The sequence below is a fragment of the Haemaphysalis longicornis genome, unplaced genomic scaffold, assembly GCF_048455015.1.
Source record: "Haemaphysalis longicornis isolate Haplotype H1 unplaced genomic scaffold, Haemaphysalis longicornis Haplotype H1 scaffold_12, whole genome shotgun sequence".
NCBI lineage: Eukaryota > Metazoa > Arthropoda > Arachnida > Ixodida > Ixodidae > Haemaphysalis > Haemaphysalis longicornis.
Window position 1 is genome coordinate 3,575,737 of NW_027526225.1, and position 72,089 is coordinate 3,647,825.

Genomic DNA, 72,089 nt, shown 5'->3' on the forward strand with positions numbered 1-72,089 from the left:
ATCACTTCTCTGAAGGAACACCCTCTGAATACCATAATGAAAAATAACACAACTGATCGTCCCTTTGAAAACCTACAATCCACAGCTCCACCTTTTCCGCGGAGCAGTGTCACACCTCGTCAGCGAGTTCCAAGTTCCCCTTACTGATGTCTACTGTACCTCAATTTGATTTTGTCGCTCCGTGGGACACTTTTTCAATTCCGTGTGACATGTTCTTTAGAGAAATGCAAAAGAAAAATGTACCAAACTTTGTCATCACTCAGCATTTGCTGTTCCTCCGTGACAAACACAAGGACGCTGAATTTTATACAGATGCGTCAAAAACTACCACAGCCGTATCCTGTGCTGCAAGTGGCCCCCTACTTATAAGTCCAAAAAAATGAACACAAGTATATTCACTGCAGAGGCGTAAGGTATTCCACTGGCTTTAAATCACATTCTTCAAAACAAAATTAAGAACTCAGTGATATACAGGGGCTCTCTGAGTGTAAATTTTTCATCTCGGAAGGTCAGCAGAAACCCTACTTTTAATTGTGTTTTAAGAGCTCTCTACTCGGCTTATGGCCTGAAACTCGTTGTCACAGTCTGCTGGGTTCCTGGCCACTGCGGCATTGCTGGAAATGAAGCTGCTGATCGTAGTGCTGCAGCTGCCGCCCTTCGAAGCAGCATAGACGTAAACGAGGTCCCATATCCAGATCTGAAACCTTTTGTAAGAAGTAAGCTGTGGGACCACTGGCAGCAGCAGTGGGACAGAGAAGTAGAGAATAAACTACGTATCGTTAAACCCAAAATAGAAATCCTCTTGCTGAAAAACATGACAGATTTGTAGAGGTAGCATTATGCAGATTGAGAATTTGCCACACACACATCACACATTCATACCTTTTAACAGACGCAAACAGGCCACACTGCCATCGACGGGGGGGGTCAGCTTTCTGTCTTTCATATGCTTATTGTGACATGTGCATCATTGAAAGAAAATGTCATTTTAATGAAGCTTACACATATAACATTCCCTGGAACCCGTCCCCCACAGGGGGCACCTTGTGTACTCAAGGTGTTTTGGTGAGTAGCGCCACCATGGTCCCGAGCTCCGCAGGGGTGCCTACTGCCGTAGGCACTTGGTGACTTGCAACACCACGGACCCGAGCACATGTGGGTTGGACCCACTCACGCCCCGGCTGTGCGTGGCTGAGCCGTGTCCGGGGAAAAGGGGAACCTGGTGGCTGAGCCAAAGTTGGGGTTGTTTTGGACCTTCATGACCCCCCGGTAGAGGCAACACGCCACTTTGGGCCCTGCTTCTCGCAGACGATGCCCCCGGTCTGACCCGCCCGGGGGGAACCAGCCAGTCGCCTTTTCCTGCCTCCCTCTCAGCTCTTTCACCTTCCTGTCTTATTTTCTACCCCTATCCTGTCCTCTCTTCTTTTCCTCATTTCCACACGATTCCAGGCGGCGAGGGTTAACCCTGGGTAAGGAATCAACCTTGAGGACTTAAACAGGGTTATAGCAGCTATGTATGGCTAACGCGCATCTAGCGCGTTCCCAGGTTGGGCTCGGTGGTGGGCGGCCAGCACAGCTGCTGAATTGATTTCACTTGTTATGGCAACACGATTTTCTGCATCCCATGATCGTCCTCCAAAACGGGGACGCAATGAAGCAGTTCAGCAGTTTTTCACTCCTAAAAAGTCAGAAAATTTCCTAAAGTTCCACGTCATGGACTGTGAAAAAGAAGGCTTGTCAATGAGACGTCTGTCACCATTCTTGGTAGCCAAAGTTCTAACGAATGAGCTAGGCGTCAGTTATAAAGTAAGCAAGTTGGGAAGCGGTGACCTTCTCCTAGAAGTACAAGATGCAGCTCAGTGTGCCAAGTTGACGAAAATAACCACTGTTCGCGACAATCCTGTGAGCATCAGTCCCCACCGATCCATGAACACTACCAGAGGTGTTATCTCTGATGAAGACTTTCTGAACTTGTCTGAGCAAGAACTCCTGGAAGGGTTCGAGGACAAGAATGTTGTGAATGTTCAACGAATCAACATACGTAGAGATGGGTAGGAAATTTCGACCAAGCATGTAATCCTCACATTCTCGACCAGTGTACTGCCCGAGTCTGTCGAGGCAGGCTACGTTAAAATCCCTGTGCGTTTGTATATTCCAAACCCCTGACGCTGCTATAAATGCCAAAGATTTGGCCATGGTTCATTGAGCTGCCGAGGCAAGGCAGCATGTCCAAAGTGTAGCCTCCCCGACCACTCGTCTGACACCTGTGAAGCTCCACTCCACTGTGTAAACTGCATGGGAGAGCACGCCGCGTACTCGCGCTTGTGCCCGCAATGGAAGAAAGAAAAAGAAATAATTGCTCTGAAGTATAAGGAAAACATTACCTTTTGGGAAGCACGACAGAGACTGTTCCTGACACACACTAGCTTTGCCGATGTAGCGCGACGGGGGGCGGCGCTACACTCGGTTCGAGTTCCCCTTGGAACCCTCTCAGCGAGGCCCCAAGGGACACCCCAAGCCCCCTCAGTGCCGGTGGCTAAGGCCACTGCACATGCCACAAAAGAAGCGTCAACGGCTGCCCCAGCACCCCTTGATGCCAACGCTAGGCCCCTTGCTGGCACTGCAGTGCCTGTCCCTGCCGAGAGGCAGGCTGCCGCAACCAGCCAGCCTAGCCCTGCTGTCGAGGCTTCGCAAGAAGCCGTGGACACAACGCCAAGCTCTCCATTGCACAGTACGCCGATAGGGCGTGGCAAGTCGCTTGACCGTTCAAAGCAAAAGCCACCTAGGGTCACGACTCCTGGGAAGGTGTCTTGAGCCTGGGAGGGTGACAGCATGGCACTACCTTAATCCTTGTTCAGCATAAGCTGATGGTAGCTGATATGTAGTCCAATGGAACTGCAGAGGCCTCCTGAAAAACTTGGACGATATCTATGAATTGCTGTCACAACACCAGATAAGTATTATCTGTCTCCAGGAGACACACTGCAGGACGAACCAAACAAACTTCTTAAAGAACTACTCTGTATTTAGGAAAGACAGGGATGGCTGCATGCATCCCTCTGGAGGAGTTGCGATTATCGTGCAAAAATCAGTGGCATGCCAGTTCTTACCGCTACAGACCAGTTTAGAGGCTGTAGCCATACGAGCCATTATCTTTAATAAACTGGTAACAGTATGCTCACTGTACATACCTCCAGACCACGGGCTCTCCAGTATGGAGTTTGAAACATTAGTTGATCAGCTGCCAGAGCCGTATCTGCTAGTTGGGGATTGTAATGCTCACCACCCACTCTGGGGTTCTGCACGCACGGATGTTAGAGGACGCCTCTTTGAAAAGTTTCTGCTATCATCTGGAGCGTGCTTACTTAACAAGAAAGACCCAACATATTATAACACAACACATTCCACGTACTCATGCATAGATCTCGCCATAGCCTCTCCAGTTCTGTTTCCAGCACTCCAGTGGAAGGTCATTAATAACCTGTACGGAAGTGACTACTTTCCAGTAAGCCTGAAGCTTTTAGACAATAAAATAGACGACACTCCATGCCCACAAAAGTTCAAGGAAAAGGCCGCAGACTGGAAAAAAATTCAAAGAGCTCTCTGAGTGTCACTATACACTTATAGACAACCTTGGTATTGATGAAGCTGCTGAGACTCTGACCACCCATATAATTGAGGCTGCGCTGAACTCCATCCCCCAGACTTCTTCTAGTAGGGTTGCTAAGCCAAAATCTTGGTGGAATGATGATTGCAGGCAGGCCCGTGAGGAACAGAATAAGGCATGGGGTGTCTTGCGTAGGTGCCCTACGACTGAAAACTTGGTACTTTTCAAGCGGGCAAAGGCCAATGGCAGACGGATTCGGCGTATTGCGAAAAGAGAAAGCTGGAATCGTTTTGTGTCATCAATCACATCATATACTGACACGCGGAAAGTATGGAGGAGAATTAAAGCACTCCGAGGAAGTAACACTCTTACGCACCCTTTGGTCAGCACAAGTGAAGACACTTTACAAGACCAAGCGAATACCTTAGGCAAGCATTTTGAGTATGTATCAAGCTCAGCTCACTATTCAAATAACTTCCTGAGACACAAGAAGGCAGAGGAACGGAAGATTGTACGTGACAAACGGCAGTCTGAGGTAGGGTATAATTGCACCTTCACTATGCAGGAGCTTAAAGTGGCGCTCACTACTTGTGGTAAATCATCACCAGGTCGAGACCGAATAACATACACCATGATTAAACACCTGCACGACGACACGCTAGAAGCGCTCTTACTGTTGTTTAACAAGATCTTGCGTGCTGGGCAATCTCCAAAAGTGTGGAAAGAAGCTATTGTGGTGCCGATTCTAAAGGAGGGGAAAGATCCATCACTTGCAACTAGTTTCAGACCGGTCGCTTTAACCAGTTGCTTATGCAAGGTCTTCGAAAAAATGATTAACCGTCGCCTTATCTATTTTCTTGAGTACCATGGTATTATAGACAATCGCCAGGCGGGTTTTCGCTCTGGTAGCGCTACAGCAGACCACCTAGTGGCTATTGAATCCTACATCAGGGACGCATTTGTTCATAAGCAGCATTGTTTATCAGTTTTCTTCGACCTCCAGAAAGCTCACGACACAGCCTGGCGTTACGGTATTCTTTGTGATCTGCGCCTCCTTGGAGTTTGTGGAAACATGCTGAACAGTTTGAAAGATTACCTTTCGGAGCGCACCTTTCAGGTTAGGGTTGGAAATGTCCTCTCGAAGATGTTCGTCCAAGAAAATGGAGTGCCGCAGGGTGGTGTGCTCAGCTGCACCGTTTTTATTGTTAAAAGGAATTCCTTTGGAACTGCACTGCCTCGCTCCGTATCCTACTCGCTATATGTTGATGATGTGCACATTGCGTTTAAATATGTAATATGTCCATTTGTGAGAGGCAAATCCAACTAGCTGCAAACAAACTTACAAAATGGGCAGATGAGAATGGCTTCTGTTTTAACCCAGAAAAAATCACGTGTGTGGTCTTCTCTAGGCAGCGTGGTATCCGCCCAGATCCTGTTATTAAACTCAATGAAACACCCATAGCAGTAAAAAAGGAGCGCAAGTTCCTTGGGGTTGTGCTTGATGACAAACTTTCATTCATTGCACACCTCAAACGCCTTAAAGTCAAATGTTTGGATACAGTCAGGATCCTGAAACTCCTCTCACACCAGTCTTGGGGTACTGACACAAAGTGCCTATTGGCCTTATTCAATAGCCTTGTGAGGTCCCGCATTGACTACGGGTGTCTTGTTTATCAATCTGCCGCGAGAACAGCACTAAAGATGTTAGACCTTGTCTACCATCTTGGCCTTCGTCTGGCTACAGGCGCTTTCCGAACAAGCCCTGTTTTAAGCCTGTATGTAGAAGCCAATCAGTGATCTCTTGAAACACAGCGGAAGTACACTGGGCTGAATTATGCTCTAAAAGTGACATCCTTGACCGGACACCCGAACAGCACTCTAGGTAACCAGGCAATCAAGCTTTTTGAAAAGCGACCTGCCATGGCTGAGCCATTCCTTCTGTCGGTGAGGGCACTGGCCACAGGCCTGGGAATATCCTTCACTGACGCTCAGAAAACCAGCTTTGCTGACTTTGTGCCTCCATGGGATCTGTGCCCTATCTCTTATGATCTCTCTTTTATGAAGATTGACGAAAGAACCGCTCCAAAAGAATTAATTATGCAGCATTTTTTGTTTTTGCAGAACAAGTACAGAGCATCTGAGTTCTACACAGATGCTTCCAAGACAGCTGGTGTAGTATCATGGGCTGCGCATGGTCCAAACTTTTCCACGTCAAAGACTATGCCTGAAGCCACATCTATATTCACTGCTGAAACACACGGCCTTGTATTGGCTGTAGAATATATTATTGAGAACAATGTCCGAAAGTCAGTGATATTCACTGACTCTCAAAGTGCTGTGCAGGCTTTAGCGTCAGCAAAGTTACAAAAAAATCCAGTCTTTAATCAATTGCTAAAACTACTGTGCTCAGCCCACAAACAAAAGCTTGAAATCACAGTCTGTTGGGTCCCAGGTCACTGCGGCATAGCCGGAAATGAGCAAGCAGACAGGAATGCTGTAACTGCAGCTCTTCGGAGTGACCTATAGATATTCAAAGCGTCCCGTACGAGGATCTTAAAGCGTACGTACGTAAGAGGCTGCGCGACCAATGGCAGGAAGATTGGAATAGGCAAACAGCAAACAAATTGCACATGGTAAAACCCAAGTTAGGTAGATCGGTCCGTGAGAAACGAGACAGGATCACAGAGGTTACTCTCTGTAGACTGCGCATAGGCCATACCCATGCTACACATGCGTACCTATTGAAAGCAACAGAACAGCCACGCTGCTTGAGTTGTGGAGGGTCGCTATCAGTCATTCACGTACTGGTAGAATGCAAACTACTTGAACCGCGAACAAAGCTTCATTTTCCAGAATTGTACACACGCATGATCCCTCAACACCCATTGCTATTTTTATCAGACGAGCCACTTTTCTCTGTTAACCGTGTTTTTAAGTACCTGTCAGACGTAGATTTTTTAAGGTATGTGTCATATCACCCGTGAGCCGAGCCACCATCGCACGCTAGAACCCGGTAAGGCCACTCATTGCTACCGCAAAGACGGTTGCAAGGGGTGCACATAGAAAATGCCTGTCATAGTGACAAATGTTTTTTCTTGGCCCTCTACACCAATTCTTTTTTAAACAGAAATTTGAGATACCTTTTATTATATATTCTGTACTTTATATTACCACTTGAGTAATCCTCACCATAGTACTGGCGCTCTTTGGCCTTGATGCCCTTGCGCCAAGAAAACCTAACATCATCATCATCATCATCATCCTGGAACCCGTCATTATATTTATCAGACCATGCAATGTTCGCATACAAAAAAGTTTTTAGTTACCTAGCAGATGTAGACTTTTTAAAATACATATCATATAGCCCGTAACCTCACCTGCGTTCATTATGTGTTTTAAAACGGTGGTGGAACCTGGGGCTTTACGCCTTAGGTGCTTGCACTCACTGTTTTAATATGACCCTATACACCATTTCTCTTAGTATACTCACTATGCTTTAATTATGGCCCTATACACCAACCCCCTGAGTAAAGTTTTTAAACTAGTGCCTCCTTTACAAACCCTTCTCATCTCTTTCATTATTGTCAGCGCTCTTTGCCTTTGTCGGCCTTGCGCCATTAAACCTGAAATCTGCATCGTGGGAGCACAAGTTTGCTCCAATTTCCTTCGAGGCAACAGCGTCATCTTTAGCTTCTTGAAATCTGGTAGAGGTGCGGGAAAAACCCTTTATGTTCCCGTCGCTTTCTAGAAGCTGACAAGCCAGCCCAAGCCGGACCAGCCACCGGCTTCAAGGTTTACCGGCCGAGTTTCGTCGGCCAGTGCTCCGCACCAACAGAGATTTGGTAGCCCGTGCCGCATTGAGTGGGTCCGACCAAGGGCACAAAACTGCCCTCAGTTCAAGGCCTGCGTGGTGCGACATACACAGAGATGTTAGGAGAGCCTATCTTGGCACTGGGAATTTCTAATGCATGCAGACGACATGTTCTATAACTTCTGTTACATCGCATTTTGAACAGAGCGGTGAAGAGTTCCGCTGAATTCTGAAGAGGAAATGCCGTGTGTATGCCATGTTCCGACGTTGGCGGAGTAGCGCTGCTTCTTCACGCTTGCTGAGCGCAGGAGGCATCTTTAAGCTGGTCTTGGGGTTGATTAGAAGCACAGGCGCAGATTGAAGTCTTGTGTCAGTTCAGATGCACGGCGGTGTTCTCCCGGCAATGGAGGATGCGAGGGTTACTGCATCCTTTCTTGTAAAAGGAATGGGAAACGGTGGAACAGAGGGGCTGTGGGCCAATGAGGCTGCATTATCAGCTGCAACATTTCCGGCTACTTCTCAGTTAGTTGTGAGCCATTGCAGTTCTACGCTGTGCCAGCTTTGTGTTGCTCGGAGGTGCAGAAAATATATTTCCCATGTCGTCTGATATTTCGTTAGTGATGCTAAGTGCACAAGAGCAGACCGGAACTCTGTAAAAAATCCCATTTAGCGGCTTGCTGCTGCCCGCAGTCCACCGAGCGCCGTAGCCATCGTTGATATCTTGTGGCTTACAGGAACGCAAATGGTGGTTCACGAGAAAAGGCATAACACTAAGCAGGCAAGACGATAAAATTGGCGCACGGAAGATGCTCCACGCTGGTAACGCCCCTATATCACAAGAGTGTTATTCTCTCTTATGTACTCCTATATGCTTCTTCAAGAGGTGAATAGATTTGACTACTTCGGCTGCACCTTGTCTAAAACAACAGAAATACGACATATTTGCTGTGTACGTAGTGTAAATAGTACACGCAAGGTTTTCTCCTTTGTTAAAATTTCTCCTGCTCTGTTGTGAAAAACATTTGTGCCTAACTGACTCGTAGAATTTTACTTGTTTTGTTGATTTTCGGCCGATTTATGCCACCTCTATTTGCATTAGCTTGTTTGTGTATTGTTTTTTGCTCGCCTGCTCTTCTCCAGCAGAAGGTTTTTTTTCTTCGAATTGGCTTTTCGTCAAAAATGTTTTGTTTTATTTTGCCTTTTCACGCCGTATAATTATATTATATTGACTTTAAACCTGTTATTGCTTTGCTGGAGCGGGCTCAGTTCTTCGCATTACTTTTTTCCTTTGTTATTTGGGGACGGGAAGAACAAATTTTAAAGGGTAAAAAGCCCTGCAAGAAATATCAACAAATGTTTTCCTTAATTTGTTCGTGTTTGTAAGTGCGGAAAACTAGAGTTATCACGAGCCCGGAATGTCACTGCATGATTTGCATGATACCCTGTTTGTATCTCGTTCGCTCTTGCTAAGATTGTTTTTAAGTTTTTGTCAAATGCATTATCTCTATGGAAAGCAAACCGGCACAAGCGATAATGCGGCCTCTTTGACGTCCCCAAAAAGGGCAACCAATGTCCGATATTCTACACATGAAATTCTTTACGCCCGTTTTGGCCGAAAAGGGTGTAAAAACCTTGCCCATGGCGCACGCCCTTACAAGATGTTTTGGCTAAAACGGGTGAAGGGATGAAAAAAGTGCGGGCGTGTGAACACCCATAAATAAGGGTGTAAAGTTGCTTAACAACCTAAAATAAGGGTGTGGGCAGCGCTGCTACGCGTGACAATGGGGGTTGGCTTAGTGCGGCGAATGACATACAAATTCAACACGCACAAGTCACACTTGGGCAACAAATGAATTGAGCAAGAAAACCAATGGGTTGCACGGGGAGAGCGAGTACGAACTTACTTAAAAACACATCTGCTCTTCTTGCTTTTATAGATCGCAGAGGAAAGTCCTGTGATAGAGTCGGTGGGCTTGTCGCAAAAATAAGATATGTTAGCGCTAATTTTGTAATTATGCCATTTAATATGCTGGTATACAAGACAGCGAACGGATTTGCAAGACCTTCTAAATTGTGAGGTAGTTATTGTGTTATTAGTAATAGAATGTTATTAAATACCAAACACCTATTCCATATCATTTCAACATCCACCAAGAAGGGTGTTCATTATCCAACACCCTTTTTCCCACAAGGGTATAAAACTAGAAATGAGGGTGTTGGAAACTAAGAAAAAGGTTGTGAAACACCCTCAAAACAAGGATGTAAAAGACCTCGAACTTGGAGGTATTTTATACCCGTTTACAAGGGTGGGCTGAATATTTTCTACAAGCAGGGGAATATTTTGCACCTCAATATGTTTAGAACAATATGAATTGGCATAATTTATTGCCAACGGAACTGTTTAAGCTGGAGCTAGGTTCGGTGGCCTTAGCAAAAGAATACCAAGAACAAGAGCTGCGCCGCCAGGAAAGGGTGCACCACCGAGGATAGGGTACTAACAGCGGGGAAGCTGGCTTTCGACCCTGTACGAGTGTGAGCACAAGGGGTGCATGCGCATGCGCACCTGTTACTATACCATGTTGAAGGTAGTTGTCTTTTTGGGCCACTAAAACGCAAAAAAAAGATCGGCGCAGCTAACACTAGTGGTGAAAAACTGAAAAGAACGTGGAGTTAGGGGGCGACCTACCTTGGATCTACTGTCAGTGCGCGGGAAGCACTGAAACAGCCTTGTAAAATCGGACTGAACTCGGCCTTGCCCCTCAGCACTTAGCCTAGCCTACCAAGAACATTGCAAAGCCTAACAAAAACTAGCAAAACGTAGCAACAGCGGAAGAAGCTAGGTTGACCCCCAGCTACGCTGTTTTTTGTATTAGTTTTTTACAAGTTAACACCTATTGCACACCCTTTCAGCCCCCCTATTAAAACCCATGGGTGTTGCAGTCGGTCAACACCTTTTTCGCCACACAAAAAGAGTGTAAAGTTTCAAAATAGCGCGTTGGAACTTAAGAAAAGTTGCATAATACTCCCAACGCCCTTATTCCACTTGCACAGATAAACCAGTTATAACGAACAGCGTCATTCAACGCGATTCATTCGCTATAAGCAGTAGTTCAAAATAAGCGAACCCGCTTATAACGAATGGCAGTATTGAGCTCGTTATAAACAGTGTGAGCAGTTGGTTGAAACCTCGATCAAGAAATAAATACCATGCCACCTATAACGAAAACGAAATAAATAAAGATCAGGCCATCAGCATTCGGGCGTTGCTTTGCTGTCCCTTAGGGGTGACTTCTAAAGACGATAGTATTTCTTGGGCTACTTAAACCCAGAAAGTTTGCGCTGTCTGTCTGTCTGTCTGTCTGTCTGTCTGTCTGTGTGTGACTCGATTCAGCCACCCGGCCAAAGTGAAACAAAGTCTGCGCAATAGTCTTATATACTTAAAGCCAAATCTAAACGTATAAGTCCGATTTATATGTTCATACGTGTCAACATTGTTGAACAAGAACAATTGATTGATTGATTGATTGATTGATTGATTGATTGATTGATTGATTGATTGATTGATTGATTGATTGATTGATTCATTCATTCATTCATTCATTTTAGGGTTTAACGCGCCGACGCAACGCAGGTGATGAGGCGCGCCGTGCGGATTAATTTTGACCACCTGGTGATCTTTAACGCGCGCCGCAATCTCGTTCACACGGACGTTTTTGCTCTTCGCCTCCATCAGAAAAGCGGCCGCCGCGGCCGGGAATCGAGCCTGCGACCTCGTGCTCAGCAGCGGTACGCCTTAGCCACTGAGCCACGCGGCGGGTTTGAACAAGAACAAGACATTACGCAAATATAAGACAGAAAATTAACACACAAGTTTCTTTATGGAAAATTCATCAATGCTTGATTTTTGCAAAATGAAATACTACCTCCAGTGCAGAAAAAAAAATTAACCCTGTCGCCTGCTGTCGCCCGCGCCACCATAGCTTCCGGCGGTAAATCAAGCGGCCACAGTTACGAAAGGTTCCTCTAGGTAGGTTCTATGTTCTGCTTGGAACGCACGTGGATTAGGTAAACGCGGTTCTATAAACGTTTAAGTAGTGCGCCTTGATTCACGCGCGTCTCCGTCGTACGGCGGCGCTGGCATCGAGGCACCCGGCCTGGAGCAGTGGAACGCGGTAAATTTGAACTGTCTTGAGAAAATAGCGTGTTTACCTTGAGAGAGGGAGAGAAAACCACTTTGTTTTACAACTGGGATTTAGGGGGGAGGGATGGCCGAAGTCCATACAACTTCGGTGACCGCAAGAGCCCGTCGGGTTAGAGTTTCCTGAACCGCCAAGTCCGAGCTCCCCAAGGCCTATTCCCAGTGGTGGGGAGTGGGGTAGGAGGGAAATGGGTCGTGTGGACACTCACAGAGCGAATGAAAGTGGGTATCGCGTTGGTGGCAATGAGGGCAGTGGAGTGTTGGAGGAGGAGGAGGAGGTAAACTTTATTTCGCCAAGCTCTGTTACAGGGACGTGGTGGCCGCTGTCTTTAGCCTGGCGGCGACAATGGCAGCCCGATTCGTCAGGGAGGCTTGAACCTCCGGATCAGAGCTGCCCAGCGCCCTCTCCCAGTGCTCGTCGCAGGTAATGGAGGGACAAGGATCATTGGGACAAGCCCACATGGTGTGGGATAAGGTGGCAGGAATGACACATGATGGGCTGTTCGGGGAGGGAAATAAGGATGGGTCAATGCGATGGAGCAGCGCGCGACAGGGGAGGCTGCCTGCCTGCAGAAGTCGCCACGTGCGTTCTTGCACGTTGTCGAGACTGACGTGAGCAGGGGGATATACACGGCGGGCGAGGCGGAAATGTGTCGCTATGTCGTGATAGCTGAGTAAGCTGTCTCTCGCTGATCTGGCACCATGCGAGGGGACGAGGCTGGGGCCAAATCGGAAAGTGAACCCTCGAGCAAACTTGTATGGGTGCGTGTGTGTGAGCGTGGTTCTGTGGGCGAAGCAGTGAGTTTGTAGGATGCGCCACATGTTGGCGGCAGCGTGCCTTAGCGACGGGTGTGGTAGGGGATAGTGCCTGCGGAGGAGTCGGTAGTGCTGAGCGACTTCTCCATATGTTAGAAGTGTATACCGAGAAGCCGCTGGGACACCGTTGTTAGGCGGAAAAGAGGGGTCTGCTCGGTTAGTCAATGCTCGAGCTTGATGGTGGGCCGCCTGATTACCGCATATGCTGGTGTGGGCCGGGGTCCACAGCAGCGACACGGGTTGGGTTGGGGGCTTCTTCCGCCAGATTTACAGTGCCACTTTAGAGATGGTGCCCTTGGCAAAGTTGCGAAGTGCTTGTTGGGAATCGGTGACAATTTTCATGGGCGTGGGGGTTTGTGTGAGGGCGATGGCCACTGCCGATTCCTCCACTGTCCCCGGGGGGTTCGTGAGGATGGTTAAGCAATTAGTTGGTGCATCCGCGAGTGAGGTAAGCACTAGTGCAGCGAAGGCTTCCTTGGAGTGGTACTGTGCTGCGTCCACATACAGCGTGTGCTCCGAAGGTGGGTAGTGGGTGTTGCGGTGTTGTGCTCTAGCTTGTAGTCTGGCCGAATGGAAGGTTGGGTGCATGTTTTGAGGAATTGGCTTGATCGTGATAGGTTGACGTACGTCGTTTGGAATGACCTGAGGTGGGTCTAGGGGTACTGATGGGTTGAGGTTAACCCGCTGGAGTACCCTTCTTCCCCGGAGGGATTGTGGGAATCTGTTTACTTGAGCCTCGACAAGTTCGTCAACGGCGTTATGGACACCCAGGGCGAGTAGTCTTGCAGTCTGGGCGTGAAGGGGCAGTAGCACCGCGGCTGTTTTGCGAAGTAGCGCGTCGAAGTCGTTTTTGTTGGCTTTCGGTAGATTCGCGTATGGTAGATGGTAGCAGAAACGGCTTATTACGAAGCTTTGCACAAGTCTGCGGCGTTCCATTTCTGATGTTCCGTGGTGTCTGTCTGTTATTCGTTTTGAGTCCGATGGTCTGTAGAGTGTGATTTCGAAGGGCACGTTTTGTGAGGGTTGTGCTTCTATTTGCTTGAATCGTAATGCCTAATATGCGGTTACCTACAGTGCTCACGGATTGAAACGTGACACTGCGAGCGCGTGGCCTGCGGTACATGCAGCGCCGCCTGTGGACGCCCGTGGAAGCTAGGTGTTGCATTGTGGTATACCACGAGGGTGAGAGCGTTTAAACCGCACGCTTGCTGCTTCCGGTTCCCTATAAGCGGGGCTGTGGTTCCACGCAGCGACAGCGGTGCGCTGCGAGGCTGGAGCGCGTTTATGCGCCGGTGGTAGCCGGCCGGCGGTCCGTGCAGCCAATTTCGCGACATTGCCTGCTCGGGCGCTCTTCTTACGCGTGCCCTTCCGATGCGACACAGATTATGTGCGTGTAAGGCACGGTCACGCTTATCTGAATAAAACGAGGTTCTGCATGAAGGAACAGCCAACTTTATTCCAGGATATAAACTAAAAAAGTGGAAAGCCGACGAAGTACTAATGCACTGCCCCGACGTGAACGTGCCTGCAAAGGCGTCTTTCCTTTTTTTTCTTTTCATCCTGGAATAAATTTTGCTGTTCCTTCGTACCGAAGTTTCTTTTATTCAGATGAGAGTGACTGTGCATTACATAAACATTACTGTGCCGCATTGGAAGGGCACCCGTAACAAGAGCGCGCGCACACGATGTCGCGAAATCGGCTGTGCGCACAGCCGGGCTTCTGCCGTCGGCGCACAAACGCGTTCCAGCGCTAAAGGCACGCAGCGCCCCGCTGTCGTGTCGGGGAACCACAGTTCCGCTCATTGGCAACCGGAAGCAGTAAGCCTACGGTCAACACACTCTCATCGTCGTGGTATACCACAATGCAACACCTAGCTTCCACGGTCGTGCACGGGCGGCGCTGCAATTACCGGCGGCCACGCGCTCTGTGTTGGTCTGAGGCGAGGATCGCAGCATTGTCTTTTTTGGAAGGAGCTTGAATGATGTCGTGGTAAATTTATGGGAGTTGATAGCCCTGCGCGAGACCCTATGAGGTTGGGTGGGAGGAGGTCTTGTTCTTCAATGTGTCTCGTTATTCTGTAGTGTACGTATTATGTGCTCGAGACGTTTTCCTAAGCAGGACGTGAGGGAAATTGGACAGAGGTTTTTTAGTTTGATCGGTTTTGAAGGTTTGAGGGATTAGCGAGATGTTGGAGTGTTTCCTTGTGGTTGGAAGGGTCTCTGCCGTCCAGTGATGGTTGGAGAGTGTCATGATTGCGTCGAGGGCCTGATCGTCTAGATGTCTTAGTATCTTGTTGGTGATTTTGTCGAAGCCGGGAGCTGTTCCGCCTCGGAGATTTCAAATGGCGCCGTGTACCTCTGCCGCTATGATTTCTGTGTCTAGCGTGGGGTTTGGGTCGCCTCGATATATTGGGTCGGGTAGGAAGGTATCCGCTGCTGAGGGGATGTACATGTTTTAGTGTCTGCATGAGTTGTTGTCCCGTGGTGGCCTGGCTATGCAGTAGTTGGGTTATGCGCTGCGTAGTGCGTGATTTAGAAGCTGCGGGGTCCATGAGATGGCGGAGGAGGAACCAGGTGCACTTCAAGGACAGTCCTGCCCTCATTTCGTCGCATACTTGGTGCCACTGCGCTCGGGTTAGTTGCGCGGCATGTTCTATGATCTCCCTGTGTAATTTTACAAAGCGTTTTGAGGGCCTTTCTTTGTCTGCGGGATCTCCACCAGCGTTCTATGCTGCGGTAAGCCTCCCACAACTGCTGTATGCGTGAATCGGAGTAGGGAACTGGTAGTTCGGGATCAACAAGTTTTTCGTTCTCTTCCTTTGCCTGCATTATTTGGTTGAGCCACCGTTCTAGCTCTTCGTCCGTATGGTTGGATGGCGGTGGAACGTTAAGAGTCGAGGTGCGGAAACCGTCCCAATCAGTGATGTGTTTTTGTTGCGGTTTTTTGTTAGGGCAGATTTGTACGCGAAGGTTGATTCAGGAATGCAATGGTCACTGCCAAGTGTGTTTAGTAAAGGTGTCCAGGTGATGCCATGTAGGCGATGGGAAAATACGAGATCAGGTGCTGTGTCCCTTTGTGCGCTGCTGCTTGTGCGCGTGGGTATGTCCGGTTCGTTGTGTAGAGTCAGCTGTAGTCATTGTATTGTTTCCCAGAGGAGTCAGCCTTTTTTTGTTGTTCGCGTGGGGCATTGAAATCCCCATGACCAGGAGGGGTTGATTGCCTGCTTCTCGTAGTGCTTCCATGAGGACGTGTTTGAAGTTGTGTTGGGTGTTTTTGGGAAGCTGTATAGATTGAGCACGTGTAATTTGGTGTGGTCGGTTGGAGAGGATACAGTGTGACGAAGTTAAGTGGAATATTCTTATTTGAAAAGACCCGATGTTCTGCGCTTATGTTGCGTTGTACGATTGTTGCTATTTGGGGTACTCTGGCGTTTGAAAGGTCTGGTATCCTGTTAGTTTCACAATAGTACCTGTTTCTTGCAGTGCTATAACCGTGGGGGATTATGAATTGTTGACAGGTGTGTTTGGAGCACGGGCATTTGGCGCGATAGCTTTTACAATTCCATTGCCAGGCAGTGTATGTTTTATAGGTCGGCATCTGCTTCCATTTCGATTGGTAGGGAGGTACTGATAGATGGGTCGGGTGTTGGCATTGCTATAGTCGTTGTGGTAGAAGTTTTGTCATGCTTGTAAGTATTTCATTGTGTAGAGCCGTTACAGATTCCTGCATGGCGGCTTGTGCTGCTTCGATTGAGTCATGAAGTTGTAGATATACTTGTCGTGTTCGTAGTTCCTGGGCCAGATCTATTGACACTGCAGAATTAGCACTCTCTGTTGTTGCCCTTCGTTTGAGTTGTGGGGATTTTGTGTAAGAGGGCTCGTGAGATGATTGCTGGTTGCATTTCTCCTCTTTAGAGGATGAGTGTAGATGTTGTCTCAGTAAGAGATAATGTTCTTTGAGCTGGGCATTTTCTTGCCGCAGTGTGAGTATTTCAGCTCGTAGGGCCTGTATTTCTTTGACAACTGCTTGGTGTCGTTGGTTTGAGTTGTTTGAGGTTGTGTTTTCGGAGGCGTGTTGAGTAAGGGTTTGGGAAGGCCGTGGGGGCTCATCTGTGTGTTTCTGCCTTGAGATGATTGGCTGGGTGAATGTTGAAGGGCATCTCTGTACTTCAACTCTTCACGGTTGGGGTCTTGCTTCTTTGTGGAGTTTTGTCTTGCTTGGGGTTGGTGCTCAGCCAGGAAGTCTAGGGCGACGATGGGTGGTTGGGGGGGGGGGACGTCGTGGTTGGAAGCGGCGGGGTCATCCGGTGGAATGAAAGTATCCGCAGAGTATGCAGTGGGGGTTGCACGGGTGGTTTTCTGTCGGTGTTTGCCTTGGGAGGAGCGCAACGCAAGAGGGACAACATGAGAGGTGAGTGGGAAAGCGAAGGGAGGCATTTACTTGGCAAATGTCGACAAAGACTATGGTCTTGTGTCGACATTTGCAACGAAAGTAGCAGATACGCGGCCAATATTTTTAGATTGTAGTTAGCCTGCTCCTTGGAATCTTGAAATGCACTGCGACGCCCGACTTTTTTTCTCCACTCTCGACGAGGGCTTTATTTCAAGTTTTCCCAAAGGCGGCACGGCACGGCTTGCTGCTGCTTCGTCGCCATCTTGCTATGAAGCACTGCAATGCAATTGCAGAGAAACGCGGGCATTGTTCATGATTGCCCCCCGCGCACAAGCCCCGTCGCAAGAGCCCCGTGACCTTAGCACCGTGTCTCTTTCCCCGCGAGCAATAGCCTCGCGCCATAATCCCCGCGTGCCAAAAGCCCCGATGCCAGTTTCCCCGAACCATTGTCCGTGTCGATAGGCGGAAACGTTCTTGTTTTGGCGCCTCAACGTTGTAAAATAATGCTCGATGACCATCTCCAGAAAGACGTAGAGGAAACAAACCGAGCTTACTCGGAAAAGAAGAGGAAGGGAGAGAGAGCTGTAGCACTGGGATAGCATGCCTTCCACCCTTAAAGCACTTATTTGGATGCGTGGTCTGAGTAGGGTGGACTTGAAGCCCACTACTGCGGAAGTGACACTGATAACCACGCAGTGAACCTCGTCATCCCCGCGTCCGTTGCGAAGCCCAGTGATACTCCTAGGTCTGTGGGGGTGCCACGTCGGCCGGACCTCAGCCTCGTCGAGTGAACGTGACATTCACTACCAAATGGACTATGCTGCCATGTAGGTTATTCACACACAAAAGGGGCAGGATGCGCTCTTCAGGCATGGCTAGAACAGCCTACAAGTATGTCATAGAAACCTGCATGACAACGTTATTAATCCAACTGATAATAGCAAGACCCGCACTCATAGAGTAAGAACCAGCAAGCAACCTCGGTCAAATTTCTCGTTTCTTTGGTTTTCTTCTCCTGTCTTTACGCATCCTTTCATATGCCGCACAGAAAAAATTACGGAGAAAAAGCGAAAACAAGAATACATGGACTTAGATTATGACTACGGCGCTTCAAGTACGGGACCTTCATCGCGGGGCAATCGCTACGGGGCAAAAGTGTCAGGCGCTTATGAGTACGGGGCTTATAAGCACGGCGCTTATGAGTAGGGGGCTATCAAAAACGGGGTAAAAAAAACGGGGCTTCCAGCACGAGGAACTGAGACAGGCTTTCGAAATCGCGGGCTTTCGTGCACCACCCAATGTGTACACGGCCGGAGTGCCTCAGTAATGAGAGCAGCACAGCGGTTCTGGCCGATTTGTTTCTCTTTCCAGAAGCGCGATGGGTCCGAAGCTGCTCGCACGTACTTAATCATGCGGCAGGCAACTACCGAATATGACGGCTGCAAGGCGAGGCTGGCGCGAATTGCTCCCGCTTCAGCGTTTCACGGAAGCGCGGGCGAGCGGCACAGCGCAGCCGGCGCAGTAGCGCGCTGGCAGACGTTCGGTAACCGATCGCGCCCGCTCCGAGTTCGATATACCCAATGTTCGCTATAAAAGGCACATTTTGCATGGATAATGGCACAAGAACTTTGAGTGTTCGCTATAAATAATAATTCGCTATATTCGAGTTCCTTATTTTCGGGTTTTACTTTACTACACCTTCTTTATGCAAGAAGGGTGTGTGTATATAAAGTCTTCTTAATCTTAAAACTTCAAATTGACGTTTCACGTGCCAACGCTTTACTTAGGCCATGAGGCGCACCGTGTATGGAAGTGAGCGATCATTGCAGTTGAACAATTTTTTTTTGCTTGAGCATTTCTAACGAGGGGAGAGGAGGGTGTCAGGGGATGTTTTGTACTTGTACTGATGAGAACTGTCCATTGAACTACCGTCCCATTTCTTTAACGAGCGTCCCGTGCAAAATCATGGAACATGTCATCTACTCTCAGATTTTTCGCCCCAGCCAGAATGGTTTTCGGAAAAGATTCTCTTGCTAAACACAACTACCAAATATATTTTTTCACGATCTGCATGCTAACCTTGACAACAACTTACAAACAGACGCAATCTTTCTAGATTACGCAAAGGCTTTTGACACAGTTCCCCACCAAAGACTAATGTTAAAACTATCCCACTTAAACTTAGGCCCAAGTGTACTAAATCGGATCAAAGCATTTCTAACTAACCGTCCTCAGTTCGTGCATGTCAATAATAAATCTTCAGAGTATCTCAAATTAACATCAGGTGTACCTCAAGGTTCGGTTCTTGGCCCCTCCTGTGTCTAATATATATTAACGACTTACCCTTCAGCCTATCCTGCAAAATCCGCATTTTTCCATATGACTGTATAATCTATCGAACAGTAACTAACACTAACTACCAAACTCTTCTCCATAAAGATCTTAACCACCTTCAAGAATGGTGCGATAATTTGCTTCTGTCTCTTAACCCTAACAAATGCAAACTTGTGTCGTTTTTCCGCCGTAAAAATCCTTTAATTTTTTCATATCATATCGCAAACGTCCCTGTACAGTCACAATCATCCTTCAAGTATCTAGGTGTCACATTGTCTTGCGATCTTACTTTGAATGGGCATATTACTAACGTCATTTCATCAGCAAATAAAACTCTGGGCTTCTTGAAGCGTCACCTACGTCCTGCACCCCAACATGTGAAGTTGCTGGCATATGAGTCCCTCTTTAGATCGAAACTCTAATATGCCTCCCCCATATGGAACCCGCCCCAAACATATCTCATTAACGACCTCGAATCTGTCCGAAATCCCGCCGTTCGATTCATTCACTCCCAGTACTCGTACGACATCAGCGTTTCATCCTTGAAAGCACAATCCGGTTTATCACCCCTCTCTGTTCGCCGCCGTATCGCCACCCTTTACCTCTTTCATAATTTTTTTTTCATTCTTCCCTCAATGCAGCTCCTTACATCCTCCCCCCGACATACATTTCACACCGCACAAGCCACCCACTTCAAGTGTCCCGTTATCGCAACATAACTGTCACTTTTTCCACTTCTTTTTTCCCCCGCGCCGTCAAGGATTTGAACGACCTTCCCTGCTCCATTGTCTCAACCACCTGCCCATCATCCTTCATAGCAAATGTTACAAATCACTTGTGCTGCGAAAATAATGTGTTAAAATGTTTTTTTTTCCTATTTATCCACCCCTTATATAATACCCACCAGTGGGGTCCTTAAGGAAATAAAATTAAAATGAAATGAAATGCATGGCCCTAATCAATCGACAGCTGAATACCTTTCCACGCCCTTCCAACACTCTACCAAAAGCTAACGGTGTTGGAGTAAGTCGACACCCTTTTTTCCACACAAAAAGTCTGTATAGCTACGAATACGGGTGTTGAGATTTTTAAAAAATGGTGTAATGGCCTCTCAACACCCTTTTTCCACGCTTTACAAACTACACGCTTTTTGGCCAGAAGTGTGTAAAAAGTTTAGCGTGTAAGCTTATCTATAACGAGGAAAAATCTCGAATGAGTTTCTCGGTGCGCATGACGCTGTAATAATATGTTTGGCTATTTTATGGCTAGCGAGTCTAAGCTAATCTGGGTGCCACTACCTAAAAACATTTCAGCTTGGAAACAATCTTGACACGCGTGCTGCAGGGGGCTCGTAGTCAGGCGAAACGGAACAGAAAACGTGCGTGCGATGTGGCAGCAGAAACCACAAGGGCCTGTCTTCCGGATTTAAGTGCTGAACATTTAAGGGCAAATAGAGACTACAGAAAATGCACCTGAGCTGGTGGCTTTGAAGACGTTGCGGTGCTGCGCGAGTCGGTTTTCGTGTTCACTCATCCTCCCTTGATTGCTCATAAACAGTAGACATGTGGATATACGTTAGCTCTCCCGGGACCACTGCAAAATTTTAGCAGTCTGCATGGGTGATTGCCTCAACAGATTTCCATGATCAGCTGAAATGCGATTGTATTTTCCAGCGCTACAAAATGAAGACACCGACAACTGCGGTAAATTTGTAACAAAAACTTCTTTTAAAACATCTAAGTGAATTTGAAATGAGTCACTGAATGATAATCCTACAGTTAATTTAGCAGCATTTAATTTTGTGTAGTACTATGTACAAATTGTTCGTCTGCCATTCTGATAATGCTTGCTTTGTGTATTGTATGGGTGATGCTTTTTCAACCCGTGGGTCATGCATTTGTAAGTCCTATAGGAATGTGATCAGGCGAGTCTTCCTTACCACGCTGCTGTTCACTACCTTTCTTGTCTGTATACGCGCTAAATTATACCCTGTTGCAATATTCACGCCCCACCTATGCGCCTCTTTTCTTGCGTAGGCTGAAGTACGGCGCGAAAAAATTCGCCTTAAGAAAAAAAAGCGAGACGTTAGGCGAAACGCTCACCGTCTGAATATTCCTGGTGAAGAAGCCGCCAGCTACAAGCGCATAGAACGTCGCACACGCCGGAACAGGGACTTACTTCCTCGATCGCTCTGCAACAGTAGTGGGCAGTAACTAGTTACTAGTAACGCGTTACCGAGTTACTTTTTTGGTGACTTGTAAGTGTAACTAGTTAATTTTATGTTGGAGTAACTTGTAACTGTAACACTGTTACTTTTTGCACAGTAACTTTAACGTGAAAATTCCGCTACAGTTGCTCCCTTTTCATAAAAAAATACGCAAAAGTAACACTCGTTAAAGGCCGACGTAGTACAGTTCGCGCTCGCCACACTTTCGGTACCTTCTTCTTTCTCACACTCTCAATTTTTCCCCTTTCCACAACATGGCTCCCTGTGCAGTTTAGGAGGGAAGGTTGGTAAGAAAATTAACTTCCCCGCAGAAGACCGAGGCGGATGTCGGTTTTGAAGGCGATTTCTTAAATCTGTTCCGTCGTCTTGAGTCGAGGGAAAACAAAAAAAAAAAACAAATTGGCTGCCGATTACGATACTCCCTAATGCGATATTTGGGCGCAGCAGCAGTGCGCTGAGGCAGCACTCGCGCGTGGGTTCCCTCGCCAGCGGCGATGACGACCCTCTGCGTCGGCGGCGCGAAGTGCGTCTCAGCAAGCGACCCTGAACTGCATCTTAAGGGAACGCACATCATAGCCACGCGCACGCCCCCCTCAAGTTTTCGCCAAGCGTCGTGCCGTCGAGCGCCTCGTGCTGGCACAGCATACTGCCCCCTTCCCTACCCCCCCCCCCCCCCCTCGCGCCGTTACGGCGAGCTGCCTTCCCCTCCCAATTTCGCGAGTCTCCTCCTTTCTTTTCTTTCATCGTTCGCTTTTCTTTCACTCGTCGGTCTTGCCATCGTTCACTCGGTTACGACAGCGACGCGGCTCAGTCCAGAGACGGCAACCAAAGGGCTCCGCCTTAAAAATCTGACAATTAGACCTCCGAAAAAAGGAATTTCTCGGATTCCAATTCTGAGAAGCAACTCATCGTAAGCTACAGTATGTTTTGGAAATAAATTCCTCTGCACCAAGGGTGCGTCAACAAACAGTGTTGGCGCTACAAAATGAGGCATACACAACGATTGTTGGTACGGTAGTTGAGTGTGCCCCCTTTCAGGTTCCCTTGCTTTAGGGCTTTACCACTTTTGACTACCCGCATGCCTCCGTACATTTATATTAAATAAACTCAATCATTTGGTTTTCGATAGTATAACTGAGAAGTAACGAGGTTACTTTTTTACAGTAACTGTAACAACTTACCTTTCGGAACTCGGTAACTGTAACTGCAAAAGAGCTATTTTTTTGGCTCAGAGAAGACATCATTCCCACAGCCGTCACGTTCTCCGTCACGGAGTAGTCACGTCAGCGGAGACGTAACGGAGACGTAACGTCGTAATGGAGGAGCGTTCGTAGTGGAGCTCTCCGTCAGAGTACAAGGTCGTTTGCCTAGTGATCAGTTTAGCCTAGAATTGAGCGTGCTTAATCTGAACAGTAAAAAAAATGTCGAGATATATACGATGCAAGGTGACTGGATTGCTGTAATGCGAAAATAAACAATAATTTTGTGTCATGTCGAATTTTTTTCTCTTTTTTATTCGTTACTACCCGCCGCTTCTCCGCTGCTGACGACGAATCCCATTTTTCGCGGTAAACATGCATACATTCAACTGGCTGCAGGGATGGCTTAAATTTTGGCTATGCAAACTGCGTGCTCACTTTTCGCCCAATTTCGCCCTAAAGATTTGTTTTGTGATTGGCTGGTTTACCGCGGGGCGCGGTCCCATCGCGTTGACGGAACGGAAACGTACAGCTTGGCCTCCCGTCGCCGCCGCACCGTCTCCGGCGAGAAATCGCCCGAGAAAACGTCTCCCATGACGGAAGGTAGTGACGGGACGGTGACGTGACGGGGTGAAAAACGGCTGTGAGAATGCGGTTTAACACTGTTATTTTTTGCTACTAACGTGCCCATGACTGCTGTGGAGTCATCGCCTTCCCCGACAGACCCCTCATTCGGGCTACCCGGAGGTCAGCGTTATCTGACGTAAGATGAAAACCTCCGGCGCATCCAGCAAGCATGCGAGCAGCAGGAGCAGCAGCAGCCCCCAGAAAACCGGCAGAAGGGCCAAAGAAAGATTGGCATTAAAAAAAAAATTAGCAGTGGCTTAGCTCGGCTATGCCAGGATATACGTAGCGTGAGCCAAGATTCAGCTGGTTGTTCTTAGCTTTCCTGGTTGTCTAGGATTAGCTTGATTATCATGCTTACTGCTGCTTCAATGACACACACACGCATTATGTGACACATGTATATTTATCAAGCCGCTCCGGCGCAGCGTCACCAATCGCCCCAGAGCTAAGCTGGCTCCACAGGCGCACGCCGGTGTTGCTGCGACGCACGATCCATCGGTTCCACACCAGGCCACCCGTCTCATTATCATCAAGTGGACCGGGCCGCCACGTGTGGAGCGGAGGTCGGCGAAGACGCTGGGCGGGTGGGGTGCGTGAGGAAGGCCGGGCAGCGAGCAACGTGATGTGCGCCGTGTAACGTCACTGCTCCTCGCGCATGCGTAGCACGGCTCTCCAGGAGCCACGCCAAACTGCTCAACCTCGGCCAGTGTAGCTAACGCCACAAAATCAGCCGCATCCTCCCAAGTTGTTCTCCTGATGGAATGGCAGCGGAAGCACCGACCAGGCGAATGACGCCCGTCGAGACGCAGTATGATGATGAAGGGGGCGGTATGATGATGAATGATGCTGTGAACGGTCAGGAGTTGGGTCCATTGTGCCTCCTGCGGCGTCGCCGGCGAAACGGTTATTCATTCCGACATAAACACGTACACTGTAGCCGTTTCGAATTGCTTTATTTAAGGAAACAAATACAAAAAATGAGATAATTGCAGTTGGGAGTTTGCTGGTAGAAGAAACTCATCAAGCACGTCATGGGGATGGGCCGTCGAGTTATCCGGGCTGCTTAAAGCTGCGTAATGCATTTTTTAACTTCAAACAGACGGAGGTCGACAGCCGATAGCGACCTAGAAAACAAAACCCGTTAACACATGCTTCATCACCACTTCAAAAAATGTTTGAATTTGTAGCAAATTTGTAGTATTCAAGAAATGCCCACAGGATTTATTCAACTGCACATCTTGCACAAGAACCACGACACATCATACTGCTTTAACGTGACCTGACCTGGCGCTCATTTTTAGCATTTTGACCTAAAACGCATTTCAGCCGAGCGACATATTTTTCCTCGAAAACTGTAAAAATTGTAGAGTATGAATTAAGAAACGGTTGTACATCACGACATCCAAAAATAAAATGGCCTTCTATGCAGCTGCGGACGGACTTCATAAAAAGGTGTGTTGATGTTGCACTCGAAGAACCAGAGGACGCTGCATGTATTGCACACACGATATGGTGAGGCACAAACAACCAATTAAGGCACACATCATTACATCACGAGCAAGGACGTCCATACCTCTCTCCAGAAGACACCTGTAGAACTTGCCCGACTCGATTATCGTATGGTATAGGAAAAGAACGGCAGCAAAAGGACGGTAGCAAAGGGTAATGCGGCATGGGTAAAAGAAGGTAGGAAACTCGCCAACTTGGAACACGGACACTGTACAGTTTGGCGGTGTGGGTATGAACGCTCGAAAACAGTAATCTTGCACAAACCGCTTTACCACCCTGTAGCTGGTCGACGGTAGGCATTGCTGTAGAGGCGTGTTTTGTACCCGTTACGTGTACACCTCGACATGATTGATTGATTGTACAGTTTTAACGCGCCGATGCGACACCTGGGCTAAGCGGAGCGGCGTAGCGGATGGCTCCGGACCAATTTTCACCACCCGGGGATCTTTAACGTGCGCCGAAATATCGACACACGGGCGTTTTCTCTTTTCGCCTTCATCTGAAAAGCAGCCACCGCAGCCGGGATCAAACCCACATCCTTGGGCTCAGCAGCACAACGCCTCAGTCACTGAGCCACCGCGGCGCGTATCCATACTTCGAAACTTACCTCCTCGTGGCATGCAGTCCCTTAGGTGGCAGTTTGGGACAGCCCCCAGACTGCCCCACCCACAATCCCGCATTAGCTTATCAGACGTATTCGTGTGGATATTCCGTACACCACGGGAATCACACGATTTCCCACTATCAAGAAGGCACATCGAGACGAGACGACCGTAGCATCGGCGCACTAGCGAAAATCAGAATAAGCATGAACGCGGCGCAATCCGCTTGGGTTTAGACAGTGCATAAATGAACAAAATGAGTCGTAACTGGAAATGAGTGGGAAACCAGGCGTGAGCACTAATTTCCACAGCGCCGCGAATAACGATACAGGGACGGGCTTGTCTGCGACCGCCAGTTCCGCCGCGAGGGCGCAGATATCAGTGAGAAATTTCACTCGGAAAACAAACATAAAAACGGACATCTGAAATCAGCAATACTGAGTGAACGAAGAATTGTTAGTAACTTACTAAACCCAGCCCTCATCAAAGCCTTCAGTACCTAGGTGTTTTGCCGACCGTAGGTAGCAATAAATTTTAAAGCAATGTTCATAACACTTGAAAAGAAAAAGCACCATCATGGGAAAAAAGCACAATTCATTCGAAGCACGACCTTTCTTTCTGCATTTCTTCCATGTCAAAGCGAAACGCTATCTGTACGTCGTACCCCAGGCCCGCTCTTGTGTGCTTTAGCGTTTTGCGTTTTTTTGTTTTGTTTTTTACTGCATGCCTGAAACCAAATTTTGCTGACTGAGATTGTAAGCCACATACACCTACTTCACGGCACAACCTCAGAGAGACTCAGCCCCACTGGCACCGCTGACGATTGTCACGAAAAGAACGTTCGTCGTCGAGCTGGAATCATTACGGCGTTGGTATTTGTAGATACTAGCGTCAAAGTAGCGGCAGCTGGTAAGTGTAGGCATTTCTGCGGTGAATGTCTCAAGTTCTCACCTCCCCCCCTTACCCTCTCCGAAACACTTGTTTACAAGCATGTAGTTGCGACATACGAAAAGAGAGAAAATGACATCCGCCTAGTTTGACTTGTCGCACAGGGACATCTGAATTGCAGCTATGTCACCTCGACGAAGCAGCATCATACAAAGCGTTGGATGGACTTTCTGCCCTAAAAAGGGCGTACAACAATCCTCCAGCAACGTTGACGCACAGAGTGGGGTACTGCGAACACGTCCTCGAATAAGCAACACGGGTGATTGGAACACGGCCCTTTGGGCTGGCCACGCGCACGTGGTTCAGACGTCGGTCTGACCCCTGTGGGTTTTGTACTCCGGGGTGGTGGCAGGAGATGGCGTCTCGGGTTCGGGCACCTTCACGTCATCCATGGAGATCTGCGTGGAAAGTTTTGTCCACCCCAGTGACTCGCAGTGAAGAAACATGAGTCGCGCACGTCACGTGAAAAGCGTAGAATGCAATCTAGAGTGTTTCATTAAACTGAAGTAAGAGCGTTGCAATCAGTGACTGCATGCGGATTTGCTTCAGCTCGAACGAAAACTAGGTGATTCCTAATTGTCTAAAGAATTCATCGTACTAGCGAACATTAAGACAGGGAAAAGGCCAAAGCGAAGAAGAAACACACGCTAGAACTTCAACTTAGTTCATGCCACACAAACAGCGAAACAGCACATGGCATTTGAAGGGGTTATCATAAACTTAGCAGTGGCTTAACTCGGCTATGCCAGGATATACGTAGCGTGAGCTAAGGTTCAGCTGGTTACTCTTAGCTTTCCTGGTTGTCTATGATCAGTTTGATTATCATAGGATTAGCTTGATTATCATGCTTACTGCTGCTTCGATGACACACACACGGTATACGCATTGTGTGACACATGTATATTTATTTTTTCTCAATGTCTGGTTGCTTCTCTATTGCCACGAAGACGGCTCGGCGGTGCGGCGCAGCGTCAGACTTGGCTACTGCGCAACGGAGGCGCACAGCTGCGCACGCGCCTGCGGCAGTGCGTCTGCCGCGGCTATGACGTCACTCCTCTGGAATGCGCAGACCTGACCGCTAGTGTGCGGCGGCGGCGGCACCGGCGCGCCAGCTGTGCGCCGTGTGACGTCACTGCTCCTCGCGCATGCCCAGCACGGCTCTCCAGGAGCCCCGCAAAACTGCTCAGCCTCAGCCAGTGTAGCTCACGCTACAAAAACGCCGTGAAAACAAACAAAACAGTATCGTTCATATCACAAACCACACTACCCGTCCTAATAATTAGTCGTCCTAATTAGTCGTCAATACGTACGTAGCCAATACGTACGTACTTACATAGCCAATAACGACGCACGGTTCTTTCAATAAACAAGGTTAATAGGAGGGAACTTGTGCTCTGCTACAAACAAGAAGTAAACACAAGCGGCGAAGAAACGGTCAACAAAGCGGCACGCTCAGTAGAACGTCGGCGAATGTACTCCCTCCGCGTTTGTCCTACGAGCATTTATCTCTCCTTATTATTCATTCCGAAACAGCCGAGTTCGATCAAGGACACCGACGATCGAAAAAGAACATCCCAGTTTAGTGAGAGCAGGGGTTAACACATACTATATTTATCAAATAAGATGGCCTGTGCGGCATGCGAAAGAAAAAGAAGGGAATATGCGCTTATCTTCGACAACAGATACAACAACCAGGAGCTGCCGGACACTGGTAAGAAACCAAAAGGCATGGTTCGCGAAAAATGCTCTCATTGTGCCAAATTTGTGAACGAGGTTCAGTCAACTACAGTAGAATCTCGATAAACGAAAATCGCTTAAACGGAATTGCCGCTTAAGCGGAACTCTAGCCTGTAAGTTGGTTGGTTTTGTATTCAGATAAAGTGAATAAACCTTCGGTAATCGGAACTAAAATTTCCGCCTCACCGTGTAAGCGCAACATAAAATGGAACTTCTTGTCAAGCCCGTAGCGAATACTATCAGCTTTTTGTTTAGTTCTTGTTTTATTCTTTTTGTAGTCGTTCGGACTCGATTCAAGTCGCCGAGGTTACAGGGCTTACCTTCTCTTTCGTGCCATCGTGGTGCTATTTGTGCATCACTACCGCGTTGCCGTCTTCTAAGTTCGGTGGCTCGTAAGCACTCGCGAAGTAGAGGCCTGAGGCGTGCACACCATGCGCTTACTTTAGAAAAGAAAGCACATCATTGCTGACTTTGAAAGCCGCTCTTAGGCATTTTCATGCATTTTTGAGGGCAAAGTGACCGACTGTTGCCACATTACCTTTGTGAATGTTGTCCCTCGACATCTTCTAGTTTTCTTGTTTTCAGAAGAACTATCAGTCTAGTGCTTATAGTTTTATGAGATGGTATTAAGAGTGTTTTCGGATACAAATCTGCACTTTTGCACATCTCTTTCACTAAACGGAACTCCGGTTAAATGGAGCAAGTTTCGTTTATCGAGACTATACTGTATATGTTCGAGTTGACGACACCTTTGTTATTTTTTTAATACTAATATCCGAGCTTTACACCGTACTTTGATGCTTGCGGTTGTAACACTGGTTTAGTCTGTAAAATCTGAGAGCTATTTTTCGAAAAAATTATACGAATATCTGCTCGCAGAAGTGCGAGCTGAGCGTGTCAGTGTATACAGATCCGTCTAGCCCTGATGAATCCTGCCCTGAGCTTTGTCCTGTGTACTTTCCTGTCTCAGTGTCTGTAGTCTCCAGTCTCCAGGAATATTTTTTTAAAGACGATAGTCTTTCTTGGGCTACTTAAACCCAGAAACTTTGGTCTGTCTGTATGTCTGTCGGTCGGTCTGTCTGTCTGTAACTCGATTTAGCCACCCGGCCAAAGTAAAATGCTTACTGCGCAATAGTCTTATATACTCACAGCCAAACGTAAACGTCTAAGCCCGGTTTATATGTTCATACTTGTCAAATTTGTTGAACAAGAACAAGGCATTACGCAAATATAAGACAGGAAATTAGTACACAAGGGATATGTACAGTGTTCCTTTATTAAAAAATTCCTGCGTACTTGGTTTCTCGATAGCAAATGAGATTCTACATCTACTGCAGAAAACCGCCGCCTCCTGGCGGCATATGAAAAATCACGCGCAACAGCAACGAAAGGTTCCACTAACTAGGTTCCACGTTCTGCTTGGAACGCACGTGGAGCACGGCCACGCGGTTCTATAAACCTTGTAGTCGGCCGCCTCTATTCACGCGCGTCTCCGCCGTACTGCGGCGCTGGCATCGAGGAACCCCGCCTGTAGCAGTGGAACGCGGTAAATTCAAATCGCCTTGAGCAAACCTTTAGTGTGTTTACTTTGGGATGAGCGCGACGGAACAGCAACAGCATGAGAGGTGAGCGAGAAAGCGAAGGGGGGCATTTCCTTGGCAAATGACTACAAAGACTATCGTCTTATGACGACATCAAAAGACTATCGTCTTTTGACGATGCGGCCATTTTTTTTTTGTTTTATCAGTTTAAGTGCCGCGCACTTTAATATTTGTAAATCGGTATCAGGCAATGCATGCGTATGCAGGCCTTGTCCTAATAATGGAAGAATAAGCTATCATTTTAGTTCGGTTCAAAGACGGCTCACGGCGTGGCAACAAATGTGTTCGATATACGGCTAATTAAACGATGGTTGTAAATTATTGTCAAGCACAGATATTCGTGTCAGTAACCTCAAACGTTTGCTGAATTTGGACGGTATAAGCAAGGGGTGGACCACCTTTCTAGTTAATTTCGTAGAAACTGTTCCCTCAGTACTAAGTTGCATATCCAATTAATCATAACATCTGTATATGTCATATATATCTTTAAGACAAGCAAGGCCAACTCTCTACTACTAAAATTTTGAGAAACATGCCGCACTCATACTCCAACGGTGATATTTTAATGGGTATAGTAACGACGATACCAGTACAGATTGAATAATCTAAGAATAACCAATTTTTCTTCTAACCCCTCAGAAAAAAGTTCCATTAACCGGGAATAATGGCCATCATTCTTCTGTATAATATTTTTCCACACATTGTATACTTTGTTACGAATAATAAACTGAAACTGAACTGAACTGAACTGAACTGAAATCGGCGCCGGTTAGATAGAGGTTCTCTAGGTAAATAATTACAGAACCGTGTAGGTTGAAAAGTTTAGGGTTAGAAAATAGATGTTTTACATCACGTAACTTTTGAACACGTAACTTTTTTCCACGTAACTTTTGAACAGAAGCTTCAGCACAATAGAACGATTACTCCACACTGTAAAATGTTTTACACCCTTAAAGGTGTGGATCACTGTCTCTAACACCCTTACACCCTAGCAAAGAAACAGAAAAACACCCTGACGGGTGTTTTGTCGTTTATAAGACGCTTACACACTAACAAAAACACAAAAATACGCCCTTTTAGACGGTTTTTTATCGTTAATTACATAGGGTATAAGAGCGTTAGTTATAGACAACAAGGGTTTGAAACGATTTGAAGTTTGAAGTCTGGTTAAGCCTGTTTTCAATGTTAAAGGGACACTGAAGTATATTTGTCAAGCTCCCGGTTTTGCTTGGACTGCGTAGACTGGCTCAAATTACCGCACATTCGATCGTTTATCCGGTTGATAAGTCGGTATTTTATAAAGCGGGAAAGAAGAAAAACTGATGCGCGGTCTGTGGCGGCCGCACCAACTAAAGGCTGTAACGTCGGGAGGAGGTGGCACCGTGATTGGACGATGTCCAAGGTTAGCATTCAAACAAGTTTCGGTTTCGGTTCTGTAAAACAACATGCTTGACATTCGACGGCAGCGTTGGATGGGCATTCTCGATATCTCAGTAATCGTCGTACCGCGCTTCTGCCATGCTGTCGGCTGTAATATGCCTAAGATAAGCCTCCCAGGAAGGCTTGGCATCGTAGAAATCACTAGCCGAGGCCTACGCAGTGGATGAACGCCCTCCGCGTCACCGCAGACGCTCACATGCCATGCGCTTTTCCCGCATATTCGGAGCTTGCCTTACTCATACCTGTATCGTAAAGATCGTGTTCGCACCAGACCAAGGGTGTGCTGATTCTGGCCTGTGCCCACTGCCCGCAAGCAGTCGGTGCTTGTGGCAACAGCACGCCAACGAGAACTGGCTAGCGCGTCAGTGTAAGTCCTCATTCACACAGCCGTCACCTTCTGTCACGGCACCGTCACGTCAAGAAACCGCCACGGAGACGTAAACGGAGTAGCGTTCGTACTGGAGCTCTCCGTCAGAGTACAGGGTCGTCTGCCTAGTGATCATTTGAGTCTAGAGTTGAGCGTGTTTAATCTGAAAAGTAAAGAAAATGGCTTGTGCTCACTTTTCGCTAAATTTAGCCTTAAAAATTTGTTTTCTGATTAGCTGTTTTACCGTGAGGCATGGTCCCGTCGCGTTGACGTGACGGAAACGTAGAGCTCGGCCTCGTGTCACCGTCGCACCGTTTTCAGCAAGAAGTCGCCCCAAAAAACCGTCGCCCATGACGAAAGACGGTGACATTACGGGGTGAAAAACGGCTGTGTGAATGAGGGCTAAGTCTGCGTGCGTTCTGTGAACTCGCTCGTGGAGCAGTGACGTTTACGGCCCAAAAATGGTGAACCCAGGTTAGAAAACATCGGCCGCAAACGAAAAATCAACTTACAAAAAAAAGGCATGCACCCTCGGGGATTCGAACTTGCGACTTGCAAAACAAAAACCCTAGCGCCTCAGACCACTCGGCCACGATCCTCTTTTTTTTTTCTTTAATGCATGGAAATTTTAGAAAATTTCAACAGACAAGATACTTAACACACAATATAAACACTAACAGACGGCAAAGGGCAAGGGCATCAGTCGAACAAAGATCAAAACTCAGGCAAGCAAACACACGCATCCAAAAGAGGCAGCCACTCTGGTGGATCACTCTGCGCAGCATAAACGCTCCGCACCAACGCCGCCTGTTCCCGAAAAATGCACTTGGTCGGCCTAGGGGGTTCCGCATGCCGATCAGTCATGCGGCACTTCCACAAGCTAAACAATCCTAGGAGAACGAAAACGTCATATGCCACCCGATTAACATCTTCAAATGGCAGCCCTGCAGAACTGGGATATATAAGGTATATAATGTACAACCAGTTTGCACTTTAGTTTTAGCATTTCAAGTACTTTACGTGACTATTTGTTGTATAGCGCTGGTGAAGTAAACGTCCCCCAAACTTCCACAATATCTCACGTCTAGCAATTGCATTTCTTAGATGGAAGAGCATTCGCAGATGTGTGGTCGTGCTGCCGACCGCTGTGCTTGTTCACCCAGCGCAAAAAAAAGTGCTTCCGGCTCTCTAGTTTTGCGCTGTACGGTAAACGTTTCGGTTGATTTTATTTCCTTAGTACATATATTGACTTCGCTCACTCTTCTCCCGCCTTCAAATGGCATTAGATATTACTACTAGAATAAAGTCAGCGAAGCGTCGCTTGGGCTCTTGTGCAGCGCTTGCGTGGAGCGACCCGCACTCGGAGCTTCATACGGTGTACAAGCTAACAAAGTAAAGAAAGGCACATTCCTCCATTCACAAACGTGCTGTGGCTTAGTTTCAACTGAGCGAGCGAATTGCGACGACCCGTCGGCGGCTGTCGGACGAAACGCTGGGCCGACTGACTCTGTCTGAAGGCCGGGGAGCCGTGCAGTAGCGCAGCCAATTGCCAGCTCATCTCCTCCCAACGTCACACGAAAACGCCACAGAAAATGGGAGAGGGTGCAGAGAGGAGGACAGCATTTTCGAATTGATTTTTCTACTAAATAAATTCGCGTAAACGCGCTCAGAGTGGTCGAAACATGGCGTATGGACTCCGGTCTACACTTTGCGGTAGTAATCCCGCAATATTTACTAATCACTTCAGTGTTCCTTTAAGCCTCGCGGTACTCATTACCAACTCGTTTAGTGCTACACCTCATTTCCGTCTCTTTCTTCGCTTTTGTTTCTCGTGGCGTCCCATTCGGGTGACCCGCGGCACGCACTACACTACGTTTCAGATTCATTGTTCTGTAAATTTCGTGGAGCGGGCACATTACCCCGTCAAAGCTTTCGATTCCTGGCGAATCCGTCAAGTGGGTATGCGATCCAAGAACTAAAGAACAACAACGACAAATTTTGCTTCTACCGCAGGGAATTTGCTGAGAGAGCACACTGGTAGCGCATAGGGCTGCGACTACTGTGGAGACACGGGTGCACATCCCGTCGTATCGCAGGTCCCAACCCCCCCACCCTTCCCACATCCCTTAACGAGCGATGGGAGACCTTGCTAACCAGCCCCGCCTTGGAAGACCAGCTAGTCCTGATCTCCAGGGGCCAGGCAGCCGCTGAAGCATATGGGTCCCGTGAAGAGGGAACCACCCCATCCGGGACGTAGTCGCCGCAATTTTGTGCAGCTAAATAAAGTTGCTCTCTCTCTCTCTCTCTCTCTCTCTCTCTCTCTCTCTCTCTCTCTCTCTCTCTCTCTCTCTCTCTCTCTCTCTCTCTCTGTCCCTCTCTTGTTTTTATTTTTTTCATTTGTTTACTCTTTCCAGTAGCGGCTTTTATTTTAAAGACGATAGTCTTTAATGGGCTACTTAAACGCTGAAAGTGTGGTCTGTCCGTCTGTCTGTCTGTGACTCGATTCAGCAACCCGGCCAAAGTGAAACGGGAGCTGCGTAATTGTCTTGTATACCCACAGCCAAATCTGAACGTCTAAGTCCGGCGTCAAGGTTCATATTTGTCAACACTGCTGAACAAGAACAAGGGACTACGCAAATAAAGGTCAAAATCAATACGTAAGTTATATTTGCAGAGTTACTTTATTAAAAAATCCATGGATGCTCGGTTTTTGCGATATCAAAAGAAATACATCAACTGCAGAAAACCATCGCCTGCTGTTGCCCGCACAACTATAGCTCCTGGCGGCATTTAAGAAATAAAACAGCAAACGCTACGAAAAGTTCCACTAGATGGGCTCCACGTTCAGCTTGGAACGCTCGTTGAGCATGCCGGGCAAAGGGGTTTCTTAAACGTTTGAGTAGGGGGACTCGATTCACGCGAGTCTCGGCCGTACGGCAGCGCTGGCATCGAGGAACCTGACTTGGAGCAGTGGAACGCGGTAAATTTAAACTTCCTTGAGCAAACCTCTAGCGTGTTATCTTGGAAGGAACGAGGCGGGAGAGGAACAGCATGATGAGAGGTGAGCGGGAAAGAGAAGGGAGGCATTCATTTGCCTCGGGCACCAGTCGACTATCGTCTTTCGTGGAAATTTGCAACGAGAGGAGCCGATTCGCAGCCACTTGTTTCGGATGGTTTTTCGACGGCTTTTCGTAGAATGGGACACCTGAGGCTTCCGCCTTAAAAACCGCATTGAAGATACAAAATCACCCCTCTTTTGCGCCGTCGGAACACCTTGTACGGCACCGGCTTCTCTGATATCGGCCGGCCGCCGAGTTTCCTCCTTTCCCCTCTCTCCAACCGCGTCCCTGGGCAGCCATTCTGTCACTCAGGCGGTTATCCTGTTATCAACACTACGCATCCTGTGCTGCATCCCCACTCGTCTCTGCTATTCAATTTAGGTTTTTAATCGAATCTGGCGGCAAGGTTTTAAACCGCCGATGATGACGGCTACGCCCCCGAAAAAATTCACTGCGCTAAACAATAGCGAGTTTTAGGTACCAGCGGTGCGCTCAGAGAAACCGGCACCATAAACTACTGAGGAGACGACAAACAAACTACGCGAGGAAAGGCAGACGATACCACGCATTCATAGCAATCTCCTTTCAAAACGCGCGCGCCCGTTGACATCCGGGTTCGTCGCTCAGTCGGAGCGATATCGTACATAAGCTATTGCCGTTTTTAACTTGTACTCGAGTATGGTAGAATTAGTAATTCACATGAAAAACACGCCAGGACTAGACAAGCATGTGTCCAAGCAGCCCCTGGACACAGGCTCCAAAATCGTTATCTCTCTCTTCCCATCTCTGATTGATTGATTGATTGATTGATTGATTGATTGATTGATTGATTGATTGATTGATTGATTGATTGATTGATTGATCCGGATTCATATTGACCACTTGGGGATCTAAAACATGCGCCGAAATATCGACACACGGCCTTTCGCCTCCATCAGAAAAGCGGCCACCGCGACAGGGAATAGAACCCGGGAATCGAACCCGGAAATTGAACCCGTGTCCTTGGGCTCAGCAGCACGACGCCTTAGCCACTGAGCCCCCGCTCAATATAAATTTCCCGCTCCCGCAATAGTTCCTTAAGGGGAAGCTCAAGCTCAAGCTCTGAGCTCAAGCTCAAATCCCCCTGCCTGCATTACGGACACTAAATCAGGAAAGGCCAGCAGCCGCCGTCTAAACCCCGCTTTATAGAAGGAAGAAGAAACACCGCACTGATAGCTGCTTGGTGCAGCTTTTAGCCAGCAGGAGACCATCCAGAGTTGTACTTGCGCGTGCGTGCGTGCGTGCGTGCGTGCGTGCGTGCGTGTGTGTGTGCGTGCGTGTGTGTGTGTGTGTGTGTGTGTGTGTGTGTGTGTGTGTGTGTGTGTGTGTGTGTGTGTGTGTGTGTGTGTGTGTGTGTGTGTGTGTGTGTGTGTGTGTGTGTGTGTGTGTGTGTGTGTGTGTGTGTGTGTGTGTGTGTGTGTGTGTGTGTGTGTGTGTGTGTGTGTGTGTGTGTGTGTGTGTGTGTGTGTGTGTGTGGTAAATGCACTAGAATTGACGCACCATGACCTCGGCCGAGTTGGACCTGTACGCCGGTCGGCGTTCCCGCTTCTTTCGCCGCAGGCACGACACCATGGGGCAGGGGTCGGCCCCGCCGGGTAGAGGGTACGAGCAGTACATGGCGCAGTAGATGCCCTGCACCACGATGGTCGCCAGCACCCTGCGAGCGGAACCAGAGCTGTTCAATGTGGCAAAAACATGCATCCAATCAACACCGAAGGCCGGCGCACCGCAACAGTCGACGCCTTCAGCACACAACGCCCGACACTCGCTATACAACAACACTGGCTGTTGCCGCTTCTCTCGCAACAAATGCCTCCACTGTAAATTGATGTACACCTTTAAGGGGTGTAAATCACTGTCTATAACTAACACCATCACACCCTAGCAAAACAACAAAGGAAGACACTTTTAAGAATGTTTTGTCATTTATAAAACCTTTACACCCTAGCAAAAACACAAAAATACACTCTTTTACAGGGCGTTTTATCGTCAATTATAGCCTTGCACAGGGTGTTTTCCTTTGTGTCTTGATAGAGAGTAATGGTGTTACACTGTAAAATTATTTGCACCCTTTTTTCTGTGCAAATGGAAGGGGTTCTATACCAAAGGGCGTACATTTGAATTGCTAGAGACCACTCATCCTTGAGAAAGCGGTCATCTCCCGACTTTCGGCAGCCATGGGCACCTGCCAGTAGCCCTTCGTGAAGTAAAATTCAGAAAAAAAAATTCTTCTTTGCCACTAAGCCCAGAATAACGTCGATACGTGGTATGGGCTCCCGGTCACAACTGAGAATCTTTTCTAAGCTCCCGGAAATCTATGCAAAGCCTGCTCGTACCATCTGGCTTCTTTATTACCACGACAGGAGCGTGGTGCGAATATTTCTCAATGATACTCACTCGCAGCATATCCTGTACTTCGTTTTCCACGGCTTCGATCAGCGCCAGTGGGACAAGATACTAAGAAATGTGAACTGTTGTATTGCAGGTCAAAGTTGGTGCGCACTCTACAAGGTTAGTTTCACCTGGGAGGTCGGAAACGATTCCCTCGTAAGCTTGTAGTAGCGCCCGAACTTGCTCAACTTGTTTATCGTCAAGGTGGTCCGAGATCTCCACAATGACTAGCACCCTCACAACCTATCAAAAACAAAGAAAGACACCCTTTGTAAAGATGTAATTAACGATAAAACACAGTTAAAAGGGTGTATTCCCGTGTTCTTGCTAGGGTGTGAGGGTGCTATACTATTAAACAACCAAAAAATGTTTTATTTTGTTTTTATGTTAGGGTGTAAGGGTGGTAGTTATAAACAGTGATTTACAACCCTTGGAGTGTAAATGACCTACACCCTTAAGCGGGTGAATCATTTTGCAGTGTAGTTATAGGCAAAAAGGGTGTAAATCATTTTGCAGTGTACTTACAGACAAAAACATTGCAAATCGTTTTACAGCGCATGCCTGTGAAGCCATTGACTCACCGGGCTACATTCTTATCTTACTCGCTTTACCCACTACGATAAGACCCCTACAAACACGAACACCTCACTACAGTCATCATCATCATCATCATCATCGCCAGCCTATCTACGCCCACTGCAGGGCAAAGGCATCTCCCATTAATCCCCAATTACCCCGGTCCTGCGCTAACTGCTACCAATTTATCCCCGCAAACTTCTTGATTTCATCTGTCCATCTCACTTCCTGCCGCCCCCTGCCACGCTTGCCTTCTCTAGGGATCCCCTCTGTTACCTTTAATGACCAAGAGTTATCTTGCCTTCGCATTACATGCCCTGCCCCCGTCCATTTCGTTTCCCTGGCCCACTCCGATCTGTTCTTGTCTTTTAATGTTACACCTGTCATCTTCTGTTCCATTGCCCGCTGAGTCGTTCTCAATTCAAGTGGAACCCTCTTAGTGAGCCCCCAAGTTTCTGCCCCGTAGGTGAGTACCGGTAAGATGCAGCTGTCATACACTTTCTTCTTTAGGGACAATGGTAGGCTGCCATTCATTATCTGAGTATGTCTGCCGTATGCACTCCACCCCATTCTGATCCTTCTAATTATCTCTGCCTCATGGTTGGGATCCTGGGTCACAACTTTACCTAAGTAGATATATTCGCTTACCCCTTCCACTGCCTCGCCACCTATCTCAAACCGCTGTGCTGTACCGAGGTTATTGATCATTACTTTGGTTTTCTGCATATTAATTTTTGGGCCCACGGTTCTACTCTGTCTGTCCACTGCGGAAAGCATGATTTGCAATTCGTCCCCCGAGTTACTTAGCAAGGCAACGTCATCAGCAAATCTGAGGTTACTGAGGTATTCTCCATTAACCCTTACTCCCACCTGTTCCCAATCCAATGTTCTGAATACTTCTTGCAAACATGTTGTGAATAACATTGAGGAGGTCTGACGCCCTTCCTTATAGGTATTTTACTGCTCTTTTTATGGAGGATGATGGTAGCTGTGGACGCATTGTAGATATCCTCTAGTATTCTTACATATCTCATCTACACCCTGGTTCTGTAACGCCTGAATGGCTGCTGAGGTTTCGACCGAGTCAAATGCTTTCTCATAATCTATGAAGGCTCAGCCCACTTCTCTATCACCTGATTGATCGTGTGAATATGGTCCATTGTTCAATAGCCTTTACGGAACCCTGCTTGTTCTTTAGGTTGACTGAAATCTAAGGTTGCAGAAATTCTGTTGGCGATTACCTTGGTAAGTACCTCGTAGACGACTGACAGTAAACTGATCGGCCTGTAATTTTTCAAGTCCTTCATGTCACCTTTCTTACGGATTAGGATGATGTTCACATTCTTCCAAGATTCCGGTACACTTGCGGTCATTAGGCATTGCGTATACATGTTTGCCAGTTTTTCAAGTACAATTTCCCCGCCATCCTTCAAGAGGTCTGCTATTACCTGAACCTCACCAGGTGCTTTGCCCCCTTTCATTTCTTTCAAAGCCTTCCTTACTTCTTCTGTCGTTACTGGTGGGATGTCTATCTCCTCTGAACTACTTTCTCGTTCGGCATTATCCTGGATGTCCCGGCTACTGTACAGATCCCTATAGAACTCCTCGGCTACTGTGACTATTTAATCCCTATTTGTGATGACATTGCCTTGCTTATCTTTAAGTGCATACATCTGATTTTTCCCCACGCCAAAACGCCTCTTCACTGCTTTCAGGCTACCTCCGTTCTTTACAGCGTATTCGATCCTCTCCATATTATACTTCCGTATGTCAGCTGTCTTACGCTTATTGATTAACTTCGAAAGCTCCGCTAGTTCTATTCTCTCGCATATCCCATTCCGCATCTTCAAGAGCATTCACTGGCTCGCAGAGATGCAGATCGTCTGGACATTGGACGCTAGCCCTTGAAGAACCGCTGCCCGATAACCAGTACGCTGGCATTCCCTGAACCAGGCATTCCCCGGACCAGGCACCACGAAGATTCCCCAACGCTAGAACGTCAACCTACACCAGCACCGCCTATCATGCCACACACACTTTCTTCCCCACCGCTATCTCACCAACGAACAAGCGATCACTTTGCGCCGTATACAAAACCAAACCATCGCCCACACAACCCGCCTTCCCGCCATGTTCCCACCTTAGTGCCACTCAACATGGCCGTACTGTCTCACAACCTTGCAACCTTGTACCCATAACATGGGAATGCCCCAATACCCATTGCTAACATCTGACCATAGAATGGCCAGACTGGTCTCTCGATCCCGCACAGCGGTTTTGGGGTAATTGGACTGAGGCACATTAGCTACAGCAGGACCACCACCGCACAGTTTTGTCCAATAAATTCTATTCTTCCTCCGCCGTCCACCTCGTATTGGTTACCGCTGGAGTTTCGCGAACAAAGCTCATTCGTTCAGTACTGCGTCCTCGCCTAACGTTGCTAGAGCAAAAATTCTGCTTTGAACTTCGTTGCTACTCTCCGTACTTCATTCAGGTTGTTTGTTATGTAACCAGTTTCGCCTCACTGGGCATACATTCCACCTCTGTCAATAGCAAGACTCGTAACTGTTACAATGGCTCTGTCGCGACATGCTAAGTCTCTGTGGAGTCGCTTCCTTCTTTCATTAAACGGGACATCCCTTCCCGCGAAAGCAAGTCAATGAAAATATAAAAAAATTCGTCATTTCACTGAAGTCGGTGCGCATGCCGGTAGCGCCATTTGGTTATTCTGGGGTACCTCGTATTTATTTGGTAGTTTTTTGGCGATTTATTTTTCAATTGTTTTTTTTAACCACGACGGAATAAACACGCGTAAGCTAAAACCGGTGATGTACGGCTAACCTCCGCTGCATTTTTTTAATTGCGAGAGCTTTCCCTACGGCATAACAGGATGTTTTAACAATATTGCACCAGTTTCACGCAAAAAACCAAGAAGAGACCGGCAATGGGGTCCCCATATCCAACGCTTAAAATCTGGGGGTCTCCCAGGATGGAGCCCTGTGCCTCGAAGGTGTTGAAATCGGGTGTTTTCTGAAACCTGAGCAAGTCCACAACAGGTGTTTAAAGGAGCCATGAAGAGAAAATGCAAGTTGCTTTTATTCGAAAGATTTCGTGTTTTATAGTGCCCCCAGCGCTTGTCCGGATACAAACGGTGCTTTATTCACTGAGAAATTAAACAATTTAGGTTAAAATTTTGATTTTCCCGCTCAATCGTGCGTTTTCGTGGTCCCAAATGACATCACAGGAACCGACCGCTCTGCAGCCTAGAGTACCTTCATTCACGCATCCGCCGTACAGGGTAGAGACACGTATACGCTGGCGCCGCCATTTTCGGTTGCTCGCTCGCCGCCGAAGCAAGTCATTGTGTCAAAACCGCGCTAAAATTATCGCCGCAACGCGGTTTACTGAAGAAGTTTGAATCATATTGTCTATTTCGCGTTGCTAGGTCTCGTGGGAAACGAAAAGAATAACGCGTTGAGCCCGTTGGCCCAATTGCGGCGGCACGGGACCGTTCAAAGGTTGTCTCCACCCTGTAGCGGTGTTGGTTTGTTCCCGCGTTTCTTTACGTTCCGTAACCTAGATGGCGCCACCATACCGTGGCAAGCGTTTGGTTTGTTTTTGCCCGCATTTAAACCTGGCTTGTTTTTGTTCTGGGAGAAAATATTCGTTCCCTGAAACAGTGCTCCCTCGACAAATGGGGTCACGTAAGACACCGTTGCTTGCGTCAATCGGCCATTGTCGTCTGAGACAACCCCAAGCCCCGTAGTGCTGTGCAGCTAAACGAAGCATGCTGTGCGGAGTACGAACAGCAGAACGCATCAGTACTTCTATGTTTACATGTGCTTTCGTAACTTCCACTGTTTGTCCCATCATTCTTATTGCTTTGTAAAGAATGTGCCCTAAATTTAAGCGCAAATCGCTCGTTCGTCTAGTTTGTAAGCTCTACCTAATTTGCGTCTGCTTCTGCCAGCCTCCGCCAATCGCAGAGCTTAGCTCATGTGACATCATAGGTTCTGTTGCGGGAAATGAGCTGGTGGGTCGCATGACCATTCCCGTTTTTCCTAATTATGTAGCTTATTTGAGCGAAGTTTACGTTAAAAGTGGTGTCATTATGATTCTAACGAGACAATCTTTTGAATGAACCAAACTTGTGTTTTCTCTTCATGGCTCCTTTAACGACAGCTTCTGGCGCAGGAGTCACACAGAAGGGGCAGGTGTCCCCAAACGGGGCGTGGTATCGGGCAGGCCAAGCGTGAGCGACTGCTGAGGATAACGTCACCCCAACTCGAAGCCTCCGCAGCAGGACCTCCTCCCAGCGAGCGAGCGCACTGGGGAGGTCAGTTCAATGCGGTGGAAGTAAAGCACGCGTGGCGCGGCGGAGGTTCTCTTTTTCCACCAACAGTTCTTCTACGGTAGATGCTGGAAGTGGTAGTGGCTGTGGGAAGTCTCTTGGGTGGCAGGCGCGATCTGCCGCAGTGTGGGCAGGAAGAAAGTCCCGGCGAATCCACAACTTCGGCCAGTTTGGCCAATCCACAGACAGGGAACAGGTAGGTGTCCATAATCGCGTGAATGCATGCAGCCAGGCTTGTACACCGCACAACGCGACGTAAATCCCGAAACGCTGCCGTTGAGTCTACGAAAATTTCCAGCTTCACCTCACTAGTCACTATCAACGCAAGCGCCTGCAGACCATCCCGAATGGCAGTGAGTTCTGCTAGCAGGTTAGGTAGAGCACGGAGGGTCTCGTATGCGCAGCTTCGGTCCAACGCAGGGTAAGACGGACACGTCAATTTGTACTTATCTGATTTTCAGCCTTCTCTTTCTTCAGGACTTTGCCTTCCTTTTGGCTTTCGACCTGTGTTTCTTCATGATGACCTCGGCAGGAGTTGAGTCACAGTCATATTTTCCTGCATAATTCCGTGTGCGCTCTGACTTTGGAGATATTCGCTTCATCGAAGTCCTGTGTTTGCGCTTGACATCTCGGTTTGAATCTTGACTATTGACGTTCTGGGCTTTGTGACATACCGTGGCTACACCTACTCCCCCCCCCCCCCCTTTCTTTGATTTCCGAAAACCTTCGGAGGCTTGGTTGATACTCGATGTTCTTACGCCGGCGCAAGTATCCATCGTTGCTGTCTTTCTAGGAAACGATGCGCAGCTTTTTCGCAGTTTTCATCAGCTTGACGTGACGCTGCCGTGTCGCGGTTGTGTGTTCCGTTGTTTTCTCGGCAGTGCATTTAAGTACTCTGCTTCGTGTGGCCCTGTCCTCGTATTGGGGTAGCGGCTTCACTTTCGCTGTTTCGGTCATAGCTGACAGCACATCTTGGGGCGTGAGAACAGCTTCCTTCAATATCATGGAAGAGTTGTTGCTTGCGTCGGTTAGTATTTTCTGTTCACTTGATATGTCGTGTGCAGTCTCGTCATGGTCACACATGTCGGAAACACAGTCATACTTGTCTTTTAAGGACGGCTCTGTATTGCATGGCTCAGTTGTAATTACTCTTTTGCGGGTTTCACCGTCGTCTAGACTTGCATCTCCCCTCTCGTAAAGGTCGTTTTGTGTATACGGTTATCCGGACATTTCACGACTGTCTACACAGAGGAGGGTTCGAGCACTTCAGTCTTACATACTTTCACGATGTCACCTTCTGAAGCTATCCCCTCCCCCTCTTGTAGGGTGTGTTCTTCTGTTGCTGATGGAGCTGGCATGTATTTCGGTGATTCTTGCTGGGATAATTCTCGCTGCTGGTGTGGAGTTCCCAGCGTCCCGGCGTCTTCAGTTCTGATCAAGGAATGTCGTATTTCAAGCGCCGTTTTTCTGGAGAAGGTTTTTCTGGGCAAGTAGAAGCCGGTTCACCTGCTTCGACGCCTCCTCTTCGTTTCGGGGTGTGCAATGCGGTCAAGGAATTGAATCCCGCTTCATGGCTCGCCTCGTCGTGTATCTTGACGTCCCGGATTTCGGCACCATGTAGAAGAACGTCCAGAGAGTCAACGAAGGAGGCCGTCGTCTGGGAAAATGCAATATATTTACACTATGTACACAAAACCGGGTGCTACGCAGCCATCTCGTCGCCTCGCCTGGTCGTCGTCTTTGTCTTCGTTTATGTGTCCGCTGAGCTGGGTTCCAGCTTCATCTTTGTCTTCCATGAAAGTTTCAACACCGTGGCTACGATGCAGTCGTATGCCCCGGCGTACACGAAAGTCTGGACAACCGGTTGCGTCGCAGGGGCCCTGTCAGGGACACGAAGGACGGTGTCCGGGGGCTGATGTAAGCCAGAGGCACGGACATGGAGCCTTGTCAGAGGGTTGTTGTCCGTCACCTGATGGTAGAGCCAGGGCGGCCTAGCGTCAAAAATGCAGTTTGTTCTCCGTGCATCCTGTGCTGCTACCGCGATCTTCCTTGGGACATACAACCTATAGCAATCCCGACGCGCCTGGGCAACACGTTGCCTAGCGAGGCCATTCCTTTCAGGCCCTTCTCTGCCACGCGTGCCGCCCGCTTCTGTACGTTTTGTAAAATGGAGTGTGGCGCGAGTGCAGGGCAGAGTAGGCGGCAAAGTAGGTTGGGAGTTAGGGCGGCGGAATTACAATATCAGCGGGCAACAAAAGAAGCGACAGGCAGCTGATGCCGCTGCTATAGCGAGAAAACTGGACAACTGAGACGCTTAGAGTGCAAATGACGGCTTCCCCGGTGCGCGAGAAGTGTACGAGCAACGTCATATTGCCGGCTTCTACATCCGTAGCAAGGCGTGCGCACCGAGACGAGCTTCACGCCGCATTCTTATGTCAGCACTGTGCCGTCGTCCCTTCCTCTTTTTGTCCGGTTTCCTTCACGCTGTTTTTGAAACGTTAGACTCCCACCAACTAGCCCGAATGGTCGTCCTTCCACATTCCTGAAGGTAAGGTAGATCTTCAATATTTTTTTTAAACAATTCATTCCAACCGTTTCTTAGGTTTCACATTTTCTCACTGTAAACTTATTTACACCTTTAAGGGTGTAAATCACTTTTAATAACAAACACTCTTACACCCTAGCAAGAAAACAAATGAAAAACAAACTTTAAGGGTGTTTTATCGTTTATAACACCCTTACACACAAGCAGACAAACGAGAGAACACCCTCTTAACGGGCGCTTTATCGGTAATTACACCCTATCGAAGTGCGTTCTTGTTTGTTTTTTGATAGGGTGTAAGTGTGTTATAGACAAAAAGGGTGTAACTTTTACTGTGTACGTGGATTATTCTGACATGGCTTTGCCGTGCTGTTTGTAAAGGCCACTGGCTATAGAGGTGTCGACGTTTAGTGCGCGCAATTTGAATCCCAGAAAATGTTGCTTGTGCTCTCTCGTCCGTTTAGCGCAAACTACGTCCCACATACGCTTCAACCACGCCCCTTTCCCAGTATAAGCCTCATCTGCGCAACCATTGCGGAAGCTGGCTTGCGTGCAAGATAAGGCAGCGACCCTCAAAGCAGGGGGCATTGAAAACTTATGTAAACGTCATTAGCCTGATTAACATTCCTGTTCTTTCTCGTATAACTACTTCCTTCTTTTCACCGGAAATACCCTGATAGTACCGACTGGATGGTAAGCAACGATAGCGAGACATGGAACAATGAAATTAAATTAATCATCAAAACACCTTCTAAATAAAAAACGTTTTATTTTCTCCTATCGCACCCAAACGTCGGTGCCTCTTGTACGCTACACGTGTGAATCTCGGCAGCTGGTCTGTTGACTGCACAGCCTTCGTGGCAGTCCGGAGAAAAGAAAATGTACAGCTAACGCAGTATATTGCTCGTGTTCAGCAGCGCGGAACTATGGGTGCAGAGGCTAGCGATGTCGAGGCTACCTTAGTTTAAGGTAGGAAAGAGCCCGAAGGATGTTGCCAGGTTGCCGAAGCTTACTAGGGTAAAACTCAGGTAAAACCTCTTGTAGAAAAGCAGAGAAGCATCAAATTGGTGGGTTCAAGCAGAGAAACTGAAGGCACACTCTGCAGGACTGTAACAGCTGTGACGCCACAAGCCAGGAGGCGCTATTGCTCAAAGATCTACCGCCAACAGTGTTGCGAAGATGGCTAACGAGCTGCAGAAAATGCCGCGTGCAGCATGCTCAAGGCGTGTTTTAAGCTCCTTATTATTATAATTATCGTTCGCATGTTTATCTATTAAAAATTATTATGAGACCACGAGGCTAAAAACCCGACTTTGGGAGCATGTAGATGGCCCCCACGAGGCTAAAAACCCGACTTTGGGAGCATGTAGATGCCCCGAAACATTAGGTGCCTTCCACTAAAGAATAAAGAAACACCATTACAATCGAATCCAAGGAATCGAACCCAGGGATTTCACCGCTACACCACCGCCACACGAAATACGGCTTTCTGTGTACTTTTAGGTGTGCTTACGTGCTTCAAATTCAAAAGCACTATGGCGTCCACTGACGACAGGTTATTGGTATACATCGCGTCTGCGCCATGCTGGCTTCATGGAGCGTTCATAATACAGATCTGTACCTTGTCATTACGGAGCTCGGAACAATCTTCGGACTGGTCACATACCCCCTCTAAGGGATTGCGGAGTTCACGTAACAGCTGCCGTAATAATTTCGCTGGTAGGCAAGTATTTCGCCAATCTGCAAGCCTGCGCACTTTCGTATCAGGCACGAGAACAAGTGAAGTACGTACCATTGGCCACATTTCGGGTAATTACGCAGTGCTATCGACTTGGCAGACAATATTTCCCTCAATCTGTCCAAATCATCAGAAACGACTCTCCGCCACATCCAAACAAATACCTTCGTCCATCCAATTCGCTCACACGAAATTTTTCCCACTCAATTTCCCGCGCAATGCACTTTCTGCTTTATAGCCTGGCACAATATCCCATACTTTATTAGAGTGGGCGCTTAACCCCAACCTCTCACCCTTTTACTTCGCCCCTCCCCCTCGCTGAGCTGTGGGAGAACCTGATTATCAGCGAACACCTGAACGCCCAGCAAATTCTGGCATCTAGGGCATCGGTCGCCCGCTCATCACTTTATGGCTCACTAAAGTTTCATACTACTACTACTACTACTACTACTACTAACAAGTGCTACTACTACTACTACTAATACTACTAATACTACTACTACTACTACTACTAACTAGTGCTACTACTACTACTACTACTACTACTACTACTAACTAGTGCTACTACTACTACTACTACTACTACTACAACTACAACAACAACAACAAAAACAACAACTACTACTACTACTTTGAGTGCGGCGTCAACAAACCTACCCACAAGTCCCCCACACCTATTACGGGGGATTGGCCCGTACAGATGACAACTTGCGCGAGAAGCTCACGGTCCATTCACCAATTCACGTTGCCATAATGCTTCCGCATTTAAAGCAAGGTAAACAAACTTGAGTGCTCCCAGTAATTGTTAGTAGTTCTATTTGCCATTAAAAAGGTTCTTTGAGGTAGCGTTGAATGTTCTCTACTGATCTTCCAAAGCCAGTGCCACATATATCAATTAGCTTGTACCGATACAGGCAATGCATGTTACCAAGTAAACTTAAATCCGTGTTCTTTATGTGAATTGTTTTCGTTAGAACAGCACGAGAAGTTATGTCACAACGCAAAGTAGTGCTCAACACACCATAGTGGGTCAAAGTGCGTACATATCGACGATCTCGTAAACAACGGTAACACATCTGTCACGGAATGTTACGTTGGATACTTCAAAACAGCTTAACAGATCCTAATATATATTTTTCAGTGGCGGTTCCATAACGTTTTTGTTTCTATTTTCAAACTGTGCCGCACTGTTTTCCAGCGCGAAGATGGTATTCGTGATAAGTGTATTTGATAGTGTTAATATGTGCTTCCCAAATCCCTTCAAACTTGCTGAAGAAACGCAAATTTCAGTTCCAGTTCGAGAATACCGCAAGTCCGAGAATACCGGTGTCGAGAAAACGGCCATAAGTACTCTTTGTTCCCGAAAACCACACATGAATGGAACCATCTACCTGAACATACTGTGTCCACCTCGCAACCTTCATTCGAAAATGATTTATAGTCATTTTCGTTGAAATGAACGCCGGCCATTTCTTTTGGTGTCCCTGTGTTTTTTCCCCGAAACGACTTTTTCTGCCCGTGTGCGCAAGAATTTGTACACGCTGAGTAGGTCAAGCATTTTACGTGTTTCTTTTCCGTCATGGAGGTTTTCCTCCCCTGTACCATGCTTCCTGTCTTTTCAACCTCCCTACTGCAATGCCGGAAATTGGGTGCTGCGAGTATTAGAATAAATAAGGTAACAAATAAATGTACACAGTGTTATTAGAAAAGCAAATGTGAAGTGTGAAACAACGCCATTTTTTGACAGAGCGTTACGGTGGCCCAAGAACAAGAACGACATGTATAAAGACACGTTCCGATAGTATTTCTCAAATGCGTCCGTATGTTTCACTGGTTATTAGGGCTGCGACTCCTAAACTTCGACTTGCTAGTTTGTTTTCTAGTATGAATGCAAACAACGGCAAGTATTTCGGATTTTCTAACTCAATGAAAGTAGAGTTTTGATCTGCTTGGGGAAAGCACAAAACTTCAAGTTATTTCTCTCGCCTGACCTACAGTAAACAGAATGATTACATAAACATAGTAATAGCTAGTGCCGCTAAATAAGTTATTGACACTAGTAACCTATTAGGACAAATAAATACTTCATACCCTTTATCAGATCATTGATATGAAGACTCTTCTGTTCTATATTATACAAGTTCATATTGCTCCACTTAATTAAACGGCACAACGACATAGGAAATGCCTCGAAAAGAAATACGCCAACTCCAACATTGTTTGAGATGAACGAGGTAGTGTTTTATATTGCACGAGTGAAAAAAAAAACGTACAAAAACTTTCTAGACTTCAGTAAATCGAAAGCTCGCGCTACGACTTAAGTTACCATGGCCGATATTGAAACGTATTATCCGTTAGTGGCGACGCATTGTCATCCTGTTAGTTGCGACTGCTAGTCCTCTAGCAAAATGCCAATTGTCTGAACATTCCTAAAGAAATAATAGAATGCGCGCCATAAAAAGAGGTGAAGTCGCGCGAAATCCTGTGCGGTGTACTTACAGCAAGCAGACGAGGCAAAACACGTACAGCTCCATGTCAGCAACAGGTCAGTCCTTGGTATCCGTCGCAGCAAAATGATGCCGTATCCAAGGTTGACTGCGGGGCGTCGATCAACTTTCAAATCTTGAATTCCACAGCGTTCGCTCGGGGGGTGTCGTTGGCCGCGAGATATATTCAGTGTGCATGCATTAATCACAACAGCGCTACGTTTTCTTCACTGAATCAGTTCACAGAAGTAACGACGCTCGTAAAACACCATCAACACCGTGTCCTATGCTTCCTGTGGATCAGCGTCGGCGCAGTCGAAACAATAAACCAGGACGGTTAACGCTCGTACGTACAACCGTACAGAGGTAACGCGCTCGCACGCAATCCACAAACAGTCGGGTTCACAGGTGCGCTCGAAAAACGTCCGCGCAAAAAAACACCACACTGTAATCAGAACAGCACGGCGTCGTACGGAAAACTCCTGCGAAGCCACGCCAATCGAAGCACGGCGGTTACCTGGACGCCGCCATGTTACAACGGAGAACCGCCGACGCGCCCCTCGTTTCTCGCTTGTCTTCTTGCGTTTTGTTTCTGTTTTTAGCGCCACGTAATTTCAGCTTTTGCTTGTGCGCGTCTCACTCGCCGAAACCGGTGCCGCCATTCGTTTGTAGCGAGGCGTGGCACGGTGCGCTCGCCGTAGCAGACGAGTTTTACCGCAGGTGGCGCCACCGGTGCGCGTTTCCGGAGCAGACGACACGTTTCGCTTTGTCTTCCGAGTTTCTGCTTTTCGTCTCGCATGCTTTCGCATGCGCGCTGCTCCCGTCACCTCCGAGAGGTGCAACAGGCAGTCGTCAGCAGAGGCGGAGGCATTTGACTGCTATCGGCAATGGGCTAACGTTGAAAACACATGTTCAAACAAATATAATGAGGTCGGTCCGCATTTATTCTAAACGACGTAAGAACGACACTGACCCGTCCTTGAAACAAGGGGTCATGTGTGAGGGTTGTTTGACGTATTCGGCGTCGTCCTTCCAGGCGATCATTACTACTTTTATGCTTTCTGCCTGCTGTTGCTTTTGTTGTTGTCAATGGACCTTTCGACCCACTTTTCTCTCTCTGGGAGAACCACTCGGGGTCGCAGGAGGCATGACTCAGGAGAGGAGAGGAATAAAGCCGGTTGTACATACATCATTGACTGGAAGTGTCTACGTGAGAACAAGCAACGCGAAATAAATTATACGCATAAAAAAACCAGGAGCACCGACTGTGGAAACAGCAAAACGTTAGTTTAGCAACTCCCAGCAAGCATGCCTCGATCATCTGCAATTCGATACGTCTGTAGCCGCTTACGTCACAACAAAACGTCGTTTCGCGTCCGTTTTGTTGTGACGTACTTTCAGTTGTAGGCGGGCTTTGGGTTGACTTTTGCGCAACTCTTCTTGTAAACAAATTTTAAACGACTAGACCTATTTCTATCTTTTATGTGTTTATTGCTCCGCCAGCAAACCAACAGCAAGGCGATGAAAAATCGTCTGCTCCAAATCGACTGCTCCGAGAAGCCGCGGCTCATAGCTCCACCGTGCATGCACGGCGTCACATTCGAGGTTCGCTTTTAGCCAATCAGAGCTTGCTTAAAAGGAACAGTTTTGAAACGAACACAAAACACCCAAAACACGAGAATACCGCCCCTGGAACGCCGCCACGACGTCCCGCGTTCAGCGCTAGCTCTTCTTTTTTATTTCTTTGGTTGGGATATTGTATTCAACTTGACTTCTTTTTATTTTCTATCGCAATCTTCCCTGTATGTTTATATAAAAGGACACTGCCGATGCAACTTATGTTTTGATGCCTTACCTCAAATATGGATGTTTTCCTTTTGCTGAACAATGTTGACAAGTATAAAGTGTGTTTCGAGATTTAGTGGTTCGGAATAGTTTTGCCTATATAAATCTCTCGTTCGAGTATTCTTTTAACTTTTGACCTGAAGGCTGAATCGAGGGGCAGGCACACAGACATACAGACAGAGAGTTTCGGATTTAAGTAGCCCAAGAAAGACTATCGTCTTTGAAATGGAGCTGCTCGTGGCTCAGAATGGATTATTAAGCCGATGTCTTACAGTTATGACGAGAATAGAATAGAATAGAATAGAATAGAACTTTATTGTCGTTACAGAATGGTACATCACCAGAATATAGTCAATACAGAAAAGGGTCCCAGAGTAATGAACTGTAGTGGGACCCCTTGTTATTGATAGCATACACAGAAATAGCTTAATTGCAGCTGCTAGCAGGAATGATACCTAATTTTTATAACGAGAGTACGCGAATAACAGTGAATTGTTAACATTGCATATTTTAGGAATAAACAAGGAACATATTGAACAAATAAAGCACACAGCATTCAAACAACTAACCCAGGAATATTTAAACAAAATAAAGCATTATATAAAGGGCACAATATTGAGTGCAGTCAATCCATATACATACATAGCAAGTGTATAAATGCAATGCTTAGGTGTGTAAAAGATTTTTAAAAAAACCACTACACTAGGCAAAATGTGAATGCGCACGTCAAAAGTCTATGTGATGGTTCGTCAAAAATGATCGGAGGGAACGTTTAAACGTTGATGGACGTACTTGTGTTTAACCGTATGAGGTAGCTCGTTCCATATTTTGATCGAAGTAAAAGCGAATGTCTGTTTACCGTAGTTCGTGCGTACCTTTGGAAGTAAAAAGTTATTTTGCAATGAAAAACGAGTTTGGTTAGTGTTTTCTAGTTTAGTTCAGCCAATAATATAGAGAAGATCGGGTTCATTGAAAAGGCGAAAGGCAGTTGTGGCAACGCTAAATGCTATGGTGTCAGTAATCGGAAGAAGTTTAAGATCAAGAAAAAGGGGAGCAATGGGAGCATCAAAACGACTACAGGTGATTATACGCAGTACCCGGTTTTGAATTTGCTGTAATGGTGCTATGTGGGAGTTGTAAGTCAGACCCCATGACCAAATACAATAGTTTATGTGACTGTCGAAAAAAGCATAGTATAAGGTGACTAGAATCCGTTTTTCAAAGTAATGGCGCGCTTTTATTAGTACCCGAATACCATATGCAACTTTCTTCCTGATTAGGTTAATTAGGCAGGTATTTTTTTATGAGACCGCTTCTCCCCCAAGGGGACATGAAAACTCGGGGCTCCATATCACCTGCAGGCTCTCGCGACTGTGAAATTTCGCTTGCACAGCCTTGCACATTGATCGCTCTACTAGAAGTAACATACCGTTGCAACATTGGTAAGCGTTTCTTTTCCCCTGTTGCGACCACAACGACAGCATTGATAGAGTTGTGATTGATCGAAAAGGAAAGGTGTGTAGTTGATGGTGCGAGAAAGATAATCCCCGAATGCTATTGATGACTCATTATAACCAACGGGTGGCCGAACCGTTCCGTCGAGAACTGGTAACGGTTATTCCTTTTTCCGGTTCAGTTTCGGTCCGGCTTCGGCGCGATTAAAAAAACAACTGCTCGGGTTCGGTTTCAGTTCCGACAAAAATACCGCTTCGATTCCGGTTGGACACTGTGCACCGGACTCGGACAGAGTAGGTTAAGTTCGCCGTTAGCTGCTACAGCAAAACGCGCACCTCAGACAAAGGCATGAGCTCCGGAAGTGAGGGCAACGTTTAGAGGGTTGATCTCCCCGTGTTGTCAAAATTAAGGGGCTCGGCCCCCTGGTTTTGGCACGATTTTGCAAGTCATGGGGTTCCAAAACCAGAAAAAATTCAAAGCCGCGAAGATGGAAGGCATGGTAGCTATGACGGGTTTTCGAGTGCCCGGTGCATGCCCGCGTACTTCTCCTTCTAAGCGAACACCGCCGCTCCTTCAATTACCGCTCCTCTTCATCCGAAGGAACGACACACGTCGCGTATCTTCTCCCTTCGCTGCAAATGTCATCGAACGAGGACAGCCTTCTGCCGCCCCTGCCACGTAAACGCTTCCTTCTCTCCCTTGCCCACCTCTTACGCCCTTTTTCTCCCGTCTCGCTCCTCCCACGACAAACGCGATGGGGTTCGCTAAAGTCCATTCAATTTTCCCGCGTTCCACTTCTCGCACGCCATCTGTCGTTACTGTTGGACTTATTGGAATGCCGCTACCAGCCCTCTTTGTGTTTTGGAGGCAGAATATTGTCTTTTTAAAGCAGCCAAAACCGCTTCTGCGCTAACGAATTTAATAAGTTCGGTGACAACATAAAGAAAAATGGAAATTAGTTAATGAATTCCTGAATAACGCTACCAGCATAACCCCATTACAACCATTGTAGCTAATGCAGACCTTTCCACAAACTATCTGCACACTACAGCAATCTAAGACAACCAAGTCAACACCGCCTCTCTACAATCGAACGTGAGCCAAATTAACCTTACTCTGCGCTCTTCGAAAATGGCTTCCCCTTAAACCAAGCAGAGCCCCGACAATAAGGCCTTAAAGTATCAGCCAATATTCCCCGCCGCAAGGTGGAACCCCGTGATAAACGATTCGATACGCTGGTGAATCTTCCGTGGAATCGCAAAGGGAGGATTAAGATAAGGCTGGCGAATTACAACACACAGATACATTGGAAACCAGACCAGATGTCATTGCCTTGCATGAACCAAACTGTAGACCTAAGCTGCCAGGATGTATTACTTACGCCGACCCGTCGCAACGAGCCACGGCAACGTTGGTCCGCAACAACATATCTGCTACGCAACATCTCACTCCGCAACGAGGATGTAAGCACACGATGGTAGAGCTACATAGTCGCCGAACAGGCTGCGCCAAAAACCTTTTTATACTAAATTCGTATTGTCGCACGTCACGCAAGCAACCAGACATAACGGCTACCTTTCAAGAGGCCCTACAACAGGCCAACAGCTGACCCCTCTACCTGCTGGGGGACTTCAACGCACCCTACCCAATGTGGGGTTACAAGTACTGCTACAAAACAGGCAAGCAAATCGCTGCCTTTATTGATTTGTTTCCCCCCACCCTCTTGAATTATCTTGCGACAACTACCCGTCAAGGCAAGAGTACGGCAAGAGACACTACCGCGGACCTTTCGCGACTTGTCGGCTCCCTGGACGTGGCATGGATAAACATGATATGATCCGATCATGATATACTTCAGCTTACGATGCGCGGAGACACATTCAAGACACCCATAGGGTCAGCCCGGCTTACCAACTGGGTTGGCGACGAGAACTGTCTCCCTTTACCTAGAAATATGAACCCCTCACACCACGAGGGTCGCCGACAAGCATGGGCTGAAGCGCTCAACACCACCCTCGGCGCGGATCATGCAGTTATCTACGCAGATGCCTCCCAACATTGAGGACAGCAGTACGCCATCATCGTGGCTACCACCAGAACCAACCTCATTTGTGTGCTTCACTAAAGACCCAAGACATGACGGCAGCAGAAGAGGCAGACATCGCCTTGGCTGTCACTCAACCAGGAATTCGGAAGGTAGTCATCGATTCCCAACAAACCTACCGGAATTATCAGTCGGGGTGGGTGTCCCGAGCTGCACTGCGTGTGCTAAAAAAACCCTCAACATACGGTTCCGTTCAGCTCATCCGGACACCCGCTCACGCTTCCATGGAGGGCAACGAATAGGTACGCCGATTAACGAGCCCGCGCTTTTACCTGCCGTGTTATGGAGCTGCACGAGTATACAGTCACCCGCTTGTCACGTTCAGCTAGATAACCCAGCATTATCTCCTTCAGAGACAGACCCTACCTTCGCCTTACCCTTACCTTTCCAGATAACAACAAACTATACGGCTCATACAATCCAGCTCCTTTCCTCACCCGACGCGTCTTCAAGTCGCTACGACGCTGAATGTAAATTTTGCTCAGAAGTAGGAACACTCCGCCACATAATATATGATGTGTGACTTTAGCCCTGAGCACCTTCCTCTCTTCCCGCCAACAAGAGCAATGGGAGATGTTGCTGTCCTTTTAAATCCAAATTTGCTTTGTTCCTTGTATTTTTGTTTTGTTGCATTACTCTATTGAACTTCTGCTGTTCCTGCAAGGGGAAGTAAATAATTTCCTTCTGCTCATCGTAGTTGCGACGTCGGTGATATCACGCCTGAAGGCTATTGAAGTGCATTTCGAGTGCACGCAGAGTGTAGGATTGCTGTTCTCTAACCAATAAGTAATACTAGTCCTAATTATTACATTATCTAGGATGTTTGGAGGGGATAAATTGTTGCTACTTAATGTAAATGGTGCTTGATTAAATACTCTGTTCGGTAAGCAGAAGTGACTTGCCTCGGTAAAAAAAACCATTCAGAGGTCTAAAGAAAACGCACTGCGGTTTCGAGGACCAAAAACAATGCAAAACGCACAGGTGAAAAGTTGGCGCGCGTAAAATTTGAGTAGCGCGAAAATGGGAATCGAGGAAATCGATTCAAGCTTTACAAGTAGTACCAGCAATCCGACGCGTAGGCTCCCCGGCTAAAGCGTGTGCAGCTGAGCCCAAGGACGCGGTCTCAATTCCCGGCCGCGGTGGCCGCTTTTCAGATGGAGGCGAAAAGCGGAAGACGCCCCTAGCGCTGAGATTTCGGAACACGTTAAATATGGTTAAAATCAATGGTTAAAATCAATCCGGAGCTTTCTACTACGGCGCGCCTCATATCACAGGTGTTGTTATGGCGCGTTCAAAAATCAAAAGAATATACTATCAACAAAATATCGACATCATTATAGACTGCCTGAGGCCCCCATCCTACAAGACATTTCTGAAGCCTCTGGCTAACACAGTAGTTTAAACCTCCGCGACCCGCACTGGCCGTGTTTTAACGCATGCGGCGTCTGACGACGTCAGCCTTGCCTCGAAAGCTGCACCCTGTTGCGGCGTGCGGCCGTTTATTTATTAATCACGATGCGGCGCTGTCAGCCGCTCTTGAGGTCGCACCACCTTTGGTTGCCTTTGGACAAGCTCCAGGAAAACGCTCACACTGAAAGTTGGGATAGTTAGTACATATTTGATAGTGAAAAAGCGCGAGTCGAACGAGGGACCGACAGAGAAAACACAAACAAGCGCTTACTCTCAAGTGCAGGTTTATTGGAGCACACAAAATACATAAATTCAAACCACAGATCAGAGTTACACATCACTCAATGCCGTTTTCTCTTCCTCATTAAAGTAATAGATCTAGACGTTTTCTAAACATGCCTGGTATCATCCAAATTGATATAAAAGGCCTCCACCAGCTTCCTATCTGTTCGGGCATTGTGGTTTGTTTTAGTGGTTATCCACCGAAATTGGCGTTGCAAAACATTTGACAGACGCTTGAGAACTACGTACAAGACGAAGACAAACATTTTTTTTTTTAAATGGGAGGACTTAACGAGACGACGCTGCAGTTACAAGCACAATGCCACAACAACTCTATCCTGGCGACACAAAGTTCGGCGCGGCCGGAAAAATATAACAGTTCCCGGTTCAGTTTAGAAGCCTGCCCGAGATAGATAGACGTCTAACGTGGTACGGCAGACTTGATACGGATGCCGTGGACAGTCCTGGTTGTCGGCGGCTACTGGTAGATCGGTACAGGGAACCGCACGTCGGTAGAGGAAACACCAATGTGCGGTCGATGAACAGATATATGTACGGCTGGCACTGCAGACTGACCGGATCTAAGCAAAGCCACGGAGTTTCTAGGTGGCTTGGGTCTAGGGGCGTCCTCACGAAGCCCTCGGGAGATCACGGCTACCGCATCTTGCAGGCAGCCCTCAGCAACCTGCTCCTTCGATTCCACCCCTGCATCGTCACCAATCCCGATACCATCTTCTCCTTTCCCCGCGGCATAACCAAAGAGGGCGATTTTCCACGGTGTACCATCTCATTTTCTTAATAAACTTCCTCTTCGTCGAAGCCTTGTCTGACGAACGCACCAGCGCTGTCTTCTACTTCATCACGGTCATTATGACGATACAAGACATCAGTTCCCCCGAACACAAGACGACAGTCGCACCTAGCGTCGTTATCAGCGGACTGCGCAACTTGCGAAAGAGGCATCGGGGGTGGCGAGGAGTACAAACAAGTCTTAGCGGTGAAGCCAACCACAGTAGAGGTCAGTGGGACAAGCGATGCCGAGTAAATCGTCGCCTCCGGGAGAGAAACCTGGGATCCCAACCATATACAGCTGTGCTGTAGAAAAATCAAGCTATCATTTAAATAAAACGACAGTCAAAGGGTAAGGCACAACGATACATCGACGAGTTGTAGGAGCGTGCTCTGAGTTTACGCGATAACAGGACGAAGAGATGGAACACAATTGAGCAGCAGCGCAGACACGGCCGGCACGTACGGGGCGGGCGCACAACGACGACGAGACGCGATTGCGGGTTGCAGAGCTGCTGGCAAGACGGAGGGTGACTCGAAAGGCGACGATTAGGGGGAAGGAGGGAGAAGACGGGGCTCTGGGAGCGGGTTATGGACTTTGCGTCTCCTTCACGTGGTACGAGCCGTCAGTCACAAAACACTGAGACTAACCAGAGGTCCGAAGAGGTTGGCGTTCGTGGTATAATTTCAGAAAAAAGAAAGGTTTATCGTATCTTGAAAAATACTTGTCCGGTTAGCAAGTTGTTGCTTCCTGCCTGGTGTCGCTTCCCTATCTGTTCCAGCTCCAGCTTGTCAGCCAGCGCGTTGAGGCCTCCCGCAAGGATCGTGCTGGACATCATTGACGACGGGAAAGTAGGTCCTCATCACCTCGAACAACTCGGACGACTTCCGGCAGTGGCCTGTTCTGCAGCAAGCTCAGCAGGTAGGTCATGTCTCGACGCCGTAAAAACAGATAAATTTCACGTGAGCTGAAAGAACCACAACACACACCGTGAACAGACGCGCAGACTCGTAGGGGTCGCTGCCCCCTTGGATGATCCCTATCTGGATGGTCTTGAGCGTCTTCACATTGGAGCGGAGGCTCTGGCTCTCAAAGGTCGCTCGGCTGAGACAACTGTCCGTGACTTTGAACGTCACACCGGCAACCTCCGTGTCCATGGCGACATATTTGTAGCGCTTGACGACACGGCCAATGTAGTCGAGTTCTTCGTCGAGGTTGAAGGCCCAGACATTACGTATACCTGGCGTCTCATTTGGCACCACGAGGATGCTGCTGCCGCCACCGACGAAGCTAGTAGAGTTGATGTCTGCGGCGTACGAACGAGGCATGGCCGTGCGTGCGAGTTTGCACTCACGACTTCGCAGTCCATCGCGCAACGACACCCGATGAAGCTTGCACACGGGCCGCGTAAACTCCTTCCTGTGCTTAAAAAGCTTGCGACTTGGAAGATTAACAGCCATTGTTCAGGTCGCAATGAAACCCGAGGGCTCTCACCGAACAGCACGAGGCATGGCCGACGCGTAGTTAACCACGACGCTGATGGCGAAGGCAACGTGCCCGCCCCCACGAAGAGTCTGGAGACTTGAAAGGTGCTCAGTCGCCAATAAAATTATTATCATCATTCGCAAATAAAATTATTATCATCATCATTTTCCCATTTATCATCATCATGAAAGATCGTTGAAACGATAAGCTTTCTTTAGTTGAGAACCAATGTCCCCAAAATCCAAAGTGAAAGTTCGAAATCCAAAGTGGTACGCCCCAACGAACTCCAGGAAAGCCAACTTCCGCAATGGGTCTCCCCAAAGGAAAATCAAGCGGCTCGAGAAAGAAATGCTTCCCCTACGTGGTCGGACTCGTACCTGGGTCCGTCGCGTTATGAAGTGGACGTCTATGCTATTGTGCCTTTTTTTTTCGACACACTTAGACTTCGACTCTGGTTGTCTAGGGCAAAAATTCTTCGCGTTTTTTTAACCATCTATCTCTTAAAAGAGGGGCTTTGAGTTTTTACTTTATTTAGGGTGTTTGGGGTTTCATCTCAGTTGGAAGACTGATCTGCCCCGGCGAAAAAACTATTCAGCGTGCGAAAGAAAACGCACTGTGGTTTCGGGGCCGCAAAAGTGAAAAAAACACAGGGGACAGGTTGGTACGCCTAAAATATAAGCAGAAAAATATGAATCGAAGGAAAGGTGTACTTAAGCTTAAAAATCATTTTCAGCAACTCGCCGCGTTGGCTCACTGGCTAAGGTATCGAGCTGCTGAGCGCAATGACGCGGGTTAGATTCCTGGAATCGGCAGATTTTGAATGCCATAGAGACCACCTCATGTGATTAACTAGAATCTTAGGAGTCTCAAGAAGCGATTATTTCAGAAATCGGACCAACGATTAGATTTTTACAATGACGAGAAGAAGCGGAGCGGCTTAGCCCATCCCCGGCGTGGCCGGCCCAGCGCGGCCCACGACATGGCCACGGGTGACACGGAGCGAGCAGCACGGAAAGAAGCCCTCAATCAGAAGAAATCCAAGGAGAAACGACAGAACGACGACGAAATAGAAGCGGAACAAATGTAATTTCAGGACCAGCAAGAAACAGCAGAAAGCTGCAGGCCCGAGATGTACCCACTTCCCGAGGACCTACCAGACAAGGACGACACCTCATGGGCATACTACCTGAGCCGACGGCAGAAGCAAGCAAAGAAGAAGGAACTGCAGGAAAGAGAAAAGGAAAAGGCAGAAGCAGCCAACCATGTGAACGCTGCTCGGAAACCGCGCTTCAGCGTAGTAAATAAGAGAAGACATCCCAGCCTCCCCAAAGAAGTTGCAAAGATTATTATCAGACCCAGGAAAGGACTACAAGCCAAGAACTACTCGACGCAGCAGCGTGCAAAGGCCGTAGAACGAGCCTGCTCCAGCGGAACCAAAAACATGAAGAATACCATCGCGAGACCAAAATTTGGCTCGAACGTAATTGTTGTAAGCACCTCCGACCAAGAGGCAGCCAACAAATTCAGAAACATCGATGCTCTACAACTAAGCGGCAGCAGGCACGAGGTCACCGCATACATCGCCTTCACAGCGAACGTAGCGAAAGGCGTGGCCCATGGCTTCGAGCCTGGAACTACAGCAGAATAATTAATGAGCTCCCTAAGAGGGAGGACGACCAACACCAAAATAATTCGCGCAAGGATGCTGGGCACCTCGACCACGGCGCTCATAACCTTTGAAGGGGATACAGTACCAAGGGTTGTATACGCCTACGGAGGTGAAACTACTTGCTATCTATACAAGCCCACCAGACAAGTATACTTCACCTGCCTAAAACGAGGACACGGGGCAGACGTATGCCCCACCCGTGAAGTCAGCATCTGCAAACTATGCGGCAAAGACAACGAAGAACGACACAGTTGCATAAAGAAGTCCTCATTGTGCAAAGAAGGACACGTTGCTGGCAGCAAAGACTGCAAATTAAAATTCAGGGCGCCAAGAATTCCTCCCGGAAACCGGAAGAGGGAGAAGAAGGGACCCAATGTCACCAAGCTTGGGTGGTTTGACGAGGATTGGCCAGAAATGGCGCACACCCCAGGACCAGAAGAGGTGACCCCGCCTAACCAGGGTCAACCCAGGAGGTCCAGGAGCAGAACCCTCACAAGGAAGATGAAAGAAGACAACACTGCAAAGGTGAGCTGGGCAGATGCCATTTTCCAGGGCAATAACACACAAAAACGTGAAATGCCTATGACAGATAGATACACAGAAGAAATAAGTGCACTCTAAGATCTTATACTAGAAATCAAAGCAGAAAACGCACTGCTAAAAGAAAATATGAGAAGATATGAGAGAAATATGAGAAGGGTGAAACCCCCACAAGAGAACCCCTAGCAAGTACATCAGCAAAAAGAACCACAGGAATCCGCCTACCCAAGAACAGACAAACGCAAGAGAGCCAAGTAGAAGCCAAACTAGAAGTCAAAGTGCAACAACACTGTCGGGCTTTTCGGCACGCCAACTGGTGCGGTAATGAAACGCACGTGTCGCGCGGCGCCTGGAAACGTCGCGCATTCCGAGGAAGGTCGCGCCTGCCCGCACCGGATGCGCCAAATCGCCACCACATGGGGTTGGACCCCCACGAAGGACTCGCTCTTCTCCCTTCCCCGGCCCCAGCGGCAAGACGAGGGGATGAAGACAAGAGAGACGCGGCCCGGGCGCAGGAGAGCTCGGTCCGTTGTCTTCGAGCTCCGCGCGAGTCCTGTTTTTTAATCGCCCGCCGGGCTGTAAATAAATGTACAGTTTTGTATCGGAGGCTGAGTTTGTCGGTTGAGGATACCCGGGGTGAGATTCTCAGCGCTATTGCGGCTTGGAGGAGAAGCCCCGGGGAAAAGAACACCTCGAAGATAACTGGCGCAGTCGACAGGATCTTCAACAGCGACGACTCAGTCAGCCGGTGGGCGAGACGGGCCCCCCTTTGGACGGAGCTCGCGGAGAAATCGCGGTCTGCTGAACGAGATCGGCGGGAGCAGCGAGCTCGCCAGCCAGGTGGAGAAGCGGCTCGATCGGCGCTCAACGGACTTCTCAACGGCGACCGAGGGAATCTCTGCGGCTTGCTGAGCGGCGGAGAAGCAGCTTGACCAGCGGTCACTGGAGGCATCAGCAGCCCACTGAAGGAGGAGCGGCCGGAGCAGCGAGCTGTCGGCAGGCGAGAAGTCAGCTGGCCATTGTTTGGTGGACACCTCGGCTGACGGAGCCGCGCCTAAATGGTACCCCATCTGCACCAGTGTATACAGGCACCGAGCTATGCAGGTCAGTGCCTCACTTGATCCTGGGTGCGTGGCTCACCATGACATGTACGGGGTGCTGCATGAGTAGCCCTGAGATAATGGGGGGCGGTTAGCTAGGTATGGTGAGATGGAGCTGACTGTGAGGGCTGATGAGGCAGCGAGCGTCAGAATTAGGTCAGCCATGTCTTTCGCTGACGAGATGGCCCTACTGCAGGCGAAATTAAAGGTCGCTGAGGCGGAGTTAGCAGCGGAACGCCTAAGGAGTGAGCGTTTGAGAAGCGCTAACAACGCTACCGCCTCACCGATCGGGCAGCGAGCACAAGGGTGCAGCGAGATGGATGGGAGATTAGATTGCATGAGCATGCTGCAAGGGGTGCTCGTAGATATGCCCTCCCAGGAAGCGCTTGTGCTTGATTGGTTCGCGGATGCCGAGGCCAGGCTAGGCTCCTACTGTGTTCCGCAAAAATGGCGAGCAGGGGTAATTCTTCCCTACTTGAGCGTGAGGGCTAGAGGGTGCCTAGCTGGACTCTCGGGGGAGCAGCGCAAGAGCTACGCAGTTCTTAAGGCAGCAGTACTGAAGGGGCTGAGGCTGGCTTCAGTTGAGCGTGAGCCCGTCGTCGCACCGTGCGGAGACGGAGAACATTCTGGGAGCGTGGCCGAGCGGCCCGTTGCTTTGCAGAATGCAGCAGAACGGGAATCGCGCGAGGATGCAGTTGGTGTCGTGCACACTGCATCTTGTGTTTCTGGAGGTCCCCAAATGTCGAGTCCCGAAAATGTGATTGCCGCGGGGAGCTCCAGCGAATTGAGCGCGGAAAGTGTAAATCAGGCATCGGCCGCTCAAGCAATGCAGCCCCAGGCAGGTGCAGTAAGGGATGCAGGAGTGGCTGAAGAGATAGCCTCTCCAGCATTGCATGTCAGTGTTGATGTGGCCGCTAAGCAGCCCTCTGCTGCTTACGCTGACCAACGGTGCGTAGTGGAGCACGGCGCTCCGAGCGCAAAAACGGCCGATCCCGAGAGTTCGCCCAGAAAGAGGCGAAAGCGTCATTCAGCTTCACCTGAGTGCAGCTTGGCTGCGGCGTATGCTGACGAGCCGGCAGTGGTCCCTTCCCGAGCGAGGAAGCGAGGAGGAGAGGGGCCCCTAATACTGTTGGGCGACGAGGTGCGCCGCATGGCAAGGGGGTTTTCGGATGACGACGGCCGGTGCGTACCACCTGCTAAAGGACGCTCGCTCTGAATGAGCTAGATGAGGTTGTGGCTAATTTGTCATGGTGACCTGCAGCCAGGGTCATGAGGCACTGGCCACGCTGGTTGTGTGTCGTCAAGTGAAAGAGTGACGGTACACGTGTGGAAAGGGTGTGTGATGTGCGTGTGTTGTGTGTGAAACATTCCGAAAGTTATGTTTCACAGTGGCGGTGGAGGTGTCGGGCTTTTCGGCACGCCAACTGGTGCGGTAATGAAACGCACGTGTCGCGCGGCGCCTGGAAACGTCGCGCATTCCGAGGAAGGTCGCGCCTGCCCGCACCGGATGCGCCAAATCGCCACCACATGGGGTTGGACCCCCACGAAGGACTCGCTCTTCTCCCTTCCCCGGCCCCAGCGGCAAGACGAGGGGATGAAGACAAGAGAGACGCGGCCCGGGCGCAGGAGAGCTCGGTCCGTTGTCTTCGAGCTCCGCGCGAGTCCTGTTTTTTAATCGCCCGCCGGGCTGTAAATAAATGTACAGTTTTGTATCGGAGGCTGAGTTTGTCGGTTGAGGATACCCGGGGTGAGATTCTCAGCGCTATTGCGGCTTGGAGGAGAAGCCCCGGGGAAAAGAACACCTCGAAGATAACTAACACCTTAACGAATTCAGAGCTCTATCCGTACGGAGCTAAAGTTGATTCATGACAGAATAATACAGCTGCTCGAGAAAACAACAGGATCCAACACATAGGAGCAAGTCACGAAAAGGAAGCTCCCAGGCACAGGACAAATCAGAAGTACAAAACAAATGATCGTAGAGAGAGACCGTGACAATATGGAAACAGAGACCGAAAGAAAAGAAGATGATGATGAAGTCCCATAATCAGGCAAGTATCAAAGAACAGCTAATAGTATGGCCGTGGAACTTCAGAAGCATACGTAATACGAAACACTCCCTAGAAGCATACATAAGTAGCATGAATCAGCAACCAGACGTATTATGCCTCCAAGAAGTCGAATTTCAGACGAGCCTCCAAGGCTACAACAGAATGGATCTATCCAAGGACTTCAGAGCTTCCATATATGTAAAGAAAGACATATCCAACAGAAAGCATAACCTAAACACCAAGGAGCTCACGGCAAACCTAGTAAAGATACTATTAACCCAAAGAGGCAAAAGAGCTACTACATCCTAAACGCATACAGTTCCCCTACGAATACGAGAGAAAACTTTATGCCCCTATTCCAAGAGGCCACGCAAAGAGCAAACAAGGGCAAGTTAATAATACTAGGGGATATGAATGCACCACACAGCCAGTGGAACTACAATTTCGACTCGGTGAAAGGAAGAAATTTGGTAGACACTATGAAACATCTTGACCTACACGCTATAAACGATGCAAACAAGCCCACAAGAACGAGGAACCAGGGGTGCAGGGACCCGTGCCCAGATCTGACCATAATACCGATCACAGATAGACTTACAACATGAAAGAACACCAAAGACAATATGGGCAGCGACCACGATATTATAGAAATTCCCACGCGAGCAGACAACTTCAGAAGAACAGCCAGGAAACAAAAGATCACCAACTGGGATACCTTCAGGAAAAACCTCAGTACAACAACAGAGATAGAGGATATAGACACCTGGGGCCATAAAGTAAAAGAAGCGCTCAAGACAGCCAGCAAAGAATTCGAACAAGAAACTTAAAACATCTGCGCTGACAATTACCTTATAAGTCTATGGAACAAAAAGCAGAAACTCACTAAATGGTGGAAAAAGAAAAGACGCAGCGAAATCCTAAAAGCCAGGATCAAAAACCTAACGAAGCAAGCCAGAGAATACGCTACCCAATTAGCTAAACAAAACTGGCAAGACTTCTCGGACACACTGAAGAACACCTTAGAACATGGGCCATAATCAAAGGCATGCTTAGCCGAGAAAACACCAGGAGGAAAATTAGGCATAGCTTAAACAGAGTAGGCCATGTCTTGAGGGGACAAACGAGGAACTTATAGAAGCACTGAAAGAAAGATTCGAGTTAAACACGAAGATTCCCCATCACAAGTCCATATGAGGGTCCGGAAAACGAAAATCTAGACCGAGACATCTCAAAAGAGGAAGTATACCAAGCTATACAAAAGTGCAAAAAGAAAAGCACACCAAGAGAAGACGGCATCAGCAACATGATCCTAAGAAACTTGGGAGAAGAACAAGTGAAAGCCCTTGCGGAATATATCAACAATAAGATGTGGAAACCCAACTACCTGCCACCGCAGTGGAAACACTCCATAATAACAACAGTACCGAAACCCGGAAAGCCCCTGCGTGCTGTCGTAAGTTGCTTCGCTGCGTGCTGTCGTAAGTTGCGGGACATTACATTCAGGAGCTCTGTCATGGTCCTGCTGCATATTCTTGTTAAATCATTGCAGAGGACTCCTGGCGCGCAGAAATGAAAAGTTTGTAATTATCTACGTTAGTTTCGTTGGTCTCCAGAGGGTTGCTTTCCTGACGAGCGTATTGATGCGTATATCGCGGTATGGGAGCTGTACAAATGTGTTGATGGATGTGGACGGGCACACTTTGTAGCTGTTCTTGGGGCGCTGGATATACGAGGAGTTCAAGGGTGTCTCGTCTGGTAGGTGGTTGAGGCGGGAGGTTTGGGAGTGATGGTAAGCTTCGTGCAGTTTATCTAAGGTATTATGTACTTCCAGTTCGACCAACTTGCACGTGGGTGTCGAGAGGGCACTGTTCGGTCTGTGAAAATGTTTATTTCGCCCACCACCATATTTGGTGCCCGTTTGTGCTTCTGCGATCAGCCTTCGTCGTGTTCTGCTTAATCCTACACAGTGACAAAGTTTGATTACCGTAGCAGGACCCCGTACGACATGCGGCAGTGGGCCAAATTAACATTCTCAAATGCTATTTCTATAACACTGTTGGACACGAATTCTTGTAACTTTGTTCCTCCTGTGGCTACACAGCCCGTCACCATGATGCACAGCATATACTGAAAGTCCCATGGTTTGTTGTTCCTATTTAAATGTATCTTGATGGTACATAGGGTAGACAAGGCCCTAACAGGCGGTGGTGGGAGCATGCCGCATTGGTGACGACTTGAACAGAAACCGATTTGGTGCTCCACTCCAAGACTCAATGCACGCAGGTGGCTGCATGCCAGAATTTGATACGACGAGAGTGCTGAAGTTGTATGGCACAAAACAGGAACGAGAAATCTTTGAGGCCTATGTGATAAAGGTGGGAGACAGATGCAGTATAGAATACTGAATAATTAGTGTGAAGTGTGCAGCAGCTGTAATTGCTTTTTACATGTGGTGTTAGAACAATGTCACATGAGGGTTTTGTTTACTTTATAATCACTCTCAGAGGGAAATGAAGCTTCGTTGATGAAGCTCATTCCTGTCTCTATCCTTTCCTTGAGTCATGCCTGACACTTTACCAAAATTTCCAAGATGAAGTCTCAACTAGCCTGCGTAGCCACCTTCATTCAGTTCACTGTTTTGATGCATATTTAAGCACAAAACCCTGGGACGTCTGCCATTAATCACTCAAAAGAAATCCTTGATGCCCGCCACACTCACCACTACCACTTGCTCAACTTTGCAAAAAACAGATGCAAGCACAGCCATGACAGATTCCACCGTGCTTCCCAGTAAGCATGTCCCTTTATCAAGAAGGATGCATCACACCTCAAATACACTACGACGCATACAAAAGCTAGTGATCATCTACCTCATCTGGACATCACGCCTTTCTACAAGGGAATGAGGCGCGGCACGCACTGCTGCCCTCAAATTTACTAGCCACGGATTCGTAGAAAGCAGAAAAGACCTGCCAGATTTTCTCGCCAACCTCTAAGTCCAAAGCCGTTTTACAGATGCCTACAAACCCACACATACTACAACACAACATATTACCCAACACGTGCCCCTATGAATGCCCACCCTGCAAAGGAAGGAAGGAGAGAGAGAGAGAACAAACACTTATTTTTAAGTCCAGGTCCTAATTTGAAAGTTCAGTTTACCGGATCCGTGTAGTACTCCTGAATGCCTGGTCCTAATTTGAAAGTTCCATTCACCGGATCCACGTTGTACTCCTGAATGCCTGTGCGGATCCGGTGCACGTGTTTGTAGAGAGCTTCCTGGGCAGCCTGGATGTTCACTGTCGGCGGGGGAGACAGCCAGAGCTCCCAGGAAGTGATGAAAGTGAGGAATTGGGTAAGAGATGATGGGGTGAAGTCCCAATTAGAATGAGGGATGGATGGATAGGAAGAACACCTGGGGCAGGAAGGATGGCCAGGGCGCCGATAGATGCGGTGAAGAATGTGATGGGAGGAGAGTGAACAGGTTTGAGCCCGTCGAATGAGGCACGCAGCCTCACGAGTTAGACGGGAACTGGGGGGTGGTTACTGGGTGCGTGATAGGCGTTGGGCGTGTAATTGGTAACGGCGGGAAGCGCGGTGTTGAGTACGAACCGTCGGCGGGTGGTACAAGGTTGGCCAGGACATGGGCAAGCCCGGGAAAAATACTCAGGTGAGCGCGTCTGTTAAGGCGTTTGCGCACCTGCCAGCGTGGCCGGGAACCCAAACCAGTGTGAAGCGTGGCCGAGGATTCGATGCAAGTATCGGAGTGACGAAATCAGTGGTGTGTGGGTGGGTCTCATGGTTAGCGAAATTACGAAGGGCTGACTGACAGTTGGAGAAGATATATACTGGTGTGGTGGTAGGAACATTAAGAGTAGCGTGCTCTATTGCAAGGGCACTGGCGTATTCTTCGAGGGAGGTCGAATCCGGTGGAGAAAAAAAGGAAAGCATAGCAGTGTCTAAAGAAGGGAGTAGGAGAAATGAAGCCATGCCCGTTGAGTTTGAGGGGATGTAGGAAATAGTACAGGGAAGACAGAGCGGTTAAGCATCCAATCAACTGCACCCAATGCTTATCAGTGATTTCAAATAAATGCGTCAAACTTGCATGAAACACCTTACTGCATTTTTAACTCTCGTTCATGAAATTATTTGTGTAAATTATACACTTATACTGAAGTGACCAGGCAGTATATTTGAAGGTGTGTGAACATTCGCAACTTAGAATACTGTGCGAGTACTTTTTGATATTCGATTTGCAGCTCTGTTTCAAATATTGGAAATTTACAAATAGTAGAGGAACGAATGTTTTCTCTATCTGAAGACGTGCAAACTTTAAAGCTTCACTACATGGTAAGACCTTGCGGGTTGGTTTTTCTGCATGACACCGAAGCCATGCCAAAAGCCTAATGCAGAAGCCATGCACCAAGCAAGTGTTCGCTAACTGTGGTGTATGTTAAGATCAAGTGCAACACTACGAAAGCAAAATTTATAATCTAAAATAGGTTTCCTATAAATAGCAGAAGTGAGAAATAAAACATTATTGCTGGCTTGTTGGTGAGGTCCCACCGGCAACTAGCATGCCCAGCCTCCTTTCAATCATTGAGGAGAGTGGGGGGACTGCTGCATATCATATTAAATATACCTAATATGCTTACTGTGTTCACAGTATTTTGAGGAACCCATATTTCTTTATCTCAATATATGCAAAATTCTTGTTGCACTGGTTTGCATGTCTGTTTTATTTTATCTGTTCCATTAAATTTTTTGTATGTCAAGCGCAAGTACTTGAACAGAGATATGTCTAGTTCTCACTGCCTAAGCTGTCTGTTTTGATGTAGTTATGTTTTATACACTCTAGAAACACCAAAACAAAGATAGTGTGGTTTGAAAATATTCAATTCGCAGCCAGCTTTTACTATTCGTATTCAAAAATATTTTATTGAATTCACAGCCAAGTTTAACTTGTATTCAATTCACAGACGCAAAGTTGATAATCACACACCTCTAAATATATATACAAAAGGTAAGTTGTCATTTGTAGGGACAAAAAACACTCAGCTGCAGTGGCGTCGCTAAGGGTGGGCCGGGGGTGCCTGGGCCCCGGGTACCAGCCCCTCGGTAAAGGTGGAGGGGGGAGCCACTTGTGCCCCTACAATGTGTAATGCTGACATCGAAAACTGGAAGACAACTGTAACGAGACCACAGCTTTGACCTGTTCAGTTTGCGCCCCCACCAGTCTATTCAAATTTGTTTCCTGGTACAATGGAAGAAAGCGAGGAGAATTTTGGCATCCAGGAATGTCGAGGATGGGTGCGGCTTGAGGAGTTAATTGGCTGCAGGGTGAGCGGAGGCGAACAAGGAACGATTCCTGGAGAGGGGGTGCGTCGGTATACGACTGCGACGCTCGGACGGGTGTAGCGAGCGAGCTTGCTTTTCAATGGGACGACAGGGGCCTAACAAAGCCCCTTCATCACGTCCAGAACCACTGTTGGGGTGGCGGACGAGATCAGTAGGGAAGAGGAGTGAAGGGGGAGGCATCCAAGCCTATGAGACTTTGGTCATGTGTCCTTGGCGGTTTTTTATGTGGCTTTTTTTACGCACATGAGATGTTGTGTACGGGCCATGGTGAATGTTTAGCATTTTCTGGAGTCTTCGTAGTGATGCGTCGGAGACCGTACCCCGGTCCGGTTGTCATATTTTCAGAAGGAAACCAAGGTGAAAATGACCTGAAAAAAAAAATACGGGGAAGATTGAATCTTGAGGAAGCGGGGACTGATAATTAAAACGAAATGAAAGTAAGTGTGAAACATGCAATGAAGGTTGGTGCGAGGGAGCTAACTGTACAAATTAAGCTTGTGTTGGGAGGAGGGGCGCAAGTGGAAGAGGAGGGGTGGGAGCTCAGGTGTCCAACATTAGGTGAGACAAATGGGTTGTCGCGATTTTCCCTCGGTTGCACCAGATTACTTCAGTGCTTGCACTAACCAACCAATTTGCGATTTAAGCAATCGCGAAGGATCTGATATCAGGTGTTGATAGCTCATATTTTTTATGTCGTTGACTTTTCTTCATCGTGCCCAGTGACGCAGCCAGCACATGGCAATTGTACGAAGATGGCATTATATGGAAGGGGCGTATCCCATGCGGCCCCATGTAATTAAACTAAAAGAACAACGAACGAGTAGCTTGTCGAACAAATTATGCAAGAAATAGAACAGTTATGCAGGCATTTATTTTATTTACCTAACTTTTAATCAGGTAAATCTACGTTTTTTTTATTTCATTCCCCTGTAAGTTAAGAGCAATATAAATGAGTATCTGCGTTGCACACATAAATAAAGCGGATAGCCGTGTGTTCATCTTCTTTCCATTTTATTATGGTTTTCGTGTGGCCGTCCCAAGGAGTTCTAAGTGAAGAAATATTTGAAGCTGATGACCTAAATATTTTGCTCTGGTAGGTTCATCTTTCAAGGTGGAGGGTGAGAAAAAAAGGACAGGACAACGAATTAAGTGCATAACAGAAAGATAAACACCAGGTACGTCACCCACTTTCCATCGTTAAGCATTCGATCCGCTGAGTGCTCCCATCCCGGAGTATGGTCGGGAGACCCCACGATAATTGAGGTGGGAGTGAGGGGCAGTTTCTGTGTTAGTGAAAGCGTTCTGCTGAGTGCTTTGTGAACATTACTAGAAAAAAAATGTTGAAGACTGTGCGACAAAGGACATGACGCCCGGTGTCGTATACACGATTTTTGAGCTTAGTGCCCCTCCCCATGCATTGGGGAGGAAAAATCTACTGGAACGACTCAGGCAGCACAACGACGACGTCCGGCTGCAAAACCATCGCCCAGTACTGCAAAACATCAGACCACAAAAGAGGCTTCGGTGAAACGTTTCAGAAGCGTGACCAACTGGAGGAAAAGATGCAAAGAACATAAATCCTTCCCTCCGAACCCTCCCACTTGTGTACATGCGGGCATCGCGCTCCATAGCGAGGCGCTTTGTGAGTGACCGGCGCTACAACGCGACCCCAGTCACCCCTGAAGGAAGAGGGAATCGAGATGGGTCCCAAACATCTTGTTCTTGGTTATTACTTTTGGTTGGAGAGGGCGATATTATTTCTTCAGCTATTGGGAAAAGGTTGTTTCATCTAGGATCTGTCTTGAGCTAGTCGACTATACAACGACGTCAATGAAATCGTCACCAACACAATGGGATGAGCGTGACCGAACGGTTGCGAGCCAGCGTGTGGCGCTGATACACTCGGGCCCGTACAAATCTGTCTGATATATTACTCAAGAGTTCTTTCTTTATCGCTTCGTAACCTCCTTCGATTCAGATTTCCTCCATTGACTAGTGGCTGCTTGACTGGAAAGCCCGAACCTTACATTTTATACTTTATACTGTGTTCTTTTCCCAAGATGCCAATGTCAATTAACTTATTTGCAAATGTGTGGTGGAATCTTTTTACAATGTACGAAAGGAAGTGACAACATTGTCGCAGACAAACATCCACACGACTAGCTGTGCACTGGCCGCTTAAACGACTCATGTACGGCCAGTCATCTCTTTCAACGCTAAATGTTCCCTTTCTACATATCTGCTTCCATTCTCAGTAATCACATAACCATAGAAATAAAGAGACCCGACAATGAATCTATTTCAAACGTACTAAAATTCTCACTTAGAAAAATTTCCAGCAGTTGCATGCTGCAACAGAGGCTGCATTTAGTGACAAACGGGCAGGCGCAGGCGGTTTTTCCTAATTTATGGGGCGGCCGTTTCTTTCACATTGTATACCACTTTTCCTGCACAATACTTGGAAATAGCTTTTTTTTAAGTCCGGCTGTTGTTTATTTGCTGGGACAACTTGTATTTCTCCCCCAGCCTTCTTTCACCAGGCTCCGCCTGTGGTCCTTTAAGCATAATTTGTTCAAGGTGTGTTCCTAGACACAGAAAAATTGATGTGAATGAAGTGACAATTTGTCTTGCATGTGTTGCCTTTAAGGAGCCCTATCATTGCTGGCCACCCTCCTCCAGGCCCGCGGGACGTCTGCATGATTTAGTCGGCACAGCGGGCTGCAAAGCTTTCCGAACGCCTCTGGCGCTCTTGCAGGCATCCATTCGCTTGGTATCGACTGTAAGATGTGGTACTCTCGCACTGCTCCATATCAGCCTTCACTTTTCCCCTACCCTACTTTGATTTGGCGCATTGCTGCCGCAAGTAGCTCTTGGCCACTCCTTTCTCGGCTGCTAATGGTGTTTTCGTGCTCACGAGTGACACACCATGATGCTCCTTACTGTTGGGATTTTTATCGATGCCTAATTCACTGAAAAGGTCGGTGTTGTGTATCAAGATCTGCACCAGAGTTGTCTGGGGTTCTCTAAACCAAGCTCATGTAGCTATTATTGCCTAAATAACACACGGCTTCTTATCTTACTGCTTACTTTTCTAATATATTGCCAGTTCTTTATAAATAACTACACATCAAGTATCCTGTGGCTTCATTTCGCTTCGCATGTCGCATATTATGCATGCTTGCATTGACGTTTCGAAGCCCATGTATTAAGTAGCTGTAAAAAGTTTTTTTTACATTGGTATCCAAATGAAAGACACAAAATTTGTCGAGACCAATCGCTCTTGTTGCACGATGAGAGCAATGCCGAGTGACAAGAGTGACAGAAATTGCTTTTGGTAGCTCCAGTCGCAAGTGTAAACCAGCCTTCATATGCTAACAATAGAATACATTAATATTATCAATA

At 47.8% G+C, this 72,089-nt stretch overlaps 1 protein-coding gene across 1 annotated transcript; it reads right to left on the bottom strand.

The window, feature by feature from the left end:
* Positions 1-24,146: 24,146 nt before the first annotated feature.
* LOC144162271 (uncharacterized) lies at positions 24,147-49,275 on the bottom strand. Its single transcript, XM_077692749.1, has 3 exons — positions 48,612-49,275; positions 36,015-36,171; positions 24,147-26,669 (listed from the first exon to the last, which is right to left on the bottom strand). The coding sequence occupies exons 1-3, from the start codon at positions 48,644-48,646 to the stop codon at positions 26,574-26,576; spliced, it is 288 nt and encodes a 95-aa protein (XP_077548875.1). The 5' UTR covers positions 48,647-49,275; the 3' UTR covers positions 24,147-26,573.
* Between the last annotated feature and the right edge of the window lie 22,814 nt (positions 49,276-72,089).

What these genes read in the sequence shown, in the direction of transcription:
- LOC144162271 (XM_077692749.1), bottom strand. Translation starts at nt 48,646, where the DNA reads ATGGAGCTGTACGTGTTTTGCCTCGTCTGCTTGCT. An exon ending in TTTTGCCTCGTCTGCTTGCT is followed by an intron (nt 36,172 to 48,611) that starts GTAAGTACACCG and finishes TTCCGCTCGCAG; the next exon opens with GGTGCTGGCGACCATCGTGG. An exon ending in CCAACTCGGCCGAGGTCATG is followed by an intron (nt 26,670 to 36,014) that starts GTGCGTCAATTC and finishes CTTTCCACGCAG; the next exon opens with ATCTCCATGGATGACGTGAA.